This window comes from Microcaecilia unicolor, chromosome 3 (genome assembly GCF_901765095.1).
Source record: "Microcaecilia unicolor chromosome 3, aMicUni1.1, whole genome shotgun sequence".
Classification (NCBI taxonomy): Eukaryota; Metazoa; Chordata; class Amphibia; order Gymnophiona; family Siphonopidae; genus Microcaecilia; species Microcaecilia unicolor.
Window position 1 is genome coordinate 387,067,928 of NC_044033.1, and position 70,708 is coordinate 387,138,635.

The 70,708-nt window shown below is 42.3% G+C and overlaps 1 protein-coding gene across 1 annotated transcript; it reads left to right on the plus strand.

Annotated features, from left to right (window-relative positions):
- The first annotated feature begins 21,185 nt into the window (after positions 1-21,185).
- Positions 21,186-44,212, plus strand: CHRNA2 (cholinergic receptor nicotinic alpha 2 subunit). Its single transcript, XM_030195550.1, has 6 exons — positions 21,186-21,258; positions 26,825-26,976; positions 31,649-31,693; positions 37,651-37,760; positions 40,077-41,130; positions 44,087-44,212. Exons 1-6 carry the CDS (start codon positions 21,186-21,188, stop codon positions 44,210-44,212), a joined length of 1,560 nt encoding a protein of 519 aa, XP_030051410.1.
- Positions 44,213-70,708: the final 26,496 nt, after the last annotated feature.

Consider the following 70,708-nt stretch of genomic DNA (forward strand, 5'->3'; position numbering starts at 1 on the left):
AAAGTACAAAGATCAGGGGACACTCAATGAAATTACATGGAAATACTTTTTAAAGAAATAGGAGGAAATATTTTTTTTCACTCAAAGAATAGTTAAGCTCCGGAACTCATTGCTGGAGGATATGGTAACAGCAGTTAGTGTATCTGGGTTTAAAAGAGGTTTGGACAAGTTCCTGGAGGAAAAGTCCATAGTCTGTTTATTGAGCAGGACATGGGAGAAGCCACTGCTTGCCCCAGAATTGGTAGAATGGAATGTTGCTGCAAATTGGGTGTCTGCCAGGTACTTGTGGCCTGGATTGGCCACAGCTGGAAGCAAGATACTGGGCTAGATGGACCATTGGTCTGACCCACTATGGCTATTCTTATCTTCTTATGAGAGTTTGAGGGGTCCTTTTACAAAGGCGTGCTAAAAAAATGGCCTGCTGTAGTGTAGATGCGTGTTTTGGGTGTGCGCAGAATCATTTTTCAGCACACCTTAAAAAATGTCTTTTTAAAATTATTTTGCCAAAAATGGACGTGCGACAAAATGAAATTTTCTGGCTACTGTCAGAGACAGGATTCTAGGCTTGGTGGACCTTGGCCTGACCCAGAATGGTTTTTTTAATGTTCTTACAATGGGACCCAGGTAAAGGAATTGAGACACAGATCAGAAAATGTAGTTGAGAAGGAGAAAGAGTTGGGTTGAAATAGACAAATGAGACACAACACATATAAAATGCAAGTTCTGGACTTTCACCAACAGATCCAGTTTTCAGGACAGTTATATTATGTAAATCAATTGCATCTTTGGAAAATTCAGTGTGGAAATCCTGAGAAATGGATCCATTGACTAGAATTTATCATTCTTCCTCTAAAATAAAACTAATAAGCAATAATGCTAAAAATAAATAGTTGACATTCAAAGCAAGTTATGTGTTTACTGGGCTGTTTAAAAGGCTAATCAGAAAGATCAGGTTAGGGGATGTGCAGCTGTGGCATCTGAAATTATCCATCTGGCAGCAATATTCACCTGCTAAATGGAAAAGCTGTCCATCTAGATTACGCCTGCTGAAAATTGATACAGTCACCAGCAAATAAGTATGTTCAGTACCACTGCTTTATGGAAAGCGATGCTGAATATACATATTATGGGAGGAAGTTATCAATGTGGGTTACTGTTAAGACATATTGGACTAGATTCTATGTATCATCATGCCTAAATATTTCTGAGAAGTTCTGAGAGAAGAGGACATTTCTCTGGTAAGTGAACACTATTTTGCTTTGTGCTTTGGGAACTTAAAGATTGGGGTTTAAAGGAGGAATTGTAGGTTAGTGATAGGCAAAATAAAAATATAAAAAGCAAATGTTATCAACTAATCTCCATAGTCTTTTCCCCTTAGTTTTAAAACTTTGTACCACAGCATTAACAGAGAGACTCTAGCAGGCACTGCAGGATCTAGTTTAGTATTAAGGGAGAATAAAGAGAGAGAGAGAGAGAGAGAGAGAGAGAGGGAAAAGCAAACAGGACCTAGTTTAGTATTAGGCGGGGAATAGAGAGAGAGAGAGAGAGAGAGAGAGAGAGAGAGAAGCAAGCATTATTAACTAGTTGCCGTGGAGGGGCATAATCGGGCCGGCCATCTATATGGGCGGCCATCTTTAAGGCCGGCCCCGGAAAGCAGCCATCTTTCGTTTCAATAATACGGTCGGGGCCGGACAAATCTCAACATTTGGGCTGGCGTTAGAGATGGCTGGCATCAGAGATGGCCACCATTGGATTTTGCTGATAATGAAAACTAATGGCGGCCATCTCAAACCCAGCCAAACCCAATGCATTTGGTCGTGGGAGGAGCCAGCATTTATAGTGCAGTGGTCCCCCTCACATGCCAGGACACCAACTGGGTACCCTAGGGGGCACTGCAGTGGACTTCACAAATTGCTCCCAGGTGCATAGCTGCCTTACCTTGGGTGCTGAGCCCCCTCAAAAACCCCCAAACCCACTACCCACAACTGTACAACACTACCATAGCCCTTATGGGTGAAGGGGGGCACCTAGATGTGGGTGCAGTGGGTTTCAGGTGAGTTTTGGAGGGCTCACATTTACCACCACAAGTGTAACAGGTAGGGGGGGCCTGGGTCCGCCTGCCTGAAGCACCCACTAAAACTCCTCCAGGGACTTGCATACTGCTGTCATGGAGCTGGGTATGACATTTGAGGATGGCACAAAAATGTTTAAAAAATATTTTTTGGATGGGAGGGGGTTGGTGACCACTGGAGGAGTAAGGGGAGGTGATCCCCGATTCCCTCCGGTGGTCATCTACTCAGTTGGGGCACTTTTTTGAGGCTTGGTCCTAAAAATAAATGGACCAAGTGAAGCTGGTCAAGTGTTCGTCAGAGCCGGCCTTCTTTTTTCCATTATCGGCCGAAGCCGGCCATCTCGTAACCATGCCCCCATCCCGCCTTCCGTACCCTGCCGAAACACCCCCTTTAACTTTGGCCGACCCAGTGGCGGAAAGCAGTTGGAGCCGGCCAAAAATCGGCTTTCAATTATACCGATTTGGCTGGGTTTAGGAGATTGTGTCGGAAGATGGCCCTTCCTTCGAAAATAAGCAGGATAGTGTACAACCCTTTTCCCATAGTTTTAAACTGAAATTTTCTCTAGAAGTAGGCATTTTTCCCATAGTTTTAAACTGAAACCTTTTCTAGAGGTAGAAACTTAACAGCCAAAAACTCTTGTTCTAAAAGGCAGTTATTTTCTGTTGTTTGGCTGCTTGAGAGGTAGCAAGTCCAGGGACCTCAATTAGGTGCTAACTAAGGTGTGGGGAAGTAGAATATTTGCATAGATTGCTGAGTTAGCTTCAAAGAGCCTGTTAAAAAAAAAGGCCCCTTAGATTCAAAACTATATGAATAGGAAAGGTCCCACTGAACTTTCTTTCTGAGAAGTTCTGAGAGAAGAGGACATTTCTCTGGTAAGTGAACACTATTTTGCTTTGTGCTTTGGGAACTTAAAGATTGGGGTTTTAAGGAGGAATTGTAGGTTAGTGATAGGCAAAATAAACATATAAGAAAAGCAAATTTTATCATCTAATCTCCATAGTCTTTTCCCCTTAGTTTTTGTACCACAGCATTGACAGATAGACTCTAGCAGGCACTGCAGGATCTAGATTAGTCTTCCCACCCACCCTCCCCAACACCCACCCACCTGTAGGACAACCATAGCACCAAGGAAAGAAAAAAAAGGGGGGGAGAAGAAGGGGAATGGAGGTCCATGGAATTGCATAGTCGCTGAAATTAGCCGGCAAGACAAACCAGAGTTATTGTTTAAAGCATCCTGTGTTGTATCTTCATTCTCTGGCCCCTTGGCCCAGAGAATTCAGGATTTGCATTTGCTTAGGTAACCTCTCTTCCACTGCTGTAGCCCCGAGAAATATATGGTGAAGGTCTTCTGTAGATTAGAAAGTTCGCCCTCAACCACAAAGACGAGATAGAGATATAAAACAGAATTCCACCACAGGACCCCAGAGGTGCTGCAATTAATCCCATTGTCCCGAAAAACCAATACCTCAGAGGATCTTCAGTAGTTTAGGCAGTACACTATTACTTACAAAGCGTCTAAATCTCCAACCACAGTCCATTATACAACTATACTTCTGCAATCCCGTACGTTCAACCAGAAAGCCAACCAAATCCATTTGTTGAGGCCATCACTCTGTTGTTCTATTTGGTAAGGTTTTAATCAATTCTTTTGCAAGTTCTACAGTTTCAAAGATCTTCTCCGAACCTTCGTGATATATTCTCAGTTTAGCTGGATATGTCAAGGAAAATTTAAGTTTTTGGTCATATAACGCCGCACAAACAGGCGCGAATGCCCTTCTCGCCGCTGCCAGTCTCACCAAATAATCCTGGAAACACAATATTTTCTGCCTTTCATGTTGAAGTGTCTGACCGGAGCGGAGTGCCTTTAATACCTCTTGTTTGTGACCATAATGCAAGATTTTCATAATCACTGCTCGCGGCCTATCATTTATTTGCCTTCTCGGGCCCACCCGATATACCCGCTCAACTCTCAGAGGACCTTGTAAGTTATTAAGATGCAGCACCTGAGGGAGCCAGTCTTCCAGGAAACTCTCCAATTCTGAGTCCTTTAATTGTTCAGGTAATCCTATGAGTCTTAAATTATTACGCCGTGATCGTTTTTCCAGATCGTCCAGTTTCAATTCCAGCTCAGCTATTTTCTTTTGCATGACCTCCACCAGTCCCGCGATGTCTGCCATGCGGTCTTCGATGTCGCTAATTCTCTGTTGCATTTGATCTAGGTCTAAATGAAACCCATCCAGGCGTTCGTGAGCTGCCTCCGCTCTGTCAAATAAAGCTTGTAGTTTTTTATCCAAGGCTGCTTCCACTGCTGCCGTAACTTCCTCGATAATCTCTGCTGTCCATGCAGAGCACACCATGGAACACTGCTATGCCTGATTATCTGCCATTTTGGTTTCCAAGTTCTTGTTCTTCTCCTTCTCCTTTTTCTGCACTTTTGCTGCCATCTCGCTTCACTCTTGGGGATCAGCACCAAATTTTCTTGCCGAAACCCTTAAATGATTTCCACAGGAGACTTTAAGTCAAAAAAATCACCTTTAAGCTTGTTTAGCGAGTAAGATTAGGAGGAAGTGCAGGAGCTCCGCTTTTCAGCGACCGCTCATCCTCACGGCACCACGTGACCTGGGTCTCACTGAAGGTTTAAATAATCCAAGATATTTAATGTCCTTATTATACCAGCAGATTGGGATATTTGTGAGAGTTAAATTATGACATAAGACATTGAGGGGGAGGGGTTCAGTTTTATTCCAATTTATGGTGTAGCCGGATAGATTACCAAAGGATTCTATTAGATTAAAGACCTCAGGTATGGAATGTTCAGGGGATGAGAAATAAAGTAAGGGGAAAGGGAAAGGGAAATGGGACTTGATATACCGCCTTTCTGAGGTTTTTGCAACTACATTCAAAGCGGTTTACATATATTCAGGTACTTATTTTGTACCAGGGGCAATGGAGGGTTAAGTGACTTGCCCAGAGTCACAAGGAGCTGCAGTGGGAATCAAACTCAGTTCCCCAAGATCAAAGTCCACTGCACATGGGTTAGATTCTATATATGGCGCCTGAAAAATCTGCACGGTAAAAAAATATGCCTAGGTGTATTCTCTAAAGTATGCCTAAATTTTATAGAATTGGCTTAAATTTCCATGCAGTATATAGAATATGGGGAGCGCCTCTCCATGTGACCAAATTTGGTCATGTCCATTTAGGCCATGTTTTACTTGACCTAAATCCTGATGCCTAAATTAGGCACAGAGGGGGAGATTCTATATATGGCGCTTTAAAAAATTGACACTGACTAAGCATATTTTATAATCAGTGCCTATATATAGAATACGCTTAGTTGATATTTCAGCGCCTAAATCTATATGCATCCATTTACACCAATGAAAACATGGCATAAATCTCAGTACCTAGATTTAGGGTCACTGTGAAATATTCTATAGCTAGGTGCCTAAATTTCAGAACACCCATGAAACACTCATTTCCCCGCCTATAACCACGCCCCTATTTACTTGCATGATTTAGAAGTTCAGCAAACATCATTACAGAATACGATTAGCGAGTTGTGCGCCTAAATTTTAATCAGTGCCAATTAGTGATCGTTATTGCTTGTTAAATGATGTTCCCTCAACACTCATTAGCTTGTTAAGCTTGTTAAATTGTGCACATTGTTGTAGAATCCATGCCAATTTCGGCACAGATCTCTTGCACACTATAGAGAATCTGGGGGAAAGCAGGTATATTCTATAATAATGCACATGGATTTTTGAAATGCTTACGACCTGCCCATTCCATGCCTATAATCATGCCCCCTTTTCAACTATGCGACTTGGAATTTACGCACATCGTGTTACAGAATTTAGTTGGCGAGCTGTGCACATAAATGTTAATGCCAATTAGTGCTGAAAATTGCTTGTTAACATCCAATTAACAGTGCTGGTTAGCTAGTCAACCAATTAAGTTACACAATATTGTTGTAGAATATGCTTCAATTTCTACACAGAATTTGGGTGCATCTGCATAAGCAGCTAATTTAACGTGGGTATTTTTGTACCTTGGATTACCTTTGAGGCATGAATACTGAAAAGCAGGAGTTCCAGAGCTAAAATAAATAATAAAGGTGATAGCCGCCTGCATCACATGACAATAAGTTGGCTATTGTCGAAAGATATTCTTCCCTTAACAAATCTGTTTGAGAGGGGTGAATAAGCTTGGCGATAACTGAGGATGAGTGGTCAGTTAAAAGTTTCGCATATATTTTACAATCGTAATTAAGTAACAAAATGGGTCTAAAAGTTTTAGTAAGTAAAGGATCACGGCCTAGTTTAGGAAGTGCTATAATTATGGCTTCAGAAAATGAACCTTTACTTTGTTTTTAATAAAGGAATCATACAGATGCAGGAGTTTTGTTGGAATGATAAGGAGCTGTGTATTTGTAGACAAACCATCTACTTCAGGAGGTGAAAGGGGGGTCCTTCTTTTTGATATGTGCTACCAAACGTTGAAGAAGGATAGCCCTCATTTGATTTCTATTGTCTCTCCTCTTAGTATGGGCTAGTATTGATTTTTGTTTAGTATTATTGTATAGTTATGTTTCCTGAGTCCCTTAATTTTTGTTGATTTGTTTCAAAATTGCAGTTAAAAGAGTGATTTCACCTGGGATCCAGGAAACTACAGACCAGTGAACCCGACCCTGGTTCCGAGCAAAATCGTGGAAGCTACTGCTAAGAACATAATAATTGGACCTCTAGATAATAGCATATGGAGAAGACCTAGCACCCATTTTGAAGAGAAAGTGTGCCTTCTTTAGGACTTGTGGAACAGGCTCCCAGTGCAAATTAGGAACTTGAATGATACCAACAATTTTAGGGGTCCTTTTACAAAGCGGCAATAAGCCCAACACGGGCTTACTGCTCGCTAAAAGGGAAGTACCGCTGAGCTAAAGTTCCCAACCCAAGCATGCATCATATCCGTTGCTACAAAAATATATATATTTTTGTAGCGCCAGTGTGTACCCAGCAGTAATCACTGCCCGGTTACCTCCGGGTTAGCGTAGAAGCCCTTACCACCACTGCAATGGGTGGTGATGAGTGCTCCCCCCCCCCCCCCAAATGGCCATGCCGCATGGCCATTTCCTGAAAAAAAACCCAAAGACCTGCCTTTTACCCGTTGCGGCAAATGGGGGCCTCGGTGTGCATCGAAAACAGCCCCCTTTTGCTGCAGCTTCATAAAAGGGGCACTTAAGAAATTATCGAAATGCATTTCATTTTCATTTCATTTATTATCATTTAATAAACCACTTTTATCCAGAGTGGGATACAAAAATCACATGCACAATATAAAAAACAAAATAAAAATTTATAAAAACAACAAAGAAATAATACAAACAGGCTCATCACTGTGCGGTGTCCTCACTATAGTGAGAGCAGCTTCCAACTCACATCATGGAAGCTTTTTAATATAGGGTAGCGGGGCCTTTTGCACCAACAGGTTATATGAATTGTATGTTGAGAAAAGGTTGGCATGAAGTAGGGTTTTGGTTTTTGTTTGTTTTTATTATGTGGTTTGTTATTTTCATGTTTTTTTTATAATGTATATGTATGTGAATTTTAAGAGTATGTATGTATGTATTTTTGGAATTTGCCTAGTTTACTGGCAGAATATAAATTAATAAACTGTGTATATAAGCATGTGTATATGGGTGAGACAGTCAATATAGTGCATCTGCATTTTTCTAAAAGCCCTCATGAAAGATTCCTTAGAAAATTACAAAGTTCTGGGATAAGAGGCACTGTTCTGTTGTGAATTGATAAGTGACTAAAACACAGAGAACAAAGAACTGCTAAAAGCAGTTGATTTCCCCAGTGGAGAAAGATCTATAGTGTAAAGCCCTGGAGTCTGTACTGGGAGCAGTGTTTAACATATTTATTAATGATCTGAAAAAGGGAGCGATAGTGCCATTATCACATTTTGAGATGTAGATGAGCAGATTATAAGGAATTAGACTTGCAAGACTGGGGAACTGGGCATTGAAATGGCAAATGAAGGACAAATGATGTACATAGGGACACAAAATCCTAACTGCAGGTACATAATGCTGTGTTCCAGGTCAGCAGGTCACCTCCAAGGATAAGGATCCTGGAATCAGCATATGCAGCCCACTGAAATCTTAAGCTTGGCGTGCAGTAGTGGTCAAAAAGTAAAAAAAGAGCAAATAGAATTTTAGGCATTATTCAGAAAGGAACTGAGAATACAGCAGAGGATCAAATAATGTCCTGTAAAGATCCGTATATGTTGTCGCTGCATCTCAGAAAAGATATAGCAGAATTAGAAAGGTACACAGAAGGGAGACAAAAGGGATAAAGGGGATGAAGAACTCCTTTATGAAGAAAGGCTTAACAGATTATGGAGTGGGAAACCATGTAATGTGTGGCAAGAACCACATGTTATGGTCCTTGCAGCAACTGCAAAATCATGAGAAACCAAAAAGTCCTTTCCCATTAGAGCTTATGATCTTAAATGAGAGAATGCTTTACATCCCAAAAAGATTTTTCAATCCTGAATGTGCAAAAAAAAAAAATGTAATGGTGTAACAAGTCATCTACTATAATAAAACTCACCCTCAATGTTCTGAAGACAACGTTCTGAAGTCACTCAGTCACTCACTGAAGGGTTCATGGATTCATGGTGCTGAAGCCACAACACTGACTATGTCTCTCTGCCCCGCCCTCGCATGACGGACCAATCAGAAAAAACACCCTCAACATTCTGAAACACAAAGGACCATCACAACACCATTCCCAGGCAACACTAGGCAACGTAAGACAGACCAATCAGAGGAAACTACGTGACAATAAGGGAGGAGCATTCCCCAGCAGAATGGCTCATTATCTGTGCAGCACGGAGAGCACAGAACCACCGCTGGAACGAGAGAAGAATATTCCTGCTGTGGGTATATGCAAAAATAGACCGGGGGAGGGGGTAGAAATTTTTAAATGCCTAATGCCAGTACTGAAGAGTGCCAGAGGGCCTATAGCACAGACTATATTTGGGATCACTTGACATGGAGTCAGAGGAGCCGGAAAACAACGTGCCTGTCACCATCTGGGACGTGGGCGAACAGGACAAGCTGCGGCTCAGCTGGAAGGATTACCCATGACCCAGCCAGCAGCAAACAGCGACCAAGGAAGGGGGAAGAGTACTCCTTCCCTGCCTAGGAATCGCTGGAGACTGGCTGCCAAACTAACGAAACAACCGCACACCAACGCACCACCTCCATCATTCGAAAGGCATCCACTCTTTCTTCAACAGAAATGCAAACTAATAATACAAAACAAACAAAGAATACATGGTTTCTCAGGCGGCTGCAGGTAACTCCCCACCCCCTTCCTCTTCCCCTTTTGCCGAAGCAGCCAAGGACGTGCCCAACCATCCCCAGCCTCAGGCAAGCTGTCTCCCACCTCGGGGATTCCCCAAGCACCCGGAAAAAGACGGCGCTGATTCCTGCAGCGCATAAATGTTCCAGCATTCCCCTGCAGCCGGCCTGAAATGGACCAAACATACCAGATCACCCCCCGACGGCCCGAGACCGTGCTCTTCTCCCTTCTGCCAACTTAAAACAACCATCCCCGTCCTCAGGCAAGCCGTCATCCACCTCCAGGATGCCCAGAACCCCAGCCCAATGGAAAAAGATGGCGCTGCTTCCAACAGCACATTTCTCTTCCAGCATTCCCCTACAGCAGCCCTGAAACGGCCAAAAAAAAAACGACAGACAAAGAACGTGCTCCTCTACCTTCCGCCCATCTAAAACAACACTGCTGCCTCAGCACAACACAAAAAAAAAACATGGAAAAAAAACACAACACTCAACAAAGGCTGACCCCCCCTACAACCACATTTACATTTCACCAACAGAAAGACCCCCCTCCACAAACCTCCTTGACAGACAAAACCACACACACACAATACAACAGAAACACACCCTCAAAGCCACACACCAATCCAATCCACTTTGCCAGCACAGCAGAGCACATCCCCCAACCCCCAAGCAAAAAACAAAACAAAACAAAAAAAGACACACATCAACAACCTGCACACACACTGCACCCTCACACACACACAAAATAACTCTGTGACACATACACACACACACAAAAAAAACCACATGCTAGCGCCCGTTTCATTGGTTTCAGAAACGGGCCTTTTTTACTAGTAGATTATAATGCCCAAACATATATATTAACCTCCAATTTGAAAAAAGTCACTATTATTTGCGTGCACAATTTAATTGAATAATAAGCTAATTAGTGCTAATAATTGGCTTGTAAACAAGCAATTATTGGCACTAATTAAATCTAATTGGAATTAACACATGTAAAGTTAGGTGCAGGATTCACACCTAAATTTTACGTGCATGTTCAAAAAGGGGCATGGAAATGGGAGATATCATGGGTGGAACCGGGGCATTCCTAAAATTAATGCACGTGAGTTATAGAATAAGGGGGAAATGCTCCTAATTTAGGCATGAAGATTTACACCACGTTTCACTTCATGCAAATGGCTGAACCTAAAGTTAGGCCCGATTCCTCAAAGCCTTGCTCAAACCCCACCTCTTCAATGTCGCCTTCGGCACCTAACCACCATTCTATTCAGGAAATCTGGACTGCCCCTACTTGACATTTCGCCCATTAGATTATAAGCTCTTTGGAGCAGGGACTGTCCTTTTTTGTTAATCTGTACAGCGCTGCGTAACCCTAGTAACTCTCTAGAAATGTTAAGTAGTAGTAGTAGTAGTAGTAGTTCTATAAACTGCGCCTAACTTTACGCATAGCATTTCTTTTGGCACCATATATAGAATTCACCCCTAAGTGCTGAATTGTGCTCTGTGCTGTTCGGAGCTGGCTGAGATTTTTCCTTTATTGCACATCATGACAAGCAACACAAATTCCCAGATGACATGAACATCTGAATCAGTTGGAGAACTGTGAGTGCAAAATATTTGTGCTTTAATTGAAAGAAACCGAGGCAAAAAAGAGAAAGACATTTTTAGCCTACTACAACTAAGATAAGTGCTTGAATACTCTTTATATAAAAGGGGACCGATAAAAGATTGTAAGCGTGCTGCTTGAGTGTTCTGCCTCATGCTCATTATATGGGGTTCACGTGCTTTTCTGATAGTCCACAAAAATGTTAAGTAATATAATATAGGAAATCTTTTTGGAGTTTTGCTTTGTTGTACAGTTGACGTCTATATTTAAGACTTCTTTGACCACACATTGATTTTTCAGAATAAATATGCCAGAATAAAGACAGGTATTACTATAACATTTTTGAAAAAATGTCAAAGGCACAGTAACAGCCTTTAATTATAAAAAGTGGAAAATTGTGCATTTGGATGCTAGAGAAGCAGAAAAGATAAAAATGATAAAAAGGAGATGAGGGAAATCAAAACACTGAAAAATTAGATGTCCTGATAACACAAGGTGAAACTGCATTTTGTTTTATTTTTGGAGATTGGAATATCTTATTCTTTTTGGACTATGCTTAATATAGGATGAAATATACATGCTTTTCTTTCTTCAGGTTTACATCTCATGTAAAGACTGGCTTCTCTGGGTTTCCATTGCATTTTTTGTCCATTAATTTACATTTCTAATTTGTGGTCCTTTTTTCTGTATTAGGTGAGGGTCTAAACCATGTTCTGGGTACACGACAGAGGTGAAGTATTTTACTAGTTTTCAGTTTATGTGTAGATATATGTTGCAGTCCAGCTTGTTCTCTTTTTCCAGAAGGTGCATTTGGTTGTTCCAGGACCTGTTGCTGTATTTGTAGTGCTATGTTTTCATGGATAGGGCCATTGCTGTTTGAGTCCCAGGAGTTAATACTGTTGTGGCGTGACATGGTTCTGTAGGGTTTGCATTGTGGCTCTGTCTCACTTTCTATACTTTCACTTTCTGAATACACAGAACTGTATTTGAATTTTATTCATACCCTTTTCTTAATCTCATTTCCCATCTAGTCCTGCCTAATTATGCTTTCACCTACCACCCTTAATAATTTGTTTGTCCTTGAAATAGTCTAAATCCCTGTGGGCCGATGATCAGAAGCAAACGCAGGTGCTAGAGGCTGTTAGTGCCATACTAGCGCCTGTGTTTGCTACCGCCCAGTGATCAGAGCCCCCGAGCGCATGAAACAACGCACTCGCGGGCTCTGAATGCAAGTAGCACGCAAATGCATGCAAAACAGGGCTAAACTTATTCATCCCCAATGATCAGTGACCAACATGCCAAAGATTGACTCGCTGGCCATGGCAAACTCTATGCCAGCTCGGAGCTGGCGTTAGGGTTTGCAGACCATTGGGGAGGAATGGTGAGCCCTGTCCAGCATACATTTGCATGCTAGCAGGCCACATTCCCCCCAAATGCAGCAGCCCCCACACAGGAACCTCGACCCAACCGACCAATCCCTCACCAGCGACAGGGGGCTGGAGGTCCAACGGACCACCGGTCCCCCGACCCCCCCCCCCGACACAGGTTTAGGGGGGCTGCAGATACGGTGGGTCTCCAGTCCCCCTAACCCCCCCCAGCATTCCTGAGATGTCCCTGGTAGCCCAGTGGGCCACGGTCAATCCCCCCTCCCACCCACCCACCTGGTGGTCTAGTGGCCCTTCCCCACCCCCCTACCTTAGGTTGGAGGAGGGAGGTAATTGGTTGAATGATGCTATTGAACACTGCAAAGATGGCACTTGGGACTTTTTCTTGTAGTGTCTCTTATAGCCAATTTTAGAACGGGGACCATATCATGGGAGTGGGTAGAATGTGTGGAAGTACTCTTTTAATAGCCAGTTTGACTCCCTGTTGTCGCCACCTCTCTCAAAATAATTATGTCTAGAGATGATGGTACTGCATGCCCATGCAACTTGATCTAACAGCCTCTTTATTCCTTTTCTAGGTCTGATACTTCACCACAAGCAACCTGCTTCCATCCCCTGGTAGGACAGTCAGGGACAAAAGACACAAACCTACAGGCCAGTCGAACACACTATGACTGTCCAACACCATTCTTAGCTGTACCCTGACACCTTGCAAAGCTCCAAGCAGCAGGCTCTTCAAATCTAGTTCACTAGTCTCTCACTGTGTGTGACCAGCCTCTACTTGCCTGGTAGCTTCCTCGCCCTTGCCTTTCTAGAAGTACCCTGCCTTCTGATCCTCTTCTTTTCTCACTCACTGTCTGATTAGACTCACCTGGTTGTCCCAAACTTGTCTCCCTAATACTGTGATTCACAGCAGTCTCTCCTAGAATGACATTACCTCTTTTCTCATTTTCATTTCAATTCCTAGAGTGTCTTCTGGTTCTCTGAAGGGCTAACTGCTCCCCATCTCTGTGCTGAGTACAGTTCTATCTCCATCAAAGACCAGTACAGTTATCTGTGAATTCTACACAACTTATACTGTTCTGCCCATTTCTGCAGTGCAGTAAGTCATCTCCCTCTGCTCCTTGTCAAACCTACACTGTATCCTAAATTAAATTCCAGGGTAGCTAAAGACTCCATATATTTAGCTTCTTCTTAGCTGAACCCATTGGTTCAGATTTTGAGCTGCTGTGGTCTTAGCAACTCTGAGGTCCTTTCCTCACATAGCAAAGGTCTCTGTATTGGAACAAAGAGCACTGCGGATTCGATGATCTCTATCTGTTGAACCACAGGTATCACCCAGTCAATCTCTGTAATACACTGGTAATACTACAGCTAGTATATAACTGGTTAAATATGTGAGCTTAGAAACATAACCAGTTATTACCCTGAAGCTATCATAGAGACCTTTTTTTGCCACTTTGGCATTTGGGGGTGAACAAAAACCACAAGGGGATTAAGGGGGCAACCCCCTCCCTCCTCCAATAGAATGCTGCTCAATAACAGTTTTTTCCGCAAATCCTAAACATGCTTGGTAGCAGCTGTAACTCCCAACATCGATCATTTAGGACATAGACGTTTAGTCTCCTTCTAAAATGAGGAATAAACGTATATGAACTTGCCAAAACCTTGACCCGAAGAAGACATATCCAGATCATGCCCCCTTGCCATTTTCATGCAATTAGGTTTGAGACATGCATACCCCAGTTTTTTTTAAAATGGAGACTTAGACATTTATGCAAGATAAGCTTTTAAGTGCTGATATCTGCATGTATCAACTGCAACTAGATTTTGTACAATGAGGGCCACTGAGTGGCATTTTAGAAAGGGCGTCCAAATTAGAATGTAGATATCTATGTTGGAATGTCTGAAGTTCTGCTATAACAGTGGCAGCTGTACATTCCTTTTGCCTCACATGTCACCACCCAGCTTAATAAACAACTCAGGACTCTTATCTAATCCAAAACATTGGGCAAAAACTGGCCGCAGCTTTATTAACACAATAATTTAACAATACTCAATTGTCCAACCTTAACATTTACAGCCACTTCTCCACCCCCGACCCACATAGCTAGTTGGTGCTGAACTAGCTGGTCCAATTTACCAATGCACAACCTGTGGTGCCGCAGGGTCAGCCTCCCTCTTGTGGTGATGCTGCACATGAGATCCAACTTATATGTTTCCATTGATCCCCCACTTATCAAACCATGTTCTTGTACCTTGCCCTCCATACATTCCTGTTTTGTCCCTGCCTAACTGCTACCATCCTCCCACCACCAACCCACCACCACTCCTATTCCCCAGACAGCACCATAAATACCCCATGAACCACACCCCAAACAAAGACCTCCCAAATCAACTCCCCACTATATACCACAGGGAGGGCTAGGAGGGACACCCTTGCCCTACCTGCATCCTACCCACCACTTTCCCTTTTCCCTACAACACTCTTCCAACTGCCTCGATAATCTACTTTTTCCCCATCCTAACCTCTCCCCCAACAGCACTCTCCAATCCTCTCTCTATCCTTCCCTGCTTGCTTCCTCTAGTCCGACCTTACCCTTGCTCCTCTCACCCTCCCCCTCCTTTCCCCACCCCCTCTCTTGCCTTCCCCAGTGCCAGGCAGCTCCACTACTGTTATCCCCCCCATGTCCAGACGGGGGGGGGGGGGGGGGGGGCTCCTGTATCTTAGGATCTGCTGACATAGATAGAGCCTGTTCTAAAATACATGGTGAACATGGACATTTATATGCCAGTGACATGCAGCAAAAATATCCACAGACATTTATTTCTCCCCAGCTGCCACAGTCTGGTGTCCCTTGCCTTTTTGCTTTCAGGGAGGGGGTACCAACCACTGGAGGATGAAGATGATGACCTCCTCTAATCCCCCCAGTGAAGCACTGCTAAATAGAAGCACCTTTCTGAAACCTAGACATCCCAGGTGGCAGGTCCTGACATCCATCCATGGAGAATAAATGTCTCTGTTTTGGGCCTGCCCTAGCACTGCTGAAAACATGCCCAGACCATATCTCCTTGTCATTTGGATGTTGTAGCCTAGTGGTTAGTGCAGCAGATTCTGATCCTGGGGAACTGGGTTCAATTCCCACTGCAGCTCCTTGTGACTCTGGGCAAATCACTTAACCCTCCATTGCCCCAGGTATGAATAAATAAATACCTGTATACACTATGTAAACTGCTTTGAATGTAGTTACAGAAAGGCAGTATATCAAGCCCCATCCCCTTTCCCTATACCCCAGCTGTGAAAATTCAGAACTTAGGGGTTCTTTAACTAAGCTGTGGCAAAAGGGGGCCTGCACTGGCGTCAGCTTGTGTCTTTGATGCGTGCTGAAGCCCCCTTTTACTGCAGTGGGTAAAAGGCTGTTTTTTCTAAAGAAATGGCCGTGCAGCAAGTGAAGCACTTGCCACACAGCCATTTGGGGGGGGGGGGGGGAGGAACATTTACCCTGCACTAACCCGGCAGTAAGCAGCCAGTGTGTGGCACTGTCCATTTACCACCAGGTAAACACCGGTGCTACAACATTGAAAACATTTTTGTAGCGCTGGAAATGGCGCACACTGGGGGAGGGAACTACTACCAGGCTGCTGCAGTAGCCCAGTGGTACTTCCAGTTTAATGAGCGGTAAGCCCGTGTTGGGCTTACTGCCTCTTAATAAAGGACTCCCTTAGAGATCTAAGTGCCAGTTTATGGACACCCAGCACATGACTGGCACCATTGGCATTCAGTCTGTTCCTATACATCTAGAGTAGGAACATGATGGGCCTTGCCCATGAAATGCCCCTTCCATACCCATCTTACTGCATGTATAAAACTAGGGAGGGGGGCTCATTTTAGAAGCAGAGAAACATCCAAAAAATGACATGTAACCTGCCCATTCCATGCCCATGGCCACATCCACGTTTCAATTATGCAGTTTAGAATTTACAGATATATTAGGCAGTTATCTTCTGTGTATCTTACTAGGAACCCTAGATATATAGCCACTTCCAACTTACACGGTCCTAGATATTCCAATTGTTTCTCATACACTTATCTCAACCATATTTTCCTGCTTTTTCAAGTTATTCCAATTGTTTCTTTTTTTTTTGCCTCTGTAGTGCTTATTCACCAATAATTATTTTTTGTAATATATTTAGCACCAAATTGTTCATCGGCTTTTATACAATCATTTTGATAGACTTTTAATACTTTAAACACTTATCTTTATAAATAGTCAGACTGGGGGCTCAAAACTGTCCGACACGCATGTTTCGCCTGCTAGGCTGTATCAAGGACTTCCCCCTTTTGCCGTTTTCAGTGCCAGCTTCGCTACATTATTTTCGGGATTACCCCTGCAGGGGATGTAGCGAAGCTGGCACTGAAAATGGCAAAAGGGGGAAGTCTTTGACACAGCCTTGCAGGTGAAACATGCATGTCGGACAGTTTTGAGCCCCCAGTCTATTTATACAGATAAGTGTTTAAAGTATTAAAATTCTATCAAAATGATTGTATAAAAGCCGATGAAGAATTTGGTGCTAAATATATTACCAAAAAATAATTATTAGTGAATGAGCACTACAGAGGCAAAAAAAATGAAACAAATGGAATAAATTGAAAAAGCAGGAAAATATGGTGGAGATAAGTGTATGAGAAACAATTGGAATATCTAGGACCGAGTAAGTTGGACGTGGCTTAGAATTTACATGCACTGCATTACAGAATATGCTTAGACAGTTCTTCTGCATGTAAATTCTAATTAATGCCAATTAGTGCTCATAGTTGGTTGTTAACATCCAATTATCAATGTTGATTAGCTTGTTAACCAATTAGCTTATGCACATTGTTATGGAATACACTTTGATTTCCACACAGAATATAAAATCCCAGGGAAAATGTCTAAAAACGTCTAGGAAATGGCCATTTTTGAAACAAAAGAGAGATTTTTTTTTCAGGTTCTAAAATGCTCGTGTTCACCACTTGATGTTTGGACGTTTTAAGCAAACTTAAATTTAGAAGTGAAATGGAAAAATGCCCCTCCAAGGGACTTACTTTTACACATGCACCGCCACTGATAATGGAACGCAAGCAGCACTTGGGCATCTGACACAACACTGAACATCTACACACCATTTGAAAATTGACCTTTATGTGTTTGCCATCCCCCAGCAAATGGCATAATTTGCTTTCAATATCAGCCAATTGTTTGGGTTTTTATTTGTTTATTTTTAAATATTGCGGTTAACTCTGTTTTCTCTCTCTTTTATGGCCCAGCAATATAGTCTTACTCTTCTTCCTTTTTTACATTAATTGTACAAGGTATCTATTAACTCTTTGCATTTCATGTACTCCTGAATTCAGCTTTATCACATATGGGAATAGTAAAAACAAACCAACACAATTTACAAAATTAGATCTTCAGACTATTAATGTCCACATTTTTATGAGGCTAGCGACCTCTAGTGCGTGTTCTATGACTTGCGAATCTAAGTATTTAAAAACAAAAAAACCCTCCTCATTTCGTACTACTACAACTGTACATAATCCCGTACACAGTGCTATGGATACAGTCCACATTTGACAGCTGTCTAAATGTATTTAAAGTTCTTTTTTTTTGTTCCAGTAAATACAATGGTACTTTTTTTTTCTTTCTTCTAGCGTATGCAGTACTGAAGCAGCTGTTACCAGAATAATGTGCTAATTATATGTTGAGCGATCATTCAATCTACAAGCTGAAATCTGACGTCTCTCCAAATTTAGTGAGAAACCCAGTGCTGTTGAACCAATGTCTCATCACAGGGCTCTGATCATTACTTTTCCACCTAAAGGGACCCTCTCTGCTTTCATAAGACAGTTCAGCAATGTGCAGCACACCTTACGGGAGAAATCCATTTACTGAACTTGTTCCTTACACCCTCTTGTGTTTCTACCTGATTAAAGAAGGATGACCTTGGTGATTCAGTTTCCCTCCCCCGGATCGTCATCGGTGGAGTAAAAGGAGGGGGGGGGCCTTATAGGGGAAGGTTGTGGGCTTTTAAGCTTCCCTGCTGTTGGAGTCAGTGCAGTGTGAGCCAGAGAGCAGCTCGTGAGCGGCTCGCCTGCTGGATACAAGTGCCTGGCAGGACACCTTTTGAAACCCTGGACTCCGACCAGAGGGAGGCAGATAATCAAACATAGCTTCTTCCCCCAGCACAGATCTTCCTCTGGAAAGTGTAAGAGGCAGTTCTGCTCCAAGAACAGCAAGCTTTCTCCTGGGCTCTTAGGTCTTCTTTCCAGGGTGCCTGCTGTCACGCACTTCTGCCGCCTCCTGACTTGTGTCCGGGGGGAGGGGAGGACGGCGTTCTTCCTTCTGCAATTAAAAAATAAAAACTTTCCGAGTGTAAACTTTTTTTGAGGGGGAGGGAGGGTTCTCCCTCCATAGACATCAGCAATCGTAGCAGGAAACAGGTAAGGATATCTGAATAAAGTTTACGCGTTACGTGAAAGGCGAATTCCCTCGTAGAGGTAAAATGCTGATGGAATTTGTGATTTAAAGGTACGTTTAGAGACAGGGCTCTCGTATTCTGGTCTTGATCTAATAACGGTCCTCCTGTTTAAAACAAGCTGAAAGTCTGTTGTTAATGAATGAGTCCAATATGAGCTTGCACTGGTTGAAGACAATAACTACAGACCTCAAGGTTGTTATCAATGCATTTCTGTACTATAAACAAGTGCTAAAATAGTCTTTTACATTTCATTCTGAATTTGTGCGCATGAGTTTTTCCCATGTTTGACATTGTGCTGAGTCATCTAACCCTCTTACTCAACTTTAAAGGTATTTATTATTATTATTGCTATTATCGTTTAAAACATTTGTACGCAACTCAACCACTGTTCTAAGTGGATATGAAAGAGCATCCATAATCTAAGGGAACAATACCCTCTTTTATGAATAGAGTACTTTTCATACATCTTTCCATTGGAGGGTTTGGCTTTATTTAACTTATTTGAGGGATCATAATAATTATCCCTGTGATGACTTTTTTTTCCCTGCTAAAAACAAAAGGTGCTTTAATGTTTATGATGCAACATTAGTTGGATTTTATCTCGGGATTTTTATGTTTGGAATTTGTAGTTCTGCTTAATTACATTCATTAATGCAGAAAAAGAACATTCTTATGTTTCAATTCTAAATTAACTTTCTTTTTATAATGGCGGTTGATAGGCTGCTCCAAAATCATGTGACCATCCGCATACTGGGTTCCAGAAGATCATTGTTCCTTCTTTAAAAGCTACTGTAGTTCCGGTTCCGAAACTATTGCCATGTTAGAAAACACTAACCATTCATTTCCCCCCTCTTTTAATCTAAAAATCATGCAATATAGAGCACTGCATTATTGTACAGTCTGGACTAGTGCATACCAGATGTGGCTAGACACAGATTTACACCTGCTCCGAAGAAGGCATAAATATTTGCATGTAAAGTACACATGACTCTGGTGTCTGAAAATGTTCCAAGTAGAACTATGCTGAAAACCGTTCCTTCTGGAATGGAACTAGCATAGTACACTGCTTTAGATATAGTCGGTTAACAGCCTGGTCCAATTGTCTGGTCACTCTACTCCTTTTGTGGTTCTCTGTTGCATTATACTTGTCTCTTTCCTGGGCAGAACCTTTTTTAAATCTATCGATTGGTTAACTGGTGAAGTGCTTCAACAGGGTGTTCAGTCTTCCTACTAGGCAATATATAGAAATAAAGAATAGATTATTTTCCTCTCAATTTACATTTGTTAGGGAAGGGGAGGAGTATAACAATACAAAAGTTATTGTTGGGACTAGCAATAATAACTTTGAGATCGTTGATGCCAAGTTCCGCTGTGCACACACACGTGTATAAATCCCTTCAACGTACTAAATCTGTAGAGCCCTTCATGTTCATATGTAAGTTCTGGAAATGAAATCTCGTTATTTCACTCCAGCAACAAAAGTGCTTAACTGAAAGACATTCGATTTTCTTCTTGTAATAAAATGATAAGTATTCATTTTGTTTCTTCCAGCTCCAGATAACTTGCTTCTTGTGGACAGCTTGCTTTGAGTTAAAGGAACTACGTCAAGGTCACTCTATGTCAGGCTATATTTTGCCCATCTGTTTTATTGCTTACAATAACTTCAAAGAACACAAAGCTAAAGTAATCCTTTTTCTTACAAAGATCGTAAGGAAAGCATACTCTCTAGATGCAGCTGGTTCAGAAGATATATTGTAGATATTTCCATGCGTTGGAGATGTAATTTTGATTCTGTGCTTTCTAGGAAAACTGCCTCGCCGTAAAAAAAAAAAAGAAAAGCAACATTGCAGCTCTTTCTCAATTTGTGAAGCAATTCAAAGTAATCTACAGCTCCTACTTCTGCCATCTGTTCAGTCATCAAAACAGCCTGAGCATATAGTTCGTGAAACCCCCGGAGTGATTTGTTTTCAGCACCAGAGATAGCTCCTTGCTTTGCCCCACCCCAGTTGACTGCTTTCACAACCTGAGAAGCTTCCTCAGTCGTTGCTAATGGACGGAACTGGCTTTTCAAAGCGCACTCTGCCTCGTTATTAAGACTTAACACAGGTAGATTCAGCTGTGGATAGGCACTTGCAAATGAAAACTATATTTCGGATTACTGACTTTGAAAAGACCAATACAAGCCTAAAATATTTTTAAGTCAAGGAAACGACCTTTTGTCCAGCATGAATCGGATAATGGATGGCCTCCTGTCAATTAAAAAATTCCTTATGTGCTGTGCTATGGTGTTCCGACCAGGTAAGTTGGTGATGTACTACGAAATTACTACTGCATTTAGTGCAACTAACACAACACAACGTGATAAACTTTTGCATTTTCAAAGCGCAAAAATGTCAAGAAGTATTTTTTCACGGAGAGAGTGGTGGATGCTTGGAATGCCCTCCCACGGGAAGTGGTGGAGAGGAAAATGGTAACAGAATTCAAACATGGGTGGGATAAACATAAAGGAATCCTGTTCCATGGATCCTCAGAAGCTTAGTTGAGATTGGGTGACATAGCCGGTGGTGGGAGGCGGGGCTGGTGGTTGGGAGGTGGGGATAGTGCTGGGCAGACTTATACGGTCTGTGCCCTGAAAATGAAAGATACAAATCAAGGTAAGGTATACACAAAAAGTAGCACATATGAGTTTATATTGTTGGGCAGACTGGATGGACCATGTAGGTCTTTTTCTGCCGTCATCTACTATGTTACTATGTTACTATTTGATTTTTTTCATTCTAATACTTGACACCAATAACTTAATGCAAATAATAGTTTTCCCAGCCTGCTGAATAATGTAAATTCATGGAAACAATGTATCATCACACTATTTTAACAACTAAGGAGGCAAATTTAGAAGAATTGCATGCCTTTTACATTTATAAATAGTGGATTTTCATGGGTATAATGACATAATCATCAATTTTAGAAAAAGTGATACTTAACACATATGATATGGTGTGTTCTGCGCATGGTCCTTCAAGGTATATATGTATTCTGTGTTATAGAACATGCTGCAATAATGTATGTCAAAATTATCAAGGTCATTTGTCAAACACAGAACATAAAATGGACAATTTATCTGTTTAACTTTTGCATAGCTTTAGTGCAGCTAGCTGTCCAGGTAGAAATGCAGAAAATTCCAACTTTACTTTGAATGAATAGTATATCCGTTTAAAGTTATTCCTGGTATTTGTGCATTTGCAGCTGATGCACAAGTTATCTGGTGAGTGGCTGAATATTGCCATTCAATTGATAGATTTTAACCTCATTACCAGACATCCCAAAATCATTTCCCAGTTCAGAACAGATGACATGATCTGTTTAGCAACTTAAATAGCCAAAGTTATGCATTGAAGTGTTGGAAATTGTAAAATAATAATCCACTTTTTGCAGTCAGCACCACTGCTAGCCACATATGAGGATAACATAGAGGGGGATAATTGAATGGGGGCACCCATCTCTAAGCACGGCCCCATAAAGGGGCGGGGCAACCTGTATTATCGAAACAAGATGGACGTCCATCTTTCGTTTCGATAATACGGTCGGGGACACCCAAATCATGAAATTTAGGTCGACCTTACAGATGGTCGTCCCTTGTTTTTTGGCGATAATGGAAAGCGAAGGTGCCCATCTCAGAAACAACCAAATCCAAGCCATTTGGTTGTGGGAGGAGCCGGCATTCGTAGTGCACTGGCCCCACTAACTGAATGGAAAAAGCCCTTCCCTTACTGATCTGGAAAGTAATGGGCATGCATGAAGGAAATTGCATGCAAAGAGCTGCTCGCTGTTAGCTCATTTGCACATGATTTCCTTCTTAAGGAGGGGAAGTGACAGCACAGTTGAGGATGTCCTTCCCTTTGATGGCAGTTGAGGATGTCCAAAATGTGGATGTTTCTGTAAGAAGGACATCCATGCTTTTGCTATGCCTCCAACACCCTCTTTATTTATTTGGATTTTGGATCACAAGCAGCAGCAGTGGGATTTGAAGTGGCCACCTCTAGTTTACAAGACCAGTGCTCTAACCACTAGGCCACTCTTCCACTCCTCTGCTCTACTCCACTCCACTCCCTTGAAATTTGGACATCCCTTTGCTCGTGAGGGATGCCCTTCTTCTTCTCCTTCAAAAACAAGCACGATAGTGAAGCAGGACTTTTGGGTACCAGCATTTGGGCACCTGTACACATTGGTGCCAGACTTTCTGAGCACCCAAATGGTAGCATCTAAAAGTCCAGGACAGTCCAGGTCCCCATAAAGAGTGGTGCAGCATCATACACACTGACTGGGACAGCTATAATCTCCCTTCTGCTCCAAAGACTGCTGCCGGCCCAGCACCTTGCACCAGAGGTCAGTGCAGGGGAAGGAGGAAGAAATACAAAGAGGACTTTTAGATGTCACCACTTGGATGCCCAAAAATCCAGGACCCATATGGTGGTAATCAAAAGTCATGCACTGTAACATAAAAATATAGAAAAGTAAAAACATACAGGAAGATGGACAATAAAGACCATATAGCCTATCCAGTTTGCCCATCCATACCAACTTATCAGCTCTATAACCCATTCCTCTCCCTTAGAGATCCTCAGTGTTTGTCCCGTGCTTTCTTGATCGTGACTGAATAGATAGGGATGGGCTGGAGTGTAAATTTTAAGGGGCTTCGATGTTAGCTGGGCAGACTTCTATGGTTTGTGCCCTGAGAAAGGCAAGGACAAATCAAACTTTGGTATACATATAAAGTATCACATACCATGTAAAATGAGTTTGTCTTGTTGGGCAGACTGGATGGACCGTACAGGTCTTTATCTGCCGTTATTTACTATGTTACTATCAGGCTTATTTTCAAAAGAGAAGCGCGGGCATATTCTGACCCAAATCGGGAGATGGTCGCCCTTCTCCCGTGGGCGCCCAAATCGGTATAATCGAAAGCCGATTTTGGGCGTCCCCAACTGCAGTCCATCATGGAGACAAACAAAGTTCCCGGGGGTGTGTTGGAAGGGTAGCAAAGGTGGGACAGGGGCGTGCCAGGGCGTGCTTAAGAGATGGCCGCCCTCAGTTGATAATCAAAAAAAGAAGGGCGGCCGTAGCGAAAATTTGGTCCGCTTTTTTTGGACCCTTTTTTTTCATGACCAAGTCCCAAAAAAGCACCCAAACTGCCCAGATGATCACCTGAGGGAATCAGGGATGACCTCCTCTGACTCCCCCAGTTGTCACCAACCCCCTCCCACCAAAAAAAACAACTTTAAAAACTTTTTTGCCAACCTGTATGCCAGCCTCAAATGTCATACCCAGCTGCATCACAGCAGTATGCAGGTCCCTGAAGCAGATTTTAGTGGGTGCAGTGCACTTCAGGCAGATGGACCCAGACCCAACCCCCCCCCCCCACCTGTTACACTTGTGGTGGTAAATTGGAGCCCTCCAACCCCCCCCCCCACAAAACCCACTATACCCACATATAGGTGCCCCCTTCACCCATAAGTGCTATGGTAATGGTGTAGAGTTGTGGGGAGTGGGTTTTGGGGAGGATTTAGGGGGCTCAGCCCCCAAGGTAAGGGAGCTATGCACCTGGGAGGTATTTTAATGTTTTGTTTTTATTTTTAAAAGTGCCCCCTAGGGTGCCCAGTTGGTGTCCTGGCATGTGAGGGGGACCAGTGTACTACAAATCCTGGCCCCTCCCATGACCAAATGCCTTGGATGTGTTCATTTTTGAGATGGCCGCCTTCAGTTTCCATTATCGCCAAAAACCGAGCCCGGCCATCTCAAATCCGCCCAAATCCTAGGCATTTGGCCGGCCCCAACCATATTATCGAAAGAAAAGATGGCCACCCATCTTTTTCGATAATACAGTTGGGACCGCCCCTTCTTGTAGCTGTTCCCGGAGATGGGCACCCTTAGAGATGGGCGGCCCCTTTCGATTATGCCCCTCTGTATGTTACTATGTTATGTTAGTCCTTATCTGCACTGCTTCCACTAAGGTCTGTTCCACAAATCCACCACACTTTCTGTAAAGAAATATTTGCTTGCACTACTCTTGAGTCTATCCCCTATAACTTTCATCTTACGCTCTCTGGTTCCAGAGCTTCCTTTCAATTACATGACATCCAGTGCTTATATGCTGCAAGTACCATATATGGATCAATGCAGCTCACATTAAAAAAAAGTAGGATATAATCCTAGAAGTACAACAATACAATAACATCCAAATGACGTTTATTTGACATCTGATTTGATTTAGATCATTAAAACATAACCCACAACATGTTATTATCAAGGCAAAAACAACTTCTGAAACAGCTAAGTTTTTAAAGCTTTCCAAAATATCACATAATTAAGCTGATGACTAATGTATTTTGGTAATTTGTTCTACCATTTGGCAGCTTGATAAGTGAAAGATGCTTCTAATTCAGTTTTATATACAACCTCTTGGGGTGAAGGGAATTCTGAACTCAAGTAATGTCTTGAACTAGGTGCATAGTTTTTACCTAATAGCAAAATCATAAATACTATATATATTGAGGCTAAACCATGAAGAACTGAAAAAAAAACCAACACAATTTAAAAACTGAACAGACTTTAATAGGCAGCCAGTGAGATTTATAAGCAGAAGTTTGGCACCCTCAAATCTGGATGCTTTATAGATCAGATGGGCTGCTTTGTTTTGTAGTATTTGAATTCGCCTTCGAATAGCCTACAGTATATCCTACATAAATGATATTACAATAGTCTAAATGACCCAGCAGAAGTATCTGTACTATCAAGCAAAATACATCAGCTATAAAATATGATCTAATATGTCTCAATTTCCAAAGTAGTCTAAGCAAAGATTCAAAGGAGAGTGTGCTGTCTAAATTCCACCCCCCAGTATTTTCAACCGTGAGTTTAACTTATAAATGACCCCATCAATTACAAAATTATTCATATGTTTTGTATTACAAGGATGACCAATAAGCAGAAACAGTCTTTTCTGTGTTCATTTTCCTTTTCCCTCCAAGAACTTGTCCAAACCCAGATACGCTAATTGCTGTTACCACATCCTCCAGCAACAGGAACATTGAGCAGAAATCCAAGGATGCACAACACATAGCCATCTGGATTGTAAACACAGACCCAAAACATGAGAGCATGAGCAGAAGCCCAGGAAGTAGGAACCACGAACAGCTGGAAATTCAGATAACAATCCAACGCTGGTCTGGCTCAGAAGCAGAACGTAACTCGTGCTGTCTGTGTTGGGCCCAGCCAAGGCCAGTCAGACAAGATACACTGAGACAGACAGGACCAGGCACCCCCATCCCAGAAAGAAACACAGTTCTTCCTACAGACAGGAAGGCTCATGCCCAGCACAGGTGAACCTGACAGTCTGTTGAATTGTAATGTGGATACATGTTTGAACTATGTACACCACTTTGGTATACTAATAAAAAGCAGGCTATAAACTACAATAAAGAAACAAAAAAAGAGCCCGTGTTTAGGCAGTCGCCTAATAGTTAGAGCAGTGGGCTGAGGAACTGGGTTCAATTCCCACTGTGACTCCTTGTGACCCTTGGCAAGTTACTTAACTTTTCCTTGCCCCAGATACCAAAAAATAGGAAGATTGTGAGCTAACTAGGGACAGAGAAAGTACTTGCAAACAATATATTTTTTTTAAATATCACTTTGGTTGTACCACAGAAAGGCAGTATATCAAATCCACGAACCTTTACCCTTATCTCTACCTGAAACTTCATACACAAGTGTATATAGCATGGATCAGAAATGTCATCTGAGCTGTGAAGTTTCTGAACAAACAAAATCAATCTTTACCTGTGTCCTTCTTGCTTTCTTTTCACAGTATATTGCCTGGTCAGGACCCATTCTTATGCTGAAGAGCACCTTTTCAAAGACCTCTTCTCTGATTATAATAGGTGGTCCCGGCCTGTGCCCAATACCTCTGATATTGTCATTGTCAAGTTTGGATTGTCCATTGCTCAACTGATAGATGTGGTGAGTGATGCTAGCCTGCTGTAATGGCATGACACTTAAAAATGCTGATCCAGACCTGTTTGTCTAGCTTTCATCACAAGGTGTTCAGTGGTTGTTACTCTAAAATCCCTTCCACAGCCTTCAGTAATTATCCACTGTTCTTCCATGTCCTCTTTTCATATGTAAGTTAACTATTACAATAATTTCATGTGGCCAAGAAATCAAGGGCTAAAGAACTATTGGAAAGGATAGGAAAGACAGGTATAACCTGTATTTCTTTTTAAAGCATCCAAAAGTACAACGCAAAATTGCTTCATTCTTCCAACAGTGCAATTTTCTGCAGTCGAAAGTACTGTACATGCAGGGGTCCTTTTACTAAGCTGCTGTAAAAAGTGGCCTGAGGTAGTGTAGGTGTGTGTATTGAGTGCCCGTGGGCCAGATTTTACCGTGTCTGCAAAAAAGGGCTCTTTTTAACAGGAAAAGGGCATGCAGTAATACTGAAATCGGCACACGTCCAAAACTGACATGAGCCCTTAACACCACTCATTGATCTAGCACTAAGGGCTCACGCGCTACATGTATGGTGACTGGTCGGCATGTGCCAACTGCCAATTACCGCCAGAAGCGACGTGCATGGGAGGAATAAATAAATCAATAACCAGCTCATTTTCGAAAGGGATCGCTGGTGATCTTCCGACACAAATCAGGAGATCGCTGGCGATCTCCTGATCCCAGCCAAATCGGTATTATCGAAAACCGATTTTGGCTGGCCCCAACTGCTTTTTCGTCACGGCACCGACCATCCTTCAAGGGGGCATGTTGGTAGGGTAGCGAAGGCGGGATGGGGGGCGGGACATGGGCGTGGTTATGGGATGGCCAACTTCACCTTATAATGAAAAAAAATGGCCGGCTCGACTTGGTCCACGTATTTTTAGGACCAAGTCTGAAAAAAGTGCTCCAACTGACCAGATGACCACCGGAGGGAAGCAGGGATCACCTCCCCTTACTCCCCCAGTGGTCACCAACCCTTTTCCACCCCCCCCCCCAAAAAAAATAAACTAAAACTTTTTTTGCCAGCCTGTATGCCAGCCTAACATGTCATACCCAGCTCCTTGACAGCAGTATGCAGGTCCCTGGAGCAGTTTTTAGTGGGTGCAGTGCACTTCAGACAGATGGATCCAAGCCCATTCCCCCCCCCCCCCCCACTACCTGTTACACTTGTGGTGGTTAATGTTGAGCCCTCCAAAACCCCCCAAAACCCATTGTACCCACATGTAGGTGACCCCATTCAACCCCTTAGGGCTATGGTAATGGTGTAGAGTTGTGAGGAGTGGGTTTTGAGGGGGATTTGGAGGGCTCAGCACACCACTTCAGAAAATGGAGAAGGGAACCGACGGAAGACAATAAGATAAAGCATAAGGAATGTCAAGCCAAATGCAAAAAGGAGATAAGGAGGGCTATGGAGGACTTTGAAAAAAAAGTAAGCGATAGAAGCGAAAACACATAGCAAAATTTTTTTAGGTATATTAAAAGCAGAAAGCCGGCTAAAGAATCGGTAGGGCTGCTGGACGACGGTGGTGTTAAGGGGCGATCAGGGAAGACAAAGCTGTAGCGGAGAAATTAAATGAATTCTTTGCTTCGGTCTTCACCGAGGAGGATTTGGGAGGGATACCGGTGCCGGAAAAGGTATTTGAAGCGGACGAGTCGGAAAGACTAAATGATTTCTCTGTAAACTTGGAGGATGTAATGGGGCAGTTCTGCAAACTAAAAAGTAGTAAATCGCCGGGTCCGGATGGTATTCATCCCAGAGTATTAATAGAGCTGAAAAATGAACTTGTGGAGCTGCTGTTAGTAATATGCAATTTATCCCTAAAATCAGGTGTGGTACCGGAAGATTGGAGGGTGGCCAATGTAACGCCGATTTTTAAAAAGGGTTCCAGAGGAGATCCGGGAAATTATAGACCGGTGAGTCTGACGTCGGTGCCGGGAAAATGGTGGAGGCTCTTATTAAGAATAAAATTACGGAGCACGTACAAAAGCATGGGCTGCTGAGACAAAGTCAGCACGGATTTAGTGAAGGGAAGTCTTGCCTCACAAATCTACTGCATTTTTTCGAGGGGTGAACAAGCATGTGGACAAAGGGGAGCCGGTGGATATTGTATATCTAGATTTTCAGAAGGCGTTTGACAAAGTGCCTCATGAAAGACTCCAAAGGAAACTGGAGAGTCATGGGATCGGAGGCAGTGTATTATTATGGATTAAGAGCTGGTTAAAAGACAGGAAGCAGAGAGTAGGGTTGAATGGTCAGTATTCTGGATGGAGAAGGGTAGTTAGTGGGGTCCCTCAGGGGTCTGTGCTGGGACCGCTGCTTTTTAACATATTTATTAATGACCTTGAGATGGGAGTTACTAGTGAGGTAATTAAATTCGCAGATGACACAAAGTTATCCAGGGTCATCTCGTCGCGGGAGGAGTGTGAAAGATTATTTATTATTTTTGTTACATTTGTACCCTGCGCTTTCCCACTCATGGCAGACTCAATGCGGCTTACATGGGGCAATGGAGGGTTAAGTGACTTGCCCAGAGTCACAAGGAGCTGCCTGTGCCTGAAGTGGGAATTGAACTCAGTTCCTCAGTTCCCCAGGACCAAAGTCCACCACCCTAACCACTAGGCCACTCCTCCACTGAAGACCTCGTGAGACTGGGGGATTGGGCGTCCAAATGGCAGATGAAGTTCAACGTTGACAAGTGCAAAGTGATGCACGTGGGAAGGAGGAACCCGAATTACGGCTATGTCATGCAAGGTTCCGCTTTAGGAGTTACGGACCGAGAAAGGGATCTGGGAGTCATCGTGGATAGAACGTTGAAATCTTCCGCTCAATGTGCTGCGGTGGCTAAGAAGGTGATCAGAATGTTGAGTATTATTAGAAAAGGGATGGAAAACAAGCATGAGGATGTTATAATGCCGTTATATCGCTCCATGGTGCGTCCGCACCTGGTGTATTGTGTTCAGTTCTGGTTGCCTCATCTCAAAAAACATATAAAGGAATTGGAGAAGGTGCAGGGAAGGGCGATGAAAATGATAAAAGGGATGGGACGACTACCTTATGAGGAGAGGTTAAGACGGCTAGGACTCTTTAGCCTGGAGAAAAGGTGGCTGAGGGGTGATATGATAGATGTCTACAAAATAATGAGTGGGGTAGAGCGGACACATGTGAAGCGTTTGTTTACACTTTCTAACAATAATAGAACTAGGGGACACAAGATGAAATTAGAATGTGGTAGGTTTAAAACAAATTGGAGAAAGTTTTTCTTTACTCAGCGTGTGGTTAGACTCTGGAACTCATTGCCGGAGAAGGTAGTGACGGCAGCTGGCCTTGCTGAGTTTAAAGGGGGTCTGGACAGATTCCTGAAGGAAAAGTCCATTGATCGTTATTAAATTTTGGGGTTTTGCCAGGTTCTTGGGGCCTGGATTTGCCGCTGTCAGAGACAGAGTGCTGGGCTTGATGGACCTTTGGTCTTTTCCCAGCGTGGCAGTGCTTATGTACTTATGCTATGCACCTGGAAGCTATTTTGTTTTTTTTTAATTTAATTTTTGTAAGTGCCCCCTAGGGTGCCCGGTTGGTGTCCTGGCATGTCAGGGGGACCAGTGCACTACAAATGCTGGCTCCTCCCACGACCAAATGCCTTGAATTTCGCCGGGTTTGAGATGGCCGGGCCTGGTTTCCATTATGGCTGAAAATTGGAGCCGGCCATCTCTTCTCAACCCGGTGATCCTGTTCTAAACCCGGCGAGCGATTTGGCTGGCGCCAAGCATATTTCAAAAATACGCTTGGCTCCGCCCCATCACAGAGCCGGCCCCGAAGATGGCCGGCCATCGATTTGGCCAGCGCCGTTCGATTATGCCCCTCTAAATCATCCAGGCATTATAGTTGCGCACCAAATCTAAAATTACTGCCAGAGGGCATGGTAGCCTGGTGGTAGTCTCGTTTATACACACGCTGCACATGTGTACACCTAACATGCCTTTGTAAAAGGGCCCCACCATGCACAATATATGAGATAGCTAGCTATAGGGATGACACACGGTGTGTTTGATTGATTCAATAAAAAATATTGAATGATAAAGTGTAAGCAGAAAAGCCTCAACTCCTGAAAAGGTAAGCAATTTTATATTTCATCCATTTCATCTTTCATTTTAATTACTGAGGCCTGTCATGCACTTTGAGAAACTATGGACGCTGCCTAGAAAATCTATGTTTGTATATCTGCAATTTACTGGCTGCCTATCTGAAGTCTGCCAGCCGAATCCCGTTTCAAAGCTGTCTTTAGTCACTCTCTGCTGATGCAGTGAAACGATCACCACGGTCAATCTTTGGCTTTTTAGAACTGCAAAATCCAATATTAAGCCTCCAAATACCTTGACTAAAATCAGAAACATGCATTACCCTATCAGGCCTTGTTCTATTCAGTTAGGAAAACTCATCTGGCCATTGCAGATAGCTGACAAACTTGACAGGAGGCATCTAATTTGTGAGATGTACAGAAAGGATCAGAGGAGGGGAAGTGAGGGGAAGAAAGGTTGTTTTATCAACTGGCCTTTACGTCAACCATTGATTTTGGTTCAGACAAATTACTCTTTCAAGCAGATTAAAATTAAGACACTCTTTTTATGCCCTCATTTTTTTTTTCAGGATGAGAAGAACCAGATGATGACTACAAATGTCTGGTTGAAGCAGGTAAAGATTAATTTACTGCAATGTTTTATCAGAAGAATTGCTGGGGAGATACTTTGCACTAAGATATGGAAAAGTGTTGACTTCCTTCGAGGTCCTACTCCTCCTGGCTAATGGATCAGTACGCAGAGGGCTACTGACAGCGCTCAGGCTGCACCATGGACCACAGCAGCAGTGACAGGGAGATGGATGAACAGAGGATATTAGAATTGCTTCTAGAGATGAAACTGTGGATGTTGATTGAGGCACCAAAACATGTTCATAGTTTGGTATGGTGTTGTGAAGGCTCTGTGGTTTTGGTTTAGGATTAGTTAAAAATAAAACAAATGTGTCAAACTTGTCTCCTGATTATCCAAAATATTTTAAACTAGGCCTTCCCAATTCCTTAGCAGGCAGAACATTGAAATTAACATCATACCACTACAGCTTAAATTGAAAGAATTATTAAACTTGCCACTAAAAAAAAAAATGTCTGTTCTATATGGCATTTAATGTGTACATACCAGAGTACATTTTCTGTAACGCATTGAACTGCAAAGTTACACATAAATCTGAAAGCCTACAAAACACAGTACAATTTTCAAATACAAAGTACCTACTTCCACTGACGAGCTGATGCAGAAAACTATGCATTAAAGCCACTGACCAAACAGCTTCTAACGCAAGCTTTCCATAAGACAATACCACCCAAATGCAGACTGACCCCACCTTCACCCTTACATGGCAGACTGACCCCCACCTGTTGCATCCCATGGACAGGCACTGCCATTTTTCAAGATAGCCATGCCAGAGGCAGAAGCGAGTGGGCATTGCTCCTGCCTCTTTTCAGGTATATGCCTGGGGGGAGTGGGGCTCGGGGAGGGGAGGGAGAAGTACACTAAATAGGGGTATTTCTCCATTAGGGAGAAAGAGGGTCTGGTTGGGGGAAAGAGGTACATTAGACACCAAGGTGTTTTTTTCCATTAGGAGGTAGGGAAGTCCGGTCAGGGGAGGAAGGGAGGCCACTAGACTACCAGGGATATTTAATGTTGGGGGAGGGCAGGGGTGGAAGGAGGGAAGAAGGGAGCGAGGAGTCACTATACCACCGGGACTTTTTGGTTGTGTTGGGGGGGGGGAGGCAAGAAGGAGTTGGACTGGTTCAGCAGTGCAGGGAAGGGGCCACTAGACTACCAGGGAATAATGTGAAATAGAGAGCAGGGGATTCAGATCAGGGATACCCACAACCCTTCTATGCTGTCTCAGCCCTTGTAGTAGATTTCTCTCACTGTGGATATCAGAGCACAAGATATTAGCTTTTCTGTATTGTTGATAATTAACTAATAGCCTGTTTACCATGCATTTTAATGTGTTGTGCACTGATTTCTACCATATCAGATCATTTAATCACTCATTGTGTGACCCAGAACAAGTGTATTGATTACTCGTTAACTACACACTGCAACCCATGGTAGCTTTCTGCATCAGCCCCTGAGTTTGAAACTAGATATAAATCCAGGTATCTGTGTGTGCATACAGTACATTTCACAAAGAAGATCGGGAGGGTAAAGTTAGCCTCATTACCAAAATACCATCTAGTCTTGGCTTTCTCTCCATCACAGACCTGTTTCCCTTTCCCATACCCATCACTTCCTTTTGCATTCATTCTCCTCACTCCATGGCCCTATGTACACTCCTTTTCCCCTTCTTTATCTATTCTACCGCACCCTTCTCCTCCTGCTGACCCTCCTTACTTTTGCCCAGGCACAATGCCTGAGAACATAGTAACGTAGTAAATGACGACAGATAAAGACTTGTACGGCCCATCCAGTCTGCCTAGCAAAAGATAACATATACATATTTGATCTTGAGCTGTTCTTGCCATTTTCAGAGCACAGAAGTCTATCTGGCACTGACTTAATTTTCAACTGCTGGAGTTGTTGTTGAAGCCCACTCCAGCCCAACCAGATCTATCTAGCCATAATCCGGACACTAACTATAGAATTATGCCCAGTACTAGCCTTATTTCACAATTAGTGGATTTGATGCTTAAGCACAGCTAAATTGTTTCCATTCTCTTTCCATATAGGAATCCTTTGTGTTGATTCCATGCATTCTTGAATTCTGTTACCGTTTTCGTCTCCATCACCTCCTGTGTCAGGGCATTTCAGGCATCCACCACCTTCTCCGTGAAAAACTACTTCCTGACATTACTCTTAAGTCAATCCCCCCTGTAACCTCAATTCATGCCCTCTAGTTCTACTACTTACCCTTTTCTGGAAAAGGTTTGTTTGCATATCATATCTATATCATATCACCCTCATCCTTCCTTTCCTCTAGGGTATACATATTCAGGTCCTAAGGGTTCTCATGTACATCTTTTGACGCAAACCTCATATCATTTTTGTCGCTTTTCTCTGAACTGCTTCAAGTCTTTTTATATCCTTAATGAGATATAGCCTCCAAAAAACATGATACTCCAACACTTCCTTTCTTCTGCTGGTTATACCTCTCTCTACGCAGCCTAGCATCCTTCTGGCTACAGCCATTGCTTATCACATTGATTCGCTACATTGAGATCCTCAAACACTATTACCCCAAGGCCTCTCTCCTGAGCTGTGCCTATCAGTCTTTTGTCTCCAATCTCATACATCTCTTTTGGATTTCTATCACCCAAGTGCTTCACTCTGCAATTCTTCACATTAGATTTTAATTGTCAAACATTTAGACCATTCTTCTAATTTCTGTAGATCTGTACTCAGGCTTTCCAATATTTTATACTTCAGCCTTTTCAGTAAAATAGGGAAAACACAACAAGGGAGGGAAAGTTATTGTATTGTTGAACTCATTAAACTATCCTTCTACATTTTTAATGAAAACCTCTACTGAAACTGATTGAACAGTGTGTTAGTCCAGAACCTTATTCTACATATTTGCAATGTGCATGGGTAAAATATTTGCGGTTCATTTTGGTGTTTTTCCAGATTTTTTTTATCTGTTCATTTCACACACTCATTGTAATAGCTTTCTTTTATAAGCAGTAGAATATTTTAATGCATGCAAATCAGTTGTACACAAATTAATTCACAAGTTAATATATCTTACATCAATTCTGCACACACTAAAATGTTTAAGGTGCCTGGACAAATATATATAATTCTGCTACACACTGATGAGACTGCTTCTCTCAGTTGTAAATTATACTTATTAGCACTGGCCAGAAAAATTATGAGCTAGAATTGGAAACTTTGTTTATATATTTTTTTAATTTATTTTGAAGCTGGCTCACATCTTTTCCAGTTGTAGGTCAATGCAAGTTAAAATCAACTATAGCAGATATTTCCCTATCCCTAAAGGGTTCAAAATCTAACCTCTACTGTTTATAAAGCAATGCTGACACAGCCCATTCAAAGTGAATGGTCTGGGTCGGTGTTAGCGCACCACCTAGTAAACAGGGGGGTAACTTTGTACCTGAGGTAATGAAGGGTTAAAGGGTCCTTTTATTATTTCTGGGATAAGCAGTATAGAATGTTTTGCACTTTTTTGGGATCTTGCCAGGTATTTGCGACCTGAATTGGCCACTGTTGGAAACAGAATGCTGGGCTTGATGGACCTTTGGTCTTTCCCAGTATGGCAATACTTATGTACTTATGTGCACTGAAAAATGGTTTGAAGTAGTGTAAGTATGGGTTTTAGGTACGCAGCAATCCATTTTTCAGCGTGCCTGTAAAAAAAAACGTTGTTTACATTTTTGCCAAAAATGTACATGCGGCAAAATCAAAATTGCCGCGCGTCCATTTTGAGTCTGCGATCTTACCATCAGCCATTGTCCTAGCGGTAAAGTCTCACGTGGTAACTGGGTGGTAATGACCTACGCGCATCAAATGCCACTTGGCGTGTGTCTGATATGCGCGTCTGAAAATAAAAATTAGTTTTTGGTCATGCATATCGGATGTGTGCCAAAAATGAAATTACCACAAGAGCCACGCGGTAGCTGGGCAGTAACTCCATTTTGGCACACGTTGGGCACACGTAGACGCTTATGCGGCTTAGTAAAAGGGCCCCTAAATGACTTGCCCAAGGTGAAACATAGGCAACAGACAATTACAGCAGTAAAAATATTCAAATAACAGTACATAATATAGTATAGTATGCTACTTGAATTTAATCATGAACTTAGTCCAGGATCTATTATAAGTACATAAGTAATGCCACACTGGGAAAAGACCAAGGGTCCATCGAGCCCAGCATCCTGTCCACGACAGCGGCCAATCCAGGCCAAGGGCACCTGGCAAGCTTCCCAAACGTACAAACATTCTATACATGTTATTCCTGGAATTGTGGATTTTTCCCAAGTCCATTTAGTAGTGGTTTATGGACTTGTCCTTTAGGAAACCGTCTAACCCCTTTTTAAACTCTGGTAAACTAACCGCCTTCACCACGTTCTCTGGCAACGAATTCCAGAGTTTAATTATGCGTTGGGTGAAGAAAGTTTTTCTCCGATTTGTTTTAAATTTACTACACTGTAGTTTCATCGCATGCCCCCTAGTCCTAGTATTTTTGGAAAGCGTGAGCAGATGCTTCACATCCACCTGTTCCACTCCACTCAATATTTTATATACCTCTATCATGTCTCCCCTCAGCCGTCTCTTCTTCAAGCTGAAAAGCCCTAGCCTCCTTAGTCTTTCTTCATATGTCATCCATTAATATTGGGAGAAAAAAACTTCAGATGCTTAGCTACAGGGGAATTTGAGTTGGGCTCACCTGGTTCTTAGCCCGGTGCTCTAAACATTAGGCTGCTCTTCTCACAGGTGGGTGTTAAGAACCTAGGAATGTAAAAAGTGCCATGCTGGATCACACCAATAGTCCAATAAGCCTGACTGGGTCACCTGGAGCCACTGCTGTTCCCCACCACCACCAGTACCACTCAGTTTGACCTATTGTATTTATTTTATTAACCTTTTGTGAGGGCTTCTTAAACACTTAGGGTCCTGTTTACTAAGCCGCGCTAGAGGGTGCTAGCGTTTTTAATGCACGATAATCATTAGCATGAGCTAAATGCTAGAGAGACCCATAGGACTAAATGGGTGTCTCTACCATTTAGTGTGTGCTAATTTTTAGCACGCAATAAAAATGCTAGCTTACATTAGTAAACAGGGCCCCTACATTATGTATTTTTAAAATGTATTTATTAGGATTTATTTACTGTCTTTTAGAAAAAATTCAACCAAGGCAGGAAATTGAACATAGGCAACAGACAATTACGGCAGTAAAAATATTCAAATAACAGTACATAGTAGAGTATAGTATGCTACTTTAATTTAATCATGAACTTAGTCCAGGATCTATTATGTCATCCATTAATATTGGAAGAAAAAAAAAACTTCAGATGCTTAGCAAATCCAGTTTTACAGTAGACTTTTGTCTAACAGCCAAGCCACTTCATTAGTCAGAAAAAAATATTTATCTATACTTTTCAAATTTTTTTTTAATTTCACAAATTATTTTGTTATCCAGGATGGTAACTTATCTTTAGAATTGGCTGGTGCTCAACAGAGCATCGCCGTTTCACTCAATGCTTCTTCAGGAGCTGTTGCCAATTGTTACTAAATATAAATTTCCTTATCGCCGTTAAATTTCTACCTTCCTTGGCGGTAGAAATATTAATAGATGACATAATAGATCCTGGACTAAGTTTATGGTTAAATTAAGCTTGAATCTTTTGAATTAGTATTGCTGCTTACAATGTCAACACAACACGCGATAAAACATCATTAATAGACAGCATCGGTTGAAAGCAAAGGTGGAACACATAGATAAGATAGAGTAACAGGAGCTAGAAAATAAGGGGATTCATTTAAAGAAAGTTGCATGTGAATTCAGAAGGGTGAATATAATGCCAAAACCTAAAGGCGACTCTTTAGAGACGTTCTCTCCCATCCCCAGATAAGCTGCCTGATAACTATTTGTCGTTGGTTTTGCAGGAGTGGCACGATTACAAGCTGCGCTGGAACCCTGCAGATTATGGCAATGTCACCTCAATACGAGTTCCCTCTGAGATGATTTGGCTTCCAGACATTGTACTTTATAACAAGTATGCAAAACAAGAGGGTTCTGACTGGATGCACTCAGAATATGAAAACAGAAATGCCATCTGTACCAATACCTGTTTACAAACGCATGGTCTTTTTTTTTTTTTTACTGTGCATTATCCACTTTGCTAAATTAATGATACGTTATGATTTTATAGCAATAGAATCTCCTACTCCAAAGTATAATGTATCCTGGGTCTAAAAGAAACCCTGCAAAAGCTGCAGTAAACTAAAAACTTGATTTCAGCCCTACCCACCCCCCTCCTCCCACCCTGTCAGACTGTCATAGTAATGCTTGAATGTTTTCACTTATATACACTGTCAGCTAGCACATTTGCTTATTTCCGATCTGAGGAAGAAGGGCACCCTTCGAAAGCTAATCAAGAAATGTATTAAGTTATGTCCAATAAAAAAGGTATCATCTTATTTTCTTTTCCATGTTTTATTTTGTTTGATTTCTATTGATAGCCTTCTGCATTAACTTTCATTAATCCAGTTTCTTCTGATGATTCTGGGGTCCTTTTACTGAGGTGCGCTGAAAATTGGCTTGCAGTAATGAAGGCGTGGGTTTTGGGCACGCGCTGATCAATTTTTCAGCATGCCTGTAAAAAAGAACTTTTTTAAATTTTTGCCAAAAACAGACGTGCAGCGAAATCACAGTTGGCGCGCATCCATTTTGGGTCTGTGACCTTACCGCCAGCCATTGACCTAGTGGTAAAGACTCACACAGTAACCAGGTGGTAATGACCTACGCGTGTCCGCAAATAAAAATTATTTATCGGATGCGCGCCAGAAATGAAATTACCGCAAGAACCATGGGGTAGCCGGGCGGTAACTCCATTTTGGTGCGCGTTGGGTGCACGTAGATGCTTACGCAGCTTAGTAAAAGGGCCCCTCCATTCTCTTTTCTCATTTAAGAAGTCTGCTAGTGTGATATCAGTTATAGTTCTATAACCCCCTCGCTAACCAGCACTATAATGCTATATGTGCTATATGATGTGCAAACAAAAAAACAGCACCACGGGCCTTGAAAAATGGAACACAGTTCTTTAATGAATAAGCCTTGACAAAAAGACCCGACACGGGCCGTGTTTCGGTGACTAGCACCTGCGTCAGGGGTCACAGTGATGACGTGGAAAACTCGGGGAATAACTCGAATATATTACTCTACAATATATTATTCCTTACCCCACGTCTCATATAGTAAAAGCTACAAAGCAACAAGGCTCTTTCACTTTCTGTAACCAAACGAACGAAAAAGGTTTTATATTCCAGTTATTCCCCGAGTTTTCTACGTCATCACTGTGACCCCTGACGCAGGTGCTAGTCACCGAAACACAGCCCATGTCGGGTCTTTTTGTCAAGGCTTATTCATTAAAGAACTGTGCTCCATTTTTAAAGGCCCGTGGTGCTGTTTTTTTGTTTGGACTTTAGTTTGTACTTCATTCCCTCTCTTTTGCTATATGATGTGCAAACATTTTTTTTTAAGACTGATGAATTTGCAAGACATTTGCTGGATCGTTGAATTATTTCAGTGCAGCATTTTAAAACAAAATTCCCTTAGATAGGTAAATTTGCTCAGAGTTTACATGGCTGCATCTGAGTCAAGGATGATAGATATACAAAAGCCATCTGTTAAAACCTATAATATTGAAGATACAATAAATTGTAAAGCACCCAGATGGCGCTGTTGTGATTTAAGTGTCCAATTATTATGCTTTGGTTGGTTTTCTACTGGGGCAGATTAGCTAACCAGGCAATTGGGCATCTCCCTGTGGGCTAGTCAGCTGAATAGGGACAGCCTCAGTGCTGGGCTGTGCTATCTGTAGGCTGACTCAGAGGATAGGAAAAAACAGAAAAGGAAGGACCAGAATAGGGAGCAGAGTAACTCTATCTACGCCAACATCACTCCTTCCCTTTCTGTTACCAGCAAAAGAAGCGGGGGAAGAAGGGAAGAAATACACTCTTCCTCCTGCATCCCCATGCCCCTTCCCTATTTCCCCCCATGCCCTCCCCATTAGGTCAATATTTTGCCACAATCCATTCCTAGTTCCACTTATCTTTATCTGAGAGCTACTCACTCCATGTCTCAAACAAGATGAAAAGCCCTATTTACTAAATAAAGTTATGTTTTAGATCCCTGCTATATCTTGTTCTTGAGTTGAGTTGAAACAAACTTGGCCTGTAAATGAGGTGTCCACCGCAAGCAACTTGATACAGATTCCAGTGCATGGGCAAATTAACTGGCAGTTGTGTTGCTGAATATTGACTCCCCTGTGTTTAATGAATGATCCTTCTTTTATTTTTTTTCCTCCTAGTGCTGATGGAGAGTTTGCAGTGACTCACATGACTAAGGCTCACCTTTTCCACACAGGAAAAGTTAAGTGGGTACCACCGGCCATCTACAAGAGTTCTTGCAGCATTGATGTGACATTCTTTCCGTTTGACCACCAGAACTGCAAAATGAAATTTGGCTCTTGGACTTATGACAAGGCTAAAATTGACCTGGAGAGTATGGAACAGAATGTGGACCTTAAGGACTATTGGGAAAGTGGTGAGTGGGCTATCGTTAACGCCGTTGGTAAATATAACACTAAAAAGTATGATTGCTGCACTGAAATCTACCCAGACATCACCTACTACTTTATTATTAGGAGGCTACCATTGTTCTACACCATCAACTTGATTATCCCCTGTCTCCTGATCTCCTGTCTCACTGTGCTGGTGTTTTACTTGCCTTCCGACTGCGGGGAGAAGATTACACTCTGTATCTCAGTTCTGCTGTCACTCACAGTGTTTTTGCTGCTTATCACAGAGATCATCCCATCCACCTCGCTGGTGATCCCCTTGATTGGAGAGTACCTTCTTTTCACCATGATCTTTGTCACGCTCTCTATTGTCATAACTGTGTTTGTGCTCAACGTTCACCACCGTTCACCCAGCACACATAAGATGCCTTATTGGGTACGAACCATCTTCTTAGACTTCATCCCACGCTGGCTGTTTATGCGGCGTCCATCTACAGTGCTGCCATCAGTCAAGGATATCTTCAGTCAGTATGATCCACCAGAAATTAATCTGAGCACCTCTAGGTACTGGATAGAAACAGATGTGGACGAGAAGTGGGGAGACACTGAGTTTCACCCTTGCCACATGCATCAGATGGGGTCGCGCAATCATGGTTTCGAGTGCCATCATGACAATACTTGGCATGTAGGTGAAGGACTCAGCCAGGCTCAAATGCAGTACCCAGCAAACACCGACAATGCGGTGTCAGAACCGAGTGTCATGTTCTCTCCCACAATCTTGAAAGCACTGGAGGGTGTACACTACATAGCAAATCACTTGCGGGCTGAAGATGCTGACTTCTCGGTAAGAATCCATTTGAAAGGATGACCTCCTTATTCGGTAAAGAAATAGTCATGTGAAGCAGACTTACTCTAGAACTAGTGGTATGCTGTTCAATAACACAGAGCTAGAAGTATGATTGGGTGTAGAATTTTTAACAGCATTACTTCTATTTGTGGGAGCGTCTGCATTTGCTTTTTCCCCACAAAAGATTAAGGTAATGCTCATGATATGTAATCTACTGTTTGTCCTTACTATCTACTATATGTGTGAAGAAAAAGAGGGTAGCTAAAATATCACGTACTAAATGATCAGCTAAGTGGTACTTTGAACTCCTTCCCTCAGATGTTTGACAGCTGTGTAATCTGTTCAGTTACTGTTTAGTCCAAGAACAGAACAGATCCCAGTCATGTTGGTAAATCAACTAAGTGAAACTTTGAATTCTCTTCCCCATATTTGTAATGTTTGCTTAATCTGTTTAGCTAGGGTTCAGTATTAAGAGTGAGCTTAACTTGAAGGAACGTTAAAGAATTTAACCAAGGTTTTTTCCATAGACAGAAAATTTAGGGGCTGTTATTCAGACATGACTTATCTGGATACAGTTAGCTGGAAAAATTAATTATTATTTATTTAACTACATTTATATCCCGTCTTTATCCAAGGCAGGTAACAATACTCACATACATAGTCTTAAACATGTACTGTAACAATCGCTAAGCATATGAAGCTAAAACACAATCAATAAAATGGTCTTAACCAAAAAAGAAAAATAAAATCTGAAAAAGAGAACAAGAGTCAATCAGATAAGTCTTCATGTAGCCAAAACAGATGCGTTTTTTAGCATCCACTTGAATTGTTGAATGTCTTCACATGATTTCAGATATCCAGGTAAAGCATTCCACAAGGATGGGGCAGCGATGGAGAAGGCCCACAGTTTTGTCTCTATGTAATTACATGATTTAGCAGAAGGTAAACAGAGCTGATGGTTTATATGGTTGTTTTGGTTTATATGATTGCAGGGTATTTCAAAAATAGGCTGGAACACACTCCCAAATATTTGTTGATGAGTCAATACAAGAGTCTTGAATTGAACTCTGTATGTTAACAGAAAGCCAGTGCAGTTAACTGTAAGAGAAACGTTTTCTCAACCAGACTTAACTGGAGAACTTTAGTCAGCATGCCTCCCTGATATCTGATTGGTTAACTGTTGTCTGGACCAAAATTAACCAATCTGAACAAATCTTTTATTATCAGTCTCTTAGCAAGTCAGAGCACTGACTAGTTGCATGAACAGCTGAGTGGTCAGTTAAATCTAATCACATAAAATGTGGTGCATCTATTTCTGAGCACCGACTTGTTGCCTCAGATTTGGCCAGTTCACACTGATTATCACTTTCATTAGATAGTGGGGTTCCCCAGGGTTCTGTGCTGGGACTGCTGTTTTAAACACATTTATAAATGAGCTACAGATGGGAATAACTAGTGAGGTTATTAAATTTGCCAATGACACAAAGTTATTCAAAGTTGTTAAATTGCAAGAGGATTGTGAAAAATTGCAACATGACCTTATGAGACTGGGAAACTGGCATCCAAATGGCAGGTGACGTTTAATGTGAGCAAGTGCAAAGTGATGATAAATGGGATGGAATGACTTCCCTGTGAGGAAAGGCTAAAGCAGCTGGGGCTTTTCAGCTTGGAGAGGAAGCAGTTGAGAGGAGATATAACAGAGGTCTATAAAATAATAAGTTGAGTGGAACAGGTAGATATGAATGACGTGTTTACTCTTTCCAAAAATACTAGCAGTAGGTGGCACGCAATGAAGCTACTAAGTAGTACATTTAAAACAAACCAGAGAAACTATTTCTTCACTCAATGTGTAATTAAACTCTGGAATTCTTTGCTAGAGAATCCTTAGCTTAGCAGGGTTTAAAAAAGATTTGCATAATTTTCTAAAAGAAAAGTCCATAAGCCATTATTAAGATGGGCTTGGGAAGATCCACTGCTTACTTCTAAGATAAGCAGCATAAAATCTGTTTTACTGTTTTGGGATCTTGCCAGGTACTTGTGACTTGGATTGGCCACTGTTGGAAACATTTTACTGGGCATGATGGACCTTCGGTCTGACCCAGTATGGCATCACTTATGTTCTTATCAAATTTGAAAAAGCCAGTCTGTGGCACATCCCAACCTTGTCCATTTTTAATGCTTATAGGGAGATATTTTTAACCATTAGATGTATGCAATTACATATATTTTTCTGGAATACCGACTTATGAGAGAATAAAAATGATGCTTGGGAGTAATAAACTTTGAATGTATAAACCAAGATTTGGCTGCTATAAGTATGAAAACCCTAGACTCAAGTGAATGTGTGATGTGAGTGAATGCAGTTGATTTCAGGGAAGCAAACCTGTGTTGTACTATTTTTGAGTTGCAAATGTATGCAGAAACCTCTGTTAGAGACTGCCATGAGGTGCCATTTTTCACCAGCTAGAGCTCTTGCGGGCCCAATTTTAAAAGTCTCAGTTTTCCTATTTCTTTTTCTGCTTCAGTTTGCACACGTATAAGAGGCAGCTTAGTCATTCAATAGATTGATGTTCTGTATTGTTTTTGGCTTATGCTTTTTCTCACATCAATTTCTCCCTCTAGTTAGGCCTCCAAAGCATTTGAATCTGACTGATCCCACTGGAACACAGACTTTACACAGCAGCTTGACATGATACTGCTGGAACCATTGGGCCAATACTCCAGTGTTTATTAATAATAACAATTTTAATAGATTGGAAAGACTGATGGTCTCCTGGGATTTCACCTTCACAAAAGTACCACATTAAGTTATTATGAATGGACACTTCCTTAAACCGAGAGTCTCATCTTACAGATGAAGGTCTGATAGGACATGCATTATTAAACTGTTTGGTACATTAAGAAAGATCAATGCCTATCAACACTCTTGACAAGTAATCTGCTTTATCTATAGGTAAAAGAAGACTGGAAGTACGTTGCCATGGTGATTGACCGGATATTCCTCTGGATGTTCATCATTGTCTGTTTGTTAGGGACAATGGGACTCTTCCTTCCACCGTTCTTGGCTGGAATGATATAGACTTCTATACATATATAATGCATCGCTAGCACACTAGCTATGGACTTGTGTAACTTGGAAACCTCAGAATAAATTCTGTGATGGACAAGAGCAGTCAATAATTAATTTCTGAGGTGGACTTGATTTCCTTCTACTTAGCACCAGCCCAGTTCCAGTCATGCAGTATAACTGCTGTATCCTAGCCCGGTTCAAGAGTTCACTGTGCAATTCTTATCTTTTATATACCACAAACATTTTGACTCACAAGTGATTATAAAAGGCAGGGACATCTGGGCCTAGTAATTGCTGATAGAGAAATAAATGGTTTAAATAGTTAATAGATGTTTCTGTTTTAAAAATGAAAAAAAAGGAGGTAAAATAGAGATACCCATCCACTTATCTTTCTACTCAATATTCAGTGCTCCTCTCTATTTAGATGGGACCTTGGAATATGTGATTCTGTACATAAATGGATACCTTAACTGTTTAACATAAGACTCTTAGTAGAGGAGTTCTACTAAATAGATAAGGTTATCCAGATAATGGCTAAGTATTGCCCTACTGTAGATAACTTTTGGCCAAGCCCCCAGACAGTAACATACCAAGGGCGGGTTGGTGGGGGCGGTCCGACCTGGGTTCAAGCAGCAAGGGGGTGTACGGAGCAGGCGCAAAGGTGTTGGCTCTGCCAGTCCTCTGCCCCCCCCCCCCCCACATTACTTCCTGTTCCGAGGCAGGGGACTGGAAGAACCAACAGCCATGCGCCTGCTCTGCGCACCCCCTTGCTAGGAGGAAATGTGGTGGGGTGATGTGCTTCAAGGGGTGTGACGCAATTTGGGGAGGTGGCGCGCCTTGGGGGGGTGATGTGCTGGGGGTGCAGTGGTCAGGGTAGCCAACAGACTGAGCCGGGCCTGGGGCAAGGCCGCACCCCACCCTGGATCGCCACCTCCCCGCCCCCCAAGGATCGCCCCCCAGCCCTCAATCACTACCGCTGTCGCCTCCCTCTCCTGCTCCCAGGCCGCCGGCGCTGCAGTTCCTAGTCTCCACCTACCTACCCTCTGCTCCCTTCTGCCTGCCATCCGACCACCTTCATTTTAATAAAAAAAATCCCTAAAGTAGCAGCGCAGCGCCTTGTCTGCGAAAGCAGCACATCGCCTCGGGCGGGCCTTCCCTCACTGTGTCCCGCCCTCGCAGAAATAGGAAGTTACATCAGAGGAGGGCAGGACACAGTGAGGGAAGGCCCACCCGAGGCGATCTGCCACTTTCTGAGAGAAGGCACTGCGCTGCTGCTTTAGAGATTTTTTTTAAATGCAGGGGGTCGGACGACAGCCAGAAGGGAGCTGAGGTTAGGCAGGTGGAGACGGGACTGTGGTACAAGTGGCCTTGGAGCAGGAGAGGGTGAGAGACTCCGGCGCCGGACCCTCATTGGGAATTTTGCCCCTCCTGCTCCCCCCTTGGCAGCGGTGATCTGCCCCAGGTGGCAAACAAGTTAGGTATGTCACTGCCCCCAGAACACCTCTTGCCCCTCCTAATCATATACAGATAACTCTTGCCCAGACGTCAAGCAGCCCAATTTCCAGAGGGTGCAGAGAGAATAACTTGAAAGTTTTAATTTAGTTGATTCAAATTGATCATATATTCAGCAGTACTTATGGGGGCAATTCTATAAATGGGTGCCTTCATCTAGGTGCCCTGAGGATATGCAGTGAGAGCCTATTCTATAATGACACCTGGGCACCCTGGTTCCATTATAAAACACTAGTATATCCCAGCAATGGTGTGCCTAATATTTGCATGCCAATAGGTTTACCAACCATTGACTTGGTGTAGTTGCAGGTACCTAAATGCAGCAGGCATCTAAGTTCCATGCATAAGTGGGAGCCCTGCCCAAGCTCCACCTATATGCATACCTCAATTACATGTATGCACTATGGGCTCCGTTTATTAAGCTGTGGGAAGCACAAGCGTGTGCTCACTGCAACTTAGAAAGGCTTAGCACAGGACGCAATGAGACACCCCCCGGTAAGTTCCGAATGTGTGTGCACAAACCGTGCGCTAAAATTTTTAAAAATATTTCTGGGAGAGGGCGTATCTGAGGTGGAGAGTGGGCATTTCTGAGCTAATCAGCACATCTACTTTGTCATGTGCTAACTGATCAGCGTGGGATTAGCGCATGAGCTCTTACTGCCTACAAAATAGGCGGCGTTAAGGGCTCACGTGCTCAGAGCTGTATTAACACTATATTGGTCCCTAGGCAAACACATATTTGCAGGCCCCCCTACTGTGATTTCCCTTCCCCCCCCAAATTTCTTTTCTTACCCTCGTCCCTTCCCCCAAACATTTCACTTCTCCAGAAGTAGCAGGGAAAGCGCAGTCTATCTGTGAGCGTGGTGGCAGTAATACTTTGGGAGTGAGCAGGAGCACCCTGGAAGCACATGCCTCAAATGGAGAGGAATAATGGTTAGAGCTGGAGAGCTGCCAAGTTACCTAGTTCCAGGAAGGAAAATTCTGAACTAGTCCTGGATTTCTGCAACCCTATGCTGGTACATTATGCGACTTGAAGCACTGATTTAACTTGGTAGTATCAGGGACTACAAATAGCACACTGAACTGGCATGTAAGTTCAACCGCCAGATTGAACAAAAAGTCTCCCTCCTGGAGCTACAACAGTCCTGCAGCAGTGAGCCAAGAACCAAAGAAGGGTGCAAGTCATTTTCACCCTCCACTGCCTCTGGTACAAACCAGAGGTGCCAAGGGATAATGTCTACTACTACTACTTATCATTTCTATAGCACTACTAGACGTACGCAGCACTGTACACTTGAGCATGAAGAGACAGTCTCTGCTCGACAGAGCTTACAATCTAATTAGGACAGACAAACAAGACAAGAGATAAGTCTGAGGTATACAGGGGTGGCCCAAGGTAATCTGCTGCTTGAGGCAAGAAATGAGATGGCACTCTTCCCCCCCCCCCCCCCCCCCCCCCCACCCTCAGGTACCAAGAATGGGGTTGGGAAGGGTTCTTCCTCAGAACTATAATCAGAGTGTAAGGGTGACAGGAAACAAGCAACTGTTTATAACTAAATTGTGAAATTAGAAACAGTGGCAGATAAGGACCACATGACCCATCTAGTCTGCACATCCAAACCATGTACTATCCCTTCCTCTACCTCAGAGATCCAACATGCTTGCCCCATGCCCTCTTGAATTCAAATACAAGCTTCATCTTCACCACAGTGTCTGCAGCAGCCAAAAGTGATCTGCAATCCAGTGGCAGAAAAACTATTTCTGATACCTGCAGAGGCCTTAAAAGCAAGCCTGGGGTGGGGCAGAACACTCAGAGACCAGCTCTAACCCCAGCTCCCAACCAGATTTACACTTAGACAAGTTTATATAAGTTATACATTTGCAATAAAACCCTCCCAACAAGGTTTTGCAGCTCATCATACAACAAACTCTGATGTCAAATCAGTGATAGCATCAAACTTCCTCTGCTACCAGACACTAGCAAAACCTTGCAAACAGACAGAAGCCTACCATACTATACCAGTACCAACAAGTTAAGAACTCAAACTGCACCAACCCTATCTACGAAAATTGAGTGAACAATATGGCTTACATTTGAAAATACAGAGAGACAGAATAAAAGAATTCAGTAACATAATGGGAGCAAGTCAATGGATATGTCTGAAACATTTAACAAGGGTGAGATTATCATAAATACCCACCTGAAAATGTAAAAGTCAGTCCTTTAATGATGTTGCATGTTCAGAAATCATAGCCATAAGTATAGACAGTTATTCAAACATTATTACATGCACATACCAGAACAGACATCCATACACATGTTGCAAAAGTAAACAATAACTTCTACAGCACAACACAGTTTATTAAAAATTGTTTAACCACCCATAGGTTTCACTTTTGTGTTTAACAAACAATACCATGTGCATGTAAGGTCTGGATAAACAAATTAAAACAATCAAAGTTTAAAGCAAATGCCCATAATATGCAAGACCTGGTAGCAATAATGAAACAGTGATGGAAGATTCACATAGCAAAAAGCCAACAGATTCATTTTCTACGGAACATAATTAACTTTGTATGAACTTGATGGCTAATAGTGTGCTGCTGGCTACTGTATTTTGGTGGTGTATTGTTTGCCTTCATAATAAAATCACACTCATCTATATACAAATACACAGCCGGGAGACAAAGATTTTTTTAAAACTGCCTTTTACAACCACACGGACTTGAAGAAGGAATACAAATTTACAACAAAACTGGACAATGTTGGCACATTTACACTGACTCTGGACAGAACTTCTGCATGAAGGAAGCAATTCCCTCATTATTCAATACCTGTCTTTGAAATAGTAGTAATAAACAATTAAGTGCATTTTTATAATATGTCACTGCATTCCACAAAACAAAAGGAGCAAGTCCCCACATACCATCTTTTTCTTTTGATGTAAGCACAGGAGAAAAGGATGTTAAATGCTCTCAGGTTTCAACCTAATTAAGGTTTCAAAAAGAAACTTGTACTTAAAAATAGAAAGTCTGAATGTTGAGAACCTGATTCTCATGACATGATGTCTGTTTTGGTGCCATTTTTAGGAAAATATCTATGCATGAATGCAACGCCTGCTAGGGTGCTAGGAAGTCACTATAACCAGCCCCTCCAAATAAGACACTGATTATGATGTAGAACAAGTTAGTTCTCTAACCGATGAAACCAATACTTCCTCTGTGTACATCCATATGCTGTACAAGCCAGCATGTTTGAAAATATAAACGAGATCAAATGCTATCAACAATAAAGAATGACAACGTGGATGCAGCAGCTGATAGGTTTGTTTGCTTTGTTTTGGGTGTACGAGGATGATGGCTGTGCAGGGGAGGCACAGCTGAGCTGGCTTCAACTTTTTGATGTCATGCCATCTCTTGTTCTCAATCTTATCTCCTTGCGTGATCTGGCTGTAGGCTCTGGATCAGTCTTCTTTTATGGTATCCCGCTGTGATCTCATTTCCTGTTTTCTCAGGGGTGGGACGCCATACAGAGAAGACTGATCCAGAAGCCAGCAGCTGCCTATGGGAATCTGTTGCCGGTGACCTCTAGAGCCTGGGACTACAAAGAAGGAAACCTACCAGACCAGAAAGGGGGGGAGGGGTAAGAGAAGGAGACCTGTGCCATGGGGGAAGATTTAAAAGAAGGAAAGACTTGCACCACAGGTCCTTGGAATATGTGGATTCCAAAGTTCCTCCTCCTCATACCACAAACTTTGGAAGAAAGAAAGTGCCACAATTGAAATGGACAGATGAAGGATTTTGACTGCCGGATCCTTGTATTAAATTTCCTTGTTGTAGAGTACTATACTGCAACATCAGAGATTTACCAAGACCCCTGAGGCAGGCCTTTGGGCCTAAACACGGCCGTGTCGCGTCGGTTTTTAGGTACCTTCAAGAAAGACTTCTTTGTTATCCTCCTTTGATTTACCTCACTGTCTTCTTTTTACTTCTCATGGCTTCATGAGGTTTTTTTTCCTCCTTTTTGGTTGTTTTGCCTTGTTGGGCAGACAGGGTAGACCAAAGAGGTCTTTATCTACCATTATTTACTTTGATATTATATGTGTGCAGGTGTGAAATTTATAATGTATGTGTAATTTGTGACTCTGCTCATGCTGTGCATAGACTATGTCCATAGGAATGCCTATACCAGGGTCACAGAATAATATGTATATTCTTAACATTACATATGCCTGGGTTAACTGTATACACAATCACTTGTGACTAATGCAATACTTAAACAATGTATAATAACCCATTCACAACTTATCATTCACTGTTTAAAACCACAATCTTTATTACAATATAGTCCCAATCAATCAATTTAAAACTACACCCCCTCCCCGCAGCAATTATACTCATACAAGCAGGGGCGTAGCCAGACAACAGATTTTGGGTGGGCCTAGGGAAGAAGTGGGTGAGCACCTCCCCAACCACCAACCAAAAAATATCTCAGCTGGTGGGAAAACACCTCTTTCCACCTCGGCAGTCTGCAGCAGGCATGTACTGAAAACTGAACATACGCAGGTGCCGGTATCATGGAGAGTAGTATTTTTGTTACCATCTGGAGGAGGTCTTCAGCTGGCCGAGCTTGGGATCCCACAGCTACCACTAAATGTGTGCTACTGTTGGGTGGGCCTGAGCCCTAAGTGGGTGGGCCCCGGCCCACCTGTGGCTACGCCACTGCATACAAGTAGTCCATATGTCAATAAGGCTCTTCTTCAAACGGCTGTTGATTAATACCAGAAATGTTTTTAATGACCATTCCTGCTGCTAAAGACCTCAGCTTATCCTTCACTGTGGAGAGGGTCCATGGCATCTCTCTGCGGTCCAAATTTTTTTTCTAAGTTGGATAGTGGGGTGAAGGATAAGGTTTGATGTTTTTGATGGTGGCTTCCCCACTAATTCTGTTGGGGAAGTTCAAGGAACTGGGTATTATGTTAAAATGGTAAGGGGCTGCAAATTGATTTTTTTTTTTTTTTTTTGCCCATGGGAATTTTCTCTTGATTTGTGGGTTATATACGGAGCTTTAGACCTTTCAGGGAGGATAGTTTACATAATTTGATATACCACTCTTCAAAAAGGCCAGAAAGGTTTACAAAATAAAATTAATAGAAAGGAACTCCAATATAGTAAGGACTCAATCATACAACACACATAGAAACAGCATATCTCCACAAGCTTTTAACATTGCCGGTTCTTCTGAGATACCCCAAGGTTAGCCACCAGAACCGAAGGCTTGTGTAAGGAAATAAGATTTCAGCTTCAATTTGAATTTCTTCAAGGAGGCAACTGGTTCCATAAGCTAGGCGCTTACCAAAAATAAAGAAAGGCATGCTTACTACGAGCTAGGGGGAGCCAGCAAACCAGATTTGGCAGAGTGTATCTCTTGTTGAGGGTAATAGAACTGGATCAAAGGAACCAGATAGCCCGGAAAACCTTGCTAACGTACTTTATGGGTTAATATCACAGTTTTATACAAGGGCCTAAACTTCACTGGGAGCCAATGGTACTGAAGATGATCCCTCCACCCTATCCCTCCCAGCAAACTAATACCAGCACTCTGCAGACTTTGCAACCTTTTCAACAAGTAATGGGCAATATCGCAATATCTATTACCATTATAGTCTGATTTGGAGATGACTAAGGAATGCAAAAATAGGTTCCGTGTAGCTTCATCAAAATATGGACGAACTTGCTGCAACCTAAGTAGGGTATACAATCATGAGTGAACCACTCATGATACCTGCTGCTCAAATCTTAATCATGCATCCAGAACAACTCCTAGATACCGAAAGGAATCACACAAAGCCACCCTACCCTCCAGAACGCTGGGAATATCTAGTGGGGCGTGCAAGTGACCTGTTCACTAACAAAGCCTTGTTTTATTTATGTTCAAAATCAAGCCATTCTCTGCTAACTAGCTATAGATAGAGATCAAACATTCATTGACAATATCAAGATTCGGCTTGCAGAGGTCACAATAAGAAACCAACAAAATATCATTCACATTTACTACTACTACTACTTAGTATTTCTATAGCACTGCCAGGGTTACGCAGCGCTGTACAAGTTTAGACAAGGGGAAGGACAGTCCCTGCTCAAGTGAGCTTACAATCTAAAGGTAATAAGCTATGTAGTCAGTGTAGGTATCTGGAATGGGGAAGGTGGTTAGGCGCCAAAAGCAAGGGAGAAGAGATGGGCCTTGAGTAAGGACTTGAAAATGGGCAGGGAGGGCGCACGGTGTATGGCCTCAGGAAGTCTGTTCCAGGCATAAGGTGAGGCAAGGCAGAAGGGGTGGAGTCTGGAGTTAGCGGTGGTGGAGAAGGGTACAGATAGGAGTGATTTGTCCTGAGAGCGGAGGTTACGGGTGGGAACATACGGGGAGAGGAGGGTAGAGAGGTAATGGGGGGCTGCAGATTGAGTGCACTTGAAGGTCAATAGGAGAAGCTTGAATTGTATACGGTAGTGGATCGGGAGCCAGTGAAGCGACTTGAGGAGAGGGGTGATATGAGAGTATCGGTTCACGCGGTAGATAAGACGTGCGGCGGAGTTTTGGACAGATTGAAGGGGGGATAGGTGGCTAAGCGAGAGGCCAGTGAGGAGAAGGTTGCAATAGTCAAGACGAGAGGTAACGAGTGAGTGGACGAGAGTTCGGGTGGTCTGTTCAGAAAGAAATGGGCGAATTTTGCTAATATTATAGAGGAAGAAGCGACAGGTCTTAGCTGTCTGCTGGATATGGGCAGAGAAGGAGAGGGAGGAGTCGAAAATGACTCCGAGATTGCGGGCTGAAGAGACGGGGAGGATGAGGGCATTGTCAACAGAGATGGAAAGTGGGGGAAGAGGAGAAGAGGGTTTGGGTGGGAAGACAAGGAGCTCAGTCTTAGCCATGTTCAGTTTCAGATGCCGGTTGGACATCCAGGCAGCGATGTCGGAGAGGCAGGCCGAAACTTTGGCCTGGGTTTCGACTGTGATGTCGGGAGTGGAGAGGTAAAGCTGGGTGTCATCAGCATAGAGATGGTACTGGAATCCATGTGATGAGATCAAGGAGCCCAGGGAAGAGGTGTATATCGAGAAAAGAAGCGTGGAAACATCTGAATTAACCGAATCAGAAGTGCAACAAATACATTATATGGAACCACATATCTCTAGAAATACAGGTGACCTTTCTCCCTTTTCCTGATCAATATAAGTGCAGTCTTTCAAAAAAAGATTTAAACCAGCCCAGCACACATCCTTGAAGCCCCACATCAGCCACTCTTCTTACTGAAGTGTCCATAGAGCACTGGCAGGCATGATAGATTGTCAATACTTTTAGGAAAAAGTTAACTATACTCTTGAATAATGCAGATTGTGAAGTTTAGCTTGATTCTCCTTACTTCTTTGCAATACTAATGAGATGTGAAAGGAGATATGATAGAGCTGTGCAAAATCACAAGTGGGGTGGAATGGATAAATAGAATACAATTCAAATAGTACTGGGACTACATGACACTCAATGAAATTAAGAAATAGCACATTTAAAACAAATCATAGAAAATATTTTTTCACCTAGTGAACAATTAAACTGTGCATGTAGCTGCTGGAAGATATGATCAAGGTAGTTAGCACAGCTGGGTTTAAAAATAAGTTTCTGGAGGAAAAGTCTATAAACCATTCTTCAGGTAGTCTAAGGAAAGACACAACTTATCTCTGGTTCTGACCCACTGGCCAATGTTAAAAACAGGAAGACCCTGGTATTGAGAAACCGTTGGTACATCTTTTTGGGGCAATTTTATATAGCATTTTTCAACATGTAAAACATCTTTAACAAATAAAAATGGCTCATACAAAACAGTATATACTCAACTATAAATCAATGTTCGGTATAAATTGAAAGCATTTGGAATTAAACATGGCCAAAATTGATGCAACCCATATTAGGGTTACCTCTTTTAAGAGGACATGTCCTCCTTTTGGACTTCTTCAGATATGCCCTCCAGGTTTTTTTAATTTTTAGGAAAATATCTTCTTTTTATTTTATGTGCCTATGACCCACACACCTACCCACCTAATGCAACCATTTCTGACCTATTAGTCAGTCCAGAAACATGGGGGTCCTAAAGAGAGAGAAAAGCATTGCTGATCTCATCTCAGTTTCCCTGCTGGTTGAATCTGTCAAAGGAATTTTGGTCGTGCAACACAACTTTAAACATATGCTATGCAGAGAATTTCACACATATCTCAGAAGCCAACCAAAGTTGTCAAGGATATCCACTCTTCTGATAAGTACGCTTGGGCTCAAACTCAGTGAAACTGAAACCTGGAAGTTTTTGAAAAGTAGATTATTGCATAAGAACATAAGAATAGCCATACTGGCTCAGACCAATGGTCCATCTAGTCCAGTATCCTGCTTCCAGAAGTGGACAATCCAGGTCACAAGTACCTGGCAGAAACCCAAATTCCATGCTACCAAACCCAGGACAAGCAGTGGCTTCCCTATATCTATCTCAAAACCACGCTATGGACTTTTCCTCCAGGAACCTGTCCAAACCTTTTTAAATCCAGATACATCAACTGCCGTTACCACATCCTCCAGCAGCAAGTTCCAGAGCTGAACTATTTCCGTGTACTTTCATTATGTGTTCCCTGGTCTTTGTACTTGTTGAAAGAGTGAAAAATTGATTCACTTTTACCCATTCTACACCACTCAGGATTTTATAGAATTCAGTCATATCCCCCTCAGCCATCTCTTTTCCAAGCTGAAGAGTACTAACTTCTTTAGCCTTTCCTTAATATGGGAGGAGTTTTATTCCCTGTATTATTTTGGTTCCTCTTCTTTAAACCTTTTCTAATTCCACTATATCTTTTTTTGAGATATGGTGACCAGAATTGAACACAATATTCAAGGTGAGATCACACCACGGAACGATACAGGGACATTGTAACATCCTTGGTCTTATTTTGCATCTCTTTCCTAGCATTGCGTTGGCTTTTTTTTGGCCGCCGCCACACACTGGGCAGAAGATTTCAGCATATTGTCTACAATGACACCTAAATCTTTTTCTTGAGTGGACCCCAGCTTCAGGTAACTATGGTTTGGATTATTCTTCCCCATTTGCATCGCTTTGCCATTTGGATGTCCAGTCTTCCAGTTTCCTAAGGTCTTCCTGAAATTTTTCACAATCTACATGCATTTTTACAACTTTGAATAGTGTTGTGTCATATTCGAATTTAATCACCTCACTATTGTTAGTCACGGTTTGATATGTTTTATTAACTAACAGTAATTTACACATTTGCTATGATTAAATATTTCTTTAGCAAATGTAGCAGTCATTTTTATTTTTTTGTCCTCCTTTTTGGCTCCGCAAATACGGTTACCCTAACCCATGTATAAATCGAGACCACACACAGAACCAAATTTGACCATCCCCATCCATCAGGTCTTTCTCCGACACACAAACACACACACACTTCTCTGCTGCTCCTCCTCACACGGATCCAGCATGCCCTCTCTACTTTTATTGTTCTCCCCGCAGCCACCCTGCATCTTCAAGTCTAAAATCTCTCCCACACAGCACTAGCACTCTAGCAGTACACTGCCTGAGGTCTGCTCCAGAGTGTGCCCCCCCTCCCGTCTTGTCCCATCCCCATCCATCCCTCCAAGCTTCAGCCCTCCAGCCAGATCCAGAAGGAGAGCCCTTCAGCTACTAATTTTCAAGGACAGCCAGGCAGTTTCATAGACCTAATGCCAGCTCCAAGCTGGTATAGGTTTTTGTGCAGCAGTGGCATAGCAAGGGTGGGGCGGTGGGGGCGGTCCACCCCGGGTGTCAATGGGTGGGGGGTGTTCTGCTGGCGAGTCCCTACCAGATCCATCCACCCGGCAGCTGTGTGGTGCGGCGCCTTGCGTCTGCGCTGCTGTAAGAGAAGAAAATCGCTTCCTCGGCCCTTCCCTCACTCTGTCCCGCCCTCGAGGAAATAGGACATTATATCAGAGGGTGGGGCAGGACACAATGAGGGTAGGGCCGACGAGGCGATTTTCTTCTCTTACAGAGTCGGACGGAGCTGGTAGACAGGTGGGGACTGGGTTGTGGGGGGAGGGGGGTGCTGTGTCGCCGTGTCATGCCGGGGGGTGCCATGTTGCCCTGCAGCCGGGGGGGGGGGGGGGGGGGGGGGTTCACACAGCAGCGATCCGCCCCGGGTGGCAGTGAACCACAGAACGCCACTGTTGTGCAGTAAGGGTGCCCTTCTTAGGTTGCTTCTCTCTGAGCATCAGAGGGATGTGTTAGAACCTCTTTTGTGTACATTAGCACGGGAGCTCTTTTTTACCATGGTAAGGGCCTTCTAAACATTGGATCCCTTTTACTAAGATGCGCAGGTTCCTACGCACATACATCGCACATCAAATTAGGACTACTGTCCAGCTACTATGCTCCTCGGCAGTAATTCTAATTTTTACATGCGTCTGATATGCGTGGCAGAAAAATTGGCACATGTCCATTTTGGGCCTGAGACCTTACCACCACCCATTCACTTAGCGGTAAGGCCTCACACGTTAACAGGGTGGTAAATGTCAGCATGCGTACACTGCCGATTACCGCCCGGTTAGCGCCACGTGGTAGAAAATAAAAAATATTTTATTTTCTACCACGTGGCGCTAACCGGGCGGTAATTGGCAGTGTACGCATGCTGACATTTATCGCCCTGTTAACGTGTGAGACCTTACCGCTAAGTGAATGGGTGGTGGTAAGGTCTCAGGCCCAAAATGGATATGTGCCAATTTTTATATTTCCGTACGTCCATTTTCGGCCAAAAAAAAGGCCTTTTTTGCAGGAGCGCTGAAAAATGGACCTGCACATGTCCAATACATGCAACTACACCAGCACAGGCCATTTTTTGGCATGCCTTAGTAAAAGAGCCCCAATATGCGTTGACAAACACAGGTGCTAGACCAGCAATAATGATCTCTAGCACCCGCGTTTTCTTCTGTGCATCGGAGCCTCAGCCCCACTTACATTCAGCGCTGCATTCTGCAGAAGTGGCAGTGTTCAATATATGTGGAGACCTGCAACAGCCACCACACTATGGGTAATTGTGATATTCAGTGCACTATCCATAAAACTAAATGGTTTTATTTAAGATAACCTATTTACAGTCCTAAATCAAAATGCTTAACTCTATAGAAAGCTATTTACAAAGTTGTATGGAATAGCCGTACTCCACTCACATTCCACCTTGGCATGATCTGTATGAATTTTCAGCAGCATTATCTATACTGTGCCACTGAAATATTGTGGATTATCGTGATTGAATAGATATGGATGGGCTGGAGTGTAAATTTTAAGGGGCTTTGACGTTAGCTTCACAACTTTTAGTACAAGAACAGTGCTGAGCAGACTTCTACGGTCTGTGCCCTGAGAATGGCAAGGACAAATCAAACTCAAGTATACACATAAAGTTATCACATACCATGTAAAATGAGTTTATCTTGTTGGGCAGACTGGATGGACCGTACAGGTCTTTATCTGCCGTCATTTACTATGTTATAGAGGTAATTCGGTAAACACGCACCAACGAATAGGTACCAAGAGACTGCCTATTCTGTAAAAGAAAGTAGGCACTTACTCTCCTTTATAGGACATGTTGCAGTTCCAGCCCTGTTAGTTCTTGTCCTGCCAGTCTTCAACTTCTATTCTAGCCCTGCAAGTCTTCAGCTTCAGTTCTAACCCTGCTTGTTTCTGCCCTGTCTGTCTTCAGCTTCAGTTCCTCCACTGTTTGTTCAAACCCTGTCGTCTTTCAGCTTCCCTTCCAGCCCTGCTGGCCTACAGCTTCAGCGCCTGTCCTGTGGTTGTTCCAGTCCTGCTTATTCCAGCCCTGTCTACTTACAGCATCAGCTCCAGTTCTGTTATTCTACTCCTGCTTGTTCCAGCCCTGCCTGCCTACAGCTTCAGCTCCAGTCCTGTTGTTCCAGTCCTGCTTATTCCAGCCCTGCCTATCTACATATTCAGCTCCAGTCCTGTTGCTCCATTCCTGCTTGTTCCAGCCCTGTCTGTTTTCAGCCTCATTTCCTGTTTGGGTGGTTTGCCTGCTGCTGCCTGTCGCCGGCAGTGGCCCAAGGGCTCACTACTCCTCACCCCGTGACAGGTATTCTATAAGCCATGCTTAAAATTCGGTGTGGTTTATAGAATAACGCTTAAGCGGAGAGGTTTTGAATAAATTTAGGCTCTTTATAGAATTATGTTAAGCGTGTCTTTAATCAGCGCTGATTTTTCAGTTGCAATATATAGAATTTGGCCCATTCTAAAGAATGTCTTAAACGCAAAAGTAGTCATCATCTAGTGGGGGCCCGATGCTCAAAAGTCAGTGTTAAATACCGTGTGTGTCTATATCTGTGGTTGAACTTACCGATTTTGAAACAGCGATCGATGCTCAAAAAGAAAAATCGGATACAAATGAGATGTGCAGACGTTTTGCAAGCAGCTCGGTAGGCAAAGCGCCTAGTACAGTGGTTTCCAAACCTGGTCCTGGAGGCACCCCAGCCAGTCAGGTTTTCAGTATTTCCACAATGAATATTCACAAGATAGATTTGCATAGAGTGGAGGCAGGACATGCAAATCCCTCTCATGAATATTCATTGTGGGTATCCTGAAAACCTGACTGGCTGGGGTGCCTCCAGGACCAGGTTTGAGAACCAGTGGCCTTGTGCATGCTTAGAAGAGACTCATGTAAGTGTCAATGTTATGTGCATGCCCAAGGGAAAAATGGTGACAACTGCATCATGGGGTTCCACAACTGTAGCAGTGCTGTTACATGTGGGACACACACACACATATATAATACACTGCACATTAGCGCCAACTCCTTGGGTGCTGTGGGTGCTCGAGCACCCCCAATATTTCCCCACTGGAACCAGAAGATCCCCAGGAGCCAGCCCGCTGCCTGACCTCTTCTCCCACTCCCGCAACAGTCCTTCGCCTGCCCCTCGCCTTCCTGCATGCCGCCCATAACTTAAAAGTCATCTTACCGGGTTCCCGGTAGCAGCAGTAGTGAAAGGCGAGCACGAGCAGGCTCAGTGAGTCGGCGCTAAGTTCAGCCTGCCTTCCCGTCTCGTTGCTCTCAGCTTTGCCTCTGGTCCCGCCCTCATTTCCTGTTTCCGCAAGGGCGGGACCAGAGGCAAAGCTGAGAGCAACGAAAAGGGAAGGCAGGCTGAAGCACCGACTCGCCAAGCCTGCTCATGCTCGCCTTTCACTACTGCTGCCGCTGGGACCCGGTAAGATGACTTTTAAGTTATGGGCGGCATGCAGGAAGGCGAGAGACAGGCAAGGGACTGTTGTGGGAGTGGGAGAAGAGGTCGTGCTGGAACTCGAGTCGAAAGGAGGGAGGGAGGGAAGGAGGGGGTCTGAAACTCGGAGGGGGGTCTGGAACTCTGAGGGAGGGAGGGATTGGGGTCTGGAACTCTGAGGAGAGGCAGGGGGCCTGGAACTCTGAGGAGAGGGGGCGAGGAGAGGGGGGCAAGGGGAGGGGGGATAGGGGAGGGGGCAAGGGAGAGGGGGGCGAGGGGAGGGGGACAAATGTACCACCTGTAAAAAAAAAAATAAGCACCCCAATCATTTTGAAAAGTTGGCTCCTATGACACTGCACATTTAAATGCGGGACACACCCACCCACCCACCCTCCCTATATATGGCGCCTAAAAAATCAGGCTGAAATCAGTGCCAACTAAGCGTATTCTATAATCAGTGTCTAGATTTAGGTGGCAATTATAGAATAATCTTAGTTCATATTTCAGCACCTAAATCTACACGTATCCATTTACACCAATGAAAATGTGGCATAAATCCCAGCATGTAGATTTTGGCACACTGGGCCATATTCTATAACTAGGCATTTAAATTTGGAATGCCCACAAAATGCCCATTTCTCTGCCCCTTTTCACCTGCGTACATTAGAAGTTTGGTGCACATTGTTACAGAATACACTTAGGGACTTGTGAGCCTAAATTTTTAATCAGTGCCAATTAGTGCTCATTATGGCTTGGTGCTGTAATCAGTGCTCATTAGCTTGTTAAGCTTGTTGTTACGTGCATTGTTATATTATCTGTGCCAAAATCGCTGGGTATTTCTAGGCGCACTATATAGAATCAGGGGGATAGTACATGTACATAGCAAATTTAGGGGGTCTTTTACTAAGCCACTGTAGCATTTTTAGTGCACTCTAATGATTAGCACATGCTAAACGCTAGAGACGCCCATATATTCTTATGGGCATCTCTAGCATTTAGCATGTGCTAAAATCACTACCGCAGCTTAGTAAAAAAAAAAAAAAAACCTTAACACACACATGTAAATACTATTTTTAAAAAATGCAAGCAGACTGCTCCTCTGAGGTCGCTCTTATGCTTCGACAGCTCCAGACCTGCCAGAACATTTTGAACATTAAAAGTAGGTGCTCCATTCTGTGCATTGCATGGAAACATCTGTGCATCACATGGTATGCTCATTTTAATACTAATGAGCTCATTATGGTAAAAGCAACACAGAGCCCCTTTCTTTGTGTATTAGACTCTGAATAGCATGCAAGCTAGACTGGCTACAACCAGTCTAAATAGTATAAATTGCTGCTCCTGGTTCATCAGGCCATGTATCAGGATACAGTTGTTTCCTTGAAAACTGCATTGCAGTAGTATATACCGCCACAGTCATTGCGATCAGAACCTCAGCAGTTATTTATGGTTCCTGCATTGCTACACGTACGTTTGGAGTTTACAAAGCTGGGCAGTTTTTTCCATCTGTGGTCCAACTGAATGGAACAATTTACCATTGCGACTCAAGTGTGAAGCCACACTGCATTTTGGAAACAACTCAGAGACTTCATCTTGTTTAAGGCTTTTTTCTGCTTGGATTGATTCTTATATTTGTAATCTTTTTTGTTTTGTTTTTTGTTTTTGCTGAAAGTTTTTATGGATGTTTTATTGTAATCCACTCTGGGTAAGGGTGCACTAGAAAAAAATAATAAATCTAATCTAGATCTAAATCAAATGTTGTAAGCACGGTAAGCTTTGAGCATCGAGGCTTGACTGTTTGATGGCATATGTGTAAAGTGTTTGCGATCACAGTTCAATTTCACCTTGTCCATAGATCACCAAAACTACTCCCAAAATTGGCATCCTAGCAGGTAGTCTCAACAGATTTCCAAACCTCTGAATCAGCTTGAGAAGTGGTTTATCCTCTCTCTCCCTTCACAGCTGGCAGAGGTTATGTTATGTTATGTTATGTTATGTTATGTTATGTTATGTTATGTTATGTTATGTTATGTTATGCCATGCCATTTCTTGTATTCTACCTATACTTTATTTGGTACAAGGATGAATTACAACAATCAAGAGCTGGACCAATTAATCCAGGAATTATAAACAGTCAAAACAAACCAATATCATAAACTAAACATTAGATAGGACTGTCTTGCCAAATAAAAAAAACAAACCTTTTAAATGTTTTCTAAATAAAAAATAATGAGTGCAAGACCTCAAAGACAATGGAAGCTGGTTCCACAAATTAGCTAACTGGTATTGAATAGATAGTGTAAGAGGGTTAATGATTTTAAATTCTTAAACATTGGAAACCTTAGCTGAAAAAGGTTACGAGTATTGCATCTAGAAGAAGGCCCTTGTAACAAGGATACTAAATTCAGCATATAATCAGAGATGCTATCTCCAGAAGGAGAATGAAGGAAAAGGGTCATTTCGGGAGACTACAGTACATTATCGCTATCAATGCTGCGCTTTTCAGTTGCATTTTTCTCAAAAATGACAAGAGCTAGACTCATGCACTATTATGTTTGTTTAAAGAAAATACAAGAAAGAAAGCACCAAGAGCCTTCAAATCCGGAACAGGTCCTTTAATCCGTCATATAAATTGATTCTGAACATCATTGACCCCACACGGGCTGTATTTCAGCACTCAATGCCTGCATCAGGCGTCATACGACATAAATGTTCCAAAATGAAATAGCTAGTAATGATAATTGACCTGTTATAGAGTCAATCTTCTAGCGATCTGTTCTTCGTAGAGCATGCAAAAAAAAAAATGAAATTGGAAAACAGGAAAAAGGTGGGGGGGGGGGGGCTGGAAAAAACAAAATAATTAGAAATATTTTTAAAAACTAGATTATTAATAAAATATATTTACCATTATGGCATGGAGGGAAAGGAGGAGAAACACCTTTTAAAAGAACTTAAAGAAAACCCTAAAAGAATTTCACTCATTTATGAAAGGGAAAGGGAAATGGGACTTATATACCACCTTTCTGAGGTTTTTCCAACTACATTCAAAGTGGTTTACATATATTCAGGTACTTATTTTTGTACCAGGGGCAACGGAGGGTTAAGTGACTTGCCCACAGTCACAAGGAGCTGCAGTGGGAATCGAACTCAGTTCCGCAGGATCAAAGTCCACTGCACTAACCACTAGGCTACTCCTCCACTAGCAACATTCCATGTAGAAGCCTGCCCTTGCAGATCAGCAACGCGGCCGCGCAGGCTTCTGTTTCTGTGGGTCTGACGTCCTGCACATACGTGCAGGACGTCAGACTCACAGAAACAGAAGCCTGCGCGGCCGCGTTGCTGATCTGCAAGGGCAGGCTTCTACATGGAATGTTGCTAGTGGAATAGCAACATTCCATGTAGAATCTCAAATAGTAGCAACAGAATCTCAATAGTAGCAACATTCCACGTAGAATCTGAAATAGGGAAAGGAAAATGGGACTTGATATACCGCCTTTCTGAGGTTTTTGCAACTACATTCAAAGTGGTTTACATATATTCAGGTACTTATTTTTGTACCGGGGTAATAGAAGGTTAAGTGACTTGCCCACCGTCACAAGGAGCTGCAGTGGGAATCGAACTCAGTTCCCCAGGATCAAAGTCCACTGCATTAACCACTAGGCTACTCCTCCACATGATGCAGCAGCAGCAGCAGCAGCAGCAGCAGCAGCAGCAGCAGCAGCAGCAGCAGCAGCAGCAGCAGCAGCAGCAGCAGCAGCAGCAGCAGCAGCAGCAGCAGCAGCAGCAGCAGCAGCAGCAGCAGCAGCAGCAGCAGCAGCAGCAGCAGCAGCAGCAGCAGCAGCAGCAGCAGCAGCAGCAGCAGCAGCAGCAGCCAGCAGCACATAATTAGTAATTTGTCTTTTAAATTTGCACAAAGTAAAAGTAAAAACTACAGAGATTAATTCAAACTTCAGTGCAGTCATTTGAACTGATACAGGAAATGCCAGCATTTCATACACATTTCTTGAGTTTCTGTTGTTTAACAGGCACTGTTTACAAATGACATCGGCTAAAATGTTTCGGCTTGTGCTATTGTAAATAGTGCGTACTACAAACAAAATAGTGAAACAAAAATGAAAAAGAATTTAAAAAAACAAAAACAAAGAATGAATTCAAAAGAAACCAAACACAAAACATCTTTGTAAGCATTTACAGCCCTACTGGCCATATGGAGATTGGGGAATTTCCAAATCATACACCAAAAAGAACAGTTCCATCACCGCATACTGTCTCAGCATTTAACCATCTGTGCATCACAACTCTCCAAAGGTTTTTGGATTTCGGGGCAGGTTTTATTTCAGCTTCAAGCTAGGAACTGGTTATCAGTGCTCTCTGAACTGACTTCCAATTTAATTCCATTTAAAAAAACATGCAGGAAATGAATACAGCTGGTAAACCTGGCACTCTAAGAAATTGTAGTTGTCACAGTATGAGTAATACAGGTCACTTTCCCCTTGGCAAATGAGTAACGAAGCCTTTACAAAGTGTAACTTAAGCTTTGAATTTAAGGTCACACACAACTATTACAGGTATACAAATTCTGACTACATTGGAAAATACAATATACAATTATTGTATCAAGGTCAAAGAATACAACCAACAGGATGATAAGTATTCTTGTCACATTTCCTATTATTGGCTCCTGAAGTTCAAATATACACCCCTTAAAATCTATAGAGGCTCACTGTAACATGAGCTAACTCCAAATCCCTTAAATACCCTTTAATAAAGTCCAGTCTATCAGTTTCACTGAACCGTTATTGAACTGGACAAATAATGTTTTCAGCTATGAGGCTTAGGACATCATTTGCTTCAGCACAAAGTGGCTAGACAGTCAAGCAGGCATTCACAGCAACAATAACTGCAATGGTATTGGCTTTTTCTCATGCAGGAACATTAGTAACTAAGGGTAAGTTGTGTGTTCTGAACCCAATATGGTCATTAATCAACAGGTTTATTCCTTTGCTTCTTCTGTGAGAGTTGTAGGGGTGTTTTTGGATTCTGCGGGTTCCTTGGAGCTACAAGTTAGTAAGGTGGTTCAGAAAACATTTCTTCTTACACATAAATTACTTTTTATTCATAAATATTTTCAGGAATATCAATTTCGGTTGCTGGTCCAGGCATTTTTGCTGAGTTCTTTAGATTATTGTAATGTAATGTAATATATTTAGGTTTTTCTCAAGCATTGTTGTGAATTTCAGAATACTGTGTTGAGACTGATTTTTCTTTAAAACGCTCTGATCATCTGTCAGTCTATTACTCTAAAGTGCATTGGCTGCCACTGACTGCAAGGGTCCAATTTAAATCACCGTGTTAAATGTATAGGATTTGTTATGGTCTAGCCCCTCTCTATTTGCTAAGATGCTTTGCTCTGCCAAAAACAGTGCGAGTTTCACTGTTACTAAACCTATTTTCTTTTCCATCCATGAAGAGCAATGTAAGAAAGAAGTGTATAGATTCTCTGCTTTCTTATCAGGCTGCTAAATTAAGAAAGAAGTCTCCTGTAACAGTCCAGGCATCAAGTTAAGTACATTTCAGACGTTTAAGGCATGTTTGTTTCAGAATTATGGAAGGAAATTAGTGTATTAGTTTTTAATGATTGTCATAAGTACATACTGTAGTACATAAGTATTGTTATACTGGGACAGACCAAAGGTCCATCAAGCCCAGCATCCTGTTTCCAACAGTGGCCAATCCAGGTCACAAACACCTGGCAAGATCCCCAAAAAATACAAAACATTTTATACTGCTTATCCCAGAAATAGGGGATTTTCCCCAAGTCCAATTTACTAATGGTCTATGGACTTTTCCTTTAGGAAGCCGTCTAAACCTTTTAAAAACTCTGCTAAACTAACCGCCATTACCACATTCTCTGGCAATGAATTCCAGAGTTTAATTACACGTTGAGTGAAGAAATATTTTCTCTGATTCGTTTTAAATTAACTACTTTGTAGTTTCATCGCATGTCCCCTAGTCCTAGTATTTTTGGAAAGCGTAAACAGACACTTCACTTCTACCCGTTCAACTCCACTCATTATTTTATAGACCTCTATCATATCTCCTCTCAGCCACCTTTTCTCCAAGCTGAAGAGTCCTAGCCGCTTTAGCCTTTCGTCCCATCCCCTTTATCATTTTCATCACCCTTCTCTTCACCTTTTCTAATTCCTTTAAAAATATTTTTCCTGTTCATCATTTGGACGTTTCAGTTTGTAAAATGGATGTTGATGCTGGACGTTTTCAGCACATGGACATCCACCTCACATGTATTTTAGAGCAGGCTGTATCTTGATCAAAATTACATTGAGATGAGCGTCCATTTGTGACGTTCTGACTTGGACGTCCATATTCTAAGTTGGATGCCATTTCTTCCTTTTTTTTTTTTGCATCATCTTTATTGTTTTAAACAAACAACCATTGCAACCACAAGCTTCTGATAATGGAAATGTACAAGCATACTTTAACATGTCCCAGTGGGCAAAGAACCCCTGCCACCACCCCCTCCCCGGAGCTCTGCATGAAATGGTAAAAATAGAGTTAGACATTAAGCAGTCGACTGCTGGCTAATCCAGTGATTGTAGTCCAAAAGGGTTCCCACGTTTGGCAAAATCTCCGACCCGCCACAGAGTCTAGATCAGAAAAGTCTCGCCGTTCTAGTGATGCTTGCAGTACCATCAAAGATCGCCACTGTTGGAGTTGGACACTCCTTCTAAAAAGCTCTTCCACGTGCCTGCACACCTTTATGAATTGCACTAAGAATGACAAAATTTCAAATAGGGAAAGGGAAATGGGACTTGATATACCGCCTTTCTGAGAAAATTTAACAGATACTGGACAAGAGTCTAGGATGGGAAGAGGGATGGGAAAAAGATAGCAGGGACATTTACCTAATGATCTTGGTCAGCACTCTCCTCAGCCCTGGTTAAATGCTAATGTGAAGAGTCATGTCTTCAGGGCAACTTTGAATTCTTTAACAGATAGTTCTGCATGGAGGGCCAGAGGGAGTGAATGCCATAGAAATGGATCATTCTCAGTTAAAGACAGAAATTTTGTGGAATCACTCAAAAGAAAATCTTCCCTTTGCTTGTAGTGCAGGACACTACAAGCAAAGGGGAATAGCCTAGTGGTGGAAGAGTAGCCTACTACAGTGGACTTTTGTCCTAGGGAACTAGGTTCAATTCCCACTGCTGCTCCTTGTGACTCTGAGCAAGTCACTTAACCTTCTTTTGCCCCAGGTACAAATAAGTATCTGAATATAATATGTAAACCACAAGGCAGTAAGTATATCAAGTCCCATTTCCCTTTCCACCAAAGAAATGAGCCTCTGCATCTAAGGGAGCCCTATAAACATCACATGTTGATTTCCAAAGTTTACCTACCATAGAAATCTGATTTCTGGACAAACATATGAATTATCCAAAAGATTATGCTGCTTAATCTGTAAAAACGACTAAATATTCAGGCAAATCAATGATTTTTAAACTGGATCTTCACTAACCGTAAATCACAAATTTTTGAAATCCAGTGACAGTGAATAAATACAGCTTCTTATCATACTCATTCAAAATATTTCAGAGCCATAAATCTTTGTATCTTTTTTATCTTAATATCTTCAAACCATCTCATATAGATTTCCCCAGAACCTCAGTGATGTTAATCGCTACAGTTTCAATTTGTAGCGATATATACAACATCAAAATCTTCACTGGTTCTTTTACACATAGCCTCCTCTTATAATTATCAAATCTTTTAAACTTATCTCATTCAGTCTTGCTTTATTGTCGGACCCAGGGGGACAGTTGTCCGACATACATGTTTCGCCCAAACATGGGCTGTCTCAAGGACATTCCCCTGCAATACATAAACCCATAGATTAAATTACATTCCCCAGACTTCGGCTCTAAACCTCCATCCAGAAAAAAATCAAAGTTTAGAGGTATATAATCATATAACTCACCCTGTATTTTTATTAGCGTCAGCTCAGCAAAAGTAACTCATTAACCAAGATGGCGCTAGCGTTTTTTTCGACCAAATTAAGAATCAGCTGATCAGTGACGTATATAACCCCGCCCTCCAGGGCATTCCACCGACAACAAAAGAATCTCCTTTACTGCTGCCGGTGGTAGGAAGGAACTTCTTAGATGAGAGTAGCCCACTCAATCTCAATATTTAAGCCCTTTGGCACTACTGTTTGTAACGAAAAAATATTAAATTGCTCCCTAAAATTCAAAAGTTTCTTTAATGACCCACCCTCCTCCCGATTATCTAAACATTCAACAATCCGCCATTTCATGTCTTCCCATTTATGTTCTTTCTGCATCCAGTGACTCACCAGCGGGGCTTAAAGGTTTTGAGTTTGAATCCTGGATTTGTGCTCATTCAATCTTATTTTAGTAGTGCGAGAGCTCCTGCCAATAAAGATGAAACCACAGGGGCATATAATTGCATATATTACATTCTTACTCTCACAGTTAATTTCAGAGGGACTTCTCAAAACCTTCCCTTTCCCCAGTACAGTCCAGGTCTCTCCTACAATAGCCAGTGGGCACCATTGACAGTGTCCGCAACTCTTTTGACACCTCTGAGTAATATTAGTAATGTCACTATCTATAAACTTTTTCTTACTCAAACGTTCCCCCAAGGTTTTACCCTTGGTAAATGATATAAGAGGTGGATCTAGAAAGCACGGATATAATTGAAGAACATGCCAATGTGTCTTAAGGGCCTGCACTATTTTCTGACTTACATCAGTGAACGGTAGTACACATGTCAGACATTCTCCTTCTACTTTCTCAGATTCTTGTAACAGGAGCGATCTTTGGGCAAACCTGGCTCTAGTGTAGGCTTTCTTTATGGCAGATCTAGGGTACCCTCTTGCTAAAAATCTTGCTTTCAAATCAGCTGCTTGCTTCTTAAAATCCGCTAGCGTTGAGCACACCCTCCTAGCCCTCAAAAACTGACTAATGGGAAGATTATATTTCAGCAATATAGAGAGTCGCTACAGAGGCTCTGAAATATTTTGAATGAGTATGATAAGAAGCTGTATTTATTCACTGTCACTGGATTTCAAAAATTTGTGATAATCTGTAAAAACAACATTTTGAGATCTCTGTAATGCCAACGATGTTATTTCAATGTAAAGAATGATATTATTTGTATGTGCCCAGTACTCTGATTTTATACAATCTGTGTGTCTAGGTAAAATAAAATAAAATTAATTTGATGTCATTCCCCATAGTGTTTCTGGGATTTTCCATTTGTTTTTGTTAAAATAAAATAATTTCAGGTTTAAGTGTCATCAATAAAACACACTACTCAGTATGCACTGTCTGGTGGATTCTATATATGGCGACTACAGTTGCGTGCACAAATCATTACGCATTGCTAATTTGTGTGCACAAATTAATTAATTGAGCCAATCAGTGCCAATGATTGGCTGCTAACAACCAATTGTTGGGGTTAATTGGCCTTAATTGGGATTTACATGTGAACCATATTCTATAGTGCTTTGCGCGTAAATGTCTTATACTGATATCTTTTAGTTCAAGTTGAGCACAATGTTGGCTCCCTTTCTTCTATGATATATACATGCATTAAGAAAATTGCAGAGGGGCCCTTTTACTAATGTGTGCTGAAAAATGGGCTGCAGTAGTGTAGACCTGTGTATTGGCATGCGTAGAATTATTTTTCAGCGCACCTGTAAAAAATACCTTTTTTAAAATTTTGCTGAAAATGGATGGGCGGCAAAATGAAAATTTCTGCACATCCATTTTGGGTCTGAGACTTTACAGCCAGCCATTGACCTAGCGGTAAGGTCTCATGGGTAATGGTCTACGTGCATCAAATGTTAATTGACATGTATTGGGCGCACGTAGACGCCTACATGGCTTAGTAAAAGGGCCCCAAAGATTCTATGGTTCTATTGCTCTGGAAGATGGGCAAATTTTAAAGGCATGATTCTTGACGCCTCTTTGTCAATGGAATCTCAGATAAACAATGCCTTATGGAAGGCCTATTTTAAACTTAAACAACTTTGATTGTTACGTTATTACTTTCTGTAAGATCATTTTAGGGTAATCGTTCAACTGACAATTCTAGTGCTATTTTCTTTATATTTAGGCATAGTGGTGAGATGCACCTCTAAACTTAATCTAGCCCAAAATTCTGCAGCAAGATTAATTTATCATAGATCTAAGTCTGATAGGGTATCTCCTTTGTTGGCCAATCTACACTGGTTGCCTGTTCAGTCAAGGATCTATTTTAAAGTGCTCTGTCTGGTTTTCAAATCTTTATTTGGTGTTTGCCCTAGGGTTTATCAGAAGGATTTAAGATTTTAAAGAATATTTCCACCTCCGGTTATACAATCACTTAGCTTTGTTATTTCTATCTGTCAAGTCTGTAAGATTTAAGGCGGTTTCACACGTTCTTTTTGGGTTTCAGCAGTCTGTCTTTGGAATAGCTTTCCTGTTGTGATTCATCTTCTGAAGGATTTTTTTGCCTTTCGGAAAGCTCTGAAGACTCACCTGTTTCCTTCAAGTTAACTGTCGATACTGTTTTTGTAATCTTTGTTTGCTGACTTCATTTGTTCTTTGTAAATTCCAGATGAATGTTCAGTGTTTCTTTAATTTGTTACCCACCTTGATTCCCAAGTGGGAGAGTTGATGGGTTCTAATCACTTGATAACATAACAAAACGTAAATCCTATAGTATGTAAATTCAAGGGGGCATGGGCAGGGGCATTTTGGGGGCATTCCCAGAATTTACACACATTGTTACAGAATAGACCCCATTGGTGCCTCTTTAGGTGCTGACATTTACACGTGCTTTCAACAAGCGTAACTACCGGTGACTTGCTAGTCACAATTTATGCATTTAGCTTCTATAATAGGTGCAGATCATTAATAGAATAGCAGGTGCTTACATTTTTCAGCACCATTTTTAGAATCTAGGCATCTGAGGGCAATTCTATAAACTTGGCATTAACATTTATGCACATATTACACATGTAAATGTTTAGAATACTAGGTTTAGTATATATTGTGTATATATTCTACTGTGCTACAAATACCCATTTAACTTCCATAGTGTATATTCCCAAGGGAGCGTACACAAAGGTGGCGCACGGATGGGACACAGGCTGGGCTCCCACTTATGTGTGTAACTTGCAGAATGCTGTAAGTTACATGTGAAAGAGTCCAAGAGAGAACCAGTCGACTACCACAGATCAATCAACATGGGAAAGAACAGGCAAATAAAATGGACCAACAAAGGCCGTATTTCGGCGATTAAGCCAAATCTCACTGTTGGATACCTGTGTACTTTGTGGGTTCCTCAGAGTCATTTTTACCAGCAATATTTATATTGTTGATGCCTGTTTTGAGGACCCCTGAGGAAGGCTTAATTGCCAAAACATGGCACATGTTGGGTGCATTCTATGTAGAGGAGAAAAGTGGGAACTAAAATCATGGATTCCAGAGACCGGAGCACACAAAGTCTAAATTTTAAAAGGTTTATTTAAAAATCACAAATGAATCATAGTTTTAGTTCCCACTTTACTCCTCTACTTGAGCTGCTCCGTGGGATCATTTGAGTTCTTCACACACGTGGATTCTCTTTTGGGTCCATTCTATTTGCCTGTTCTTCACCATTTTGAA

Excerpts from the sequence above, each read along its gene's own strand:
- CHRNA2 (XM_030195550.1), top strand. The coding sequence starts at position 21,186 with ATGAATCGGATAATGGATGGCCTCCTGTCAATTAAAAAATTCCTTATG. Across the intron at positions 31,694-37,650 it reads CAAATGTCTGGTTGAAGCAG|GAGTGGCACGATTACAAGCT; the intron begins GTAAAGATTAAT and ends TTGGTTTTGCAG. Across the intron at positions 41,131-44,086 it reads CTGAAGATGCTGACTTCTCG|GTAAAAGAAGACTGGAAGTA; the intron begins GTAAGAATCCAT and ends CTTTATCTATAG.